The following is a 72,089-nucleotide window of genomic DNA, read 5'->3' as shown; positions in this document are numbered from 1 at the left end:
CGAAATTAAAATGACTTGTTTCACCTCACTACAATTAGTCATACACATGGCCATGGAACATGAAACTACCCACCTACCTATCAAAATAGCTCAAGAGAAGTGCATTGTTTATCAAACAAGACATCTACATTTTACTTGTTAGACTGCAGCCAGCCGGTGTGGCCAAGCGCTTCTAGGTGCTTCAGTCTAGAACCGTGCAACCACCATGGTCGCAGGTTCGAATCCTGCCTCAGGCATGGATTTGTGTGATGTCCTTAGGTTTAAGTAGTTCTAAATTCTAGGGGACTGATGACCTCAGATGTTAAGTCCCATAGCGCTCAGAGCCATTTGAACCATTTGTTAGACTGCAGAAACTGATAATCTTGAATTACACGACTACATAATAACATTACAAATCATATAATCGCAAATTGCCACTATTTTACATTTGTTGGATTGGAAAACGTTTTCTTATCGTGTTATGTATGTGCATACCGTCATGATGTGACATGTGTGACAGCTGCACAGTGGTTTATTTTCGTGTAGCAGAATATTGTCATATATTAAAAAAGTATAGCAGAATATCGTCATATATAAAAAATGTGTAGCAGAATATCGTCACATATTAAAATGCCATACTTTATCGTTTAAATGGGAATAATATTACTGAACCGTTTTTGTGCACATATTGTAATCAAAGCATTATGCTTATATATGTGTATACAACACGGCTTGCCATACATATGACCTCTGCACAATGTTCCATTTTCGTGTTTCATAGTTTTCGACACTTATTAATATTCCATTTCTGACTGTTTAAATGGGAAGGTATCAGTATTTTATTCTTGTCCGTACTTTCTCTGAAGAAAATTGTTGAGACAGAGGTACCACAAAGATCAGTTCTTTGGCCATTCTTATTCGTAACTGCAATGAGTGACTTGCCACTCATTTTACCCATATTATGATATGCTATGCAGATAACACTACAATAATTACCTCCCATCAAGACCCATCAGTATTATTCCAAATGTCACTGGAATCACTAAATGCTGCAGTTAAGTGGTTCCCCTCCAATAATCTTGTGTTTAACCCAAATAAGGTCCATCATCATCTGTTAGGACTATCTAGCAACATAAAAAATAAGACAGTTAAACTTTTAGGATTTCCTATTGACTTCAAGTTGATCTGGGAAAAATACATGTCATATTTGCAAAAGAATATCAATTGTAACATACATAATGTAATTGAGAGATGTAGTTTCTTCTGAAATAGAAGACTGAAATATTTTGCGCTGTTTTAGTTAAAACATTTCTCATGTGCTACTGCTATAGGAGTACCCTTCATATATAAGTGATGTACTGGAAACACACAAAAAAAACATCATAAGAGAATCCTGTAGGGCTGGAGATAGAGATCACTGTTGATCTCGGTTTAAAAAGTTGAGATGCTTAAAACTCTTATACCTGTGAATATATGTCTCATCACTATACAGCAAATTAAATGAATAAGGGCCTGTCAAATGTAAAAAAAGCAAGTAAACTGTTTATTATATCAAAAGTAATCTCCATAACTGTTAATACATTTATCCCACTGTGGGACAAGATGATCAGTGCTGTCTTGTCTCGTAGTGGCATACATTTATTAACAGCTCTAGTGATTACTTTCGAAATAATAAAGAGTTCACTTACTTTTTTCCACCTGTTCTGTTTTCATTTTTCTACTAGAACATCGAAAGGGGAAAAATGAAATGTATATTCCAAGACAAAGACTGATAGAAGCATCCTACTTACCTAGCGTTAGTTCCCTAAAAATATTTAAGAAACTACTACCTTCATCATGCACCAAATCTCTGAAATTATTTCATAGAACATCGTATAGCTGGTAATACATAACATAATTTTTAAATGTTCAGACCGTGAGTACAGTAGAATTCTACTAACCTGAACCCCACAAATCCGAAATTTCGGATATCTCGGAAATTATTTCATAGAATATCGTATAGCTGGTAACACATAACAGAATTTTTAAACGTACAGATCGTGAGTACAGTAGAATCCTACTAACCTGAACCCAACTAATCCAATATTGAGATACGGAATTCAGAATGGAAGGATAAATAATTGAAAAACTTATTTTTAGTGTAAAGAATTTTTTATTGTATTCTAGCACTGAACAACTCATTGAAAAACTATTTATTGGAATGAAATGTGTATTGCACTGTAACTATAGTGCTGTGTCACATGTTTATGAGCTAGTACTGTGTTTTTCACATACAGTAGCTTGTAAAATCAGTAATTGTCTTTTGCTACAGAGAGCTGAACCTGCTTGATGATGTGATAGTGTGCCATTATTGTGTAAACATGTAATTAGTTGGTGTGTACACAATGTGCCGACCTATGTAGCATAATGCCAACTCAAGGACATCTCCAGCGTCGGAATTTGGCGCAACATGTTTATGGGTGTCTTATCTTTCACTATCTTTGTCTTCAGGATAGTCATCAGGTTGATACTGAACTATAGAGACAGTGGCTTCATCAGTGATTTCTTGATGACCAGTATCATCGAGTGATATCCATTCTTGAAGGCAGTTTTGCCCTGCATTCTCACACTACACGATTTCTTGGACAAGCTGAAAGATATCATTATTGTCTGATGCGGGAATGATTGGGTTTCTTCAAACATGAGACTTCACCACAGTTTCTTCCATAATGTTTTTACTAAATACTCATTCTAATTCTCCCAATGCCTCATCTAGTCAGTAGATGATGTCCTTCATTGTTATGTTTTTCATTTTTTCTAAGATGGAACAGTCCTCTCCTTCAGTTACAAATCGTGGAAGCTTTTTTCTCTAATTCACTTTCCTTGTTCCATTGGTTGCAAGACAGGGGTTGCGTTTGATAGCAAAAGAATACACAATGTCACCACTGACTAGCTGCATTTCTGAAGGATGAGATGGTGCATTATCAATCAAAAGTAGAGCTCGAGATGGCAGTCCATTTTTTTACTGAATCTTCGAACAAAGGCAAAAATTTTTTTCTTGGACCACTCACCAAATAACACACTAGTCATCCAAGCTTTACACTGATTTTTGTAATAAACAGGGAGAGAGGTCATATTCAATTTTTAGGGCTCACAGTTTTGCAGACTTTCTAATTACCTACAATGGTTATTTGTTTGTTATCATGGAGTCGCTACAGGCTAAAACAGTAAGGTGTTCTTTTTTCATTTTAAAACCTGGTACAGTCGACTCTTAACCGAAGCAAGACTTTTTATAGTGAGTGCTTTGAAATTCAGTCCACTTTCGTCAGAGTTATATACTAGTTATGGCGAGTAACTTTCTGTCGATATCGAGTCTCATTTCTGAAAGTATTCGTATGGAGTGTAGCCATGTATGGAAGTGAAACATGGACGATAAATAGTTTGGACAAGAAGAGAATAGAAGCTTTCGAAACATGGTGCTACAGAAGAATGCTGAAGATTAGATGGATAGATCACATAACTAATGAGGAAGTATTGAATAGGATTGGGGAGAAGAGAAGTTTGTGGCACAACTTGACCAGAAGAAGGGATCGGTTGGTAGGACATGTTCTGAGGCATCAAGGGATCACCAATTTAGTATTGGAGGGCAGCGTGGAGGGTAAAAATCGTAGAGGGAGACCAAGAGATGAATACACTAAGCAGATTCAGAAGGATGTAGGTTGCAGTAGGTACTGGGAGATGAAAAAGCTTGCACAGGATAGAGTAGCATGGAGAGCTGCATCAAACCAGTCTCAGGACTGAAGACCACAACAACAACAAACATATCTGTTGTGGTACTATCAGCTGATAATTTTTCTCCACCTATTGTTAATTGCCTGTCCTGTATCTTTTCTTTCAGCAGTCTAACCACCCATTGATGGTAGTAAATTCTGGATGATTGTCTTCCTGAGTAAACCACAAGAAAGTTGCTTCGTCAATTTTATTATTCGATGACACAGTGGAGTTGTGGCGATGTTCCGACGATTTTTTCACTAATTGTGTTGCAGAAGCTTTCAGTTTTCCTGTGATTTTTCCCAGTCCCTGATAGTGGGTATCCCATCATCATTCAGTTGTCACACTTCCACCATAGTAAAGCTGATAAAGCACTTCCAGTTTCTCTTTTGATGTACAGGAACAATGTTTCCATTTGTTTCGCTTTTTTCTGTACAGAATATCATCTGTTATATATATATATATATATAGTATCATCTTAACTAACTATGCTGTTGTATTGTTGTAGAGTATTGTGCACGGTATTTGCAATGTTGCCAGTTCTTCACATCACTATGTTGCCACTTTCTCAGATAGCTATGCTACGCTGCTATGTGGTTGGTAATCCTATGCAATAGCTGTATTTCAATATGTACATTTTTTCATGTAATCCAAACTTTCCAAATCCAAACAGACAACACCCCAATTATTTCAGAACACTTGGGTGCTACTGCGTAATATGCTAAAATTCAAGTTACGTGATTATTCTACTGTATGCATGATGTTGTCATACTGAAGGCTCTGGCTTATCGTACTATACTACTAGCCATTAAAATTGCTACACCACGAAGATGACGTGCTACAGACGCGAAATTTAACTGACAGGAAGAAGATGCTGTGATATGCAAATGATTAGCTTTTCAGAGCATTCACACAAGGTTGGCGCCGCTGGCGACGCCTACAACGTGCTGACATGAGGAAAGTTCCCAACCGATTTCTCATACACAAACAGCAGTTCACTGGCGTTGCCTGGTGAAACGTTGTTGTGATGCCTCGTGTAAGGAGCAGAAATGCGTACCATCACGTTTCCGACTTTGATAAAGGTCGGATTGTAGCCTATCGTGATAGCGGTTTATCGTATCGCGACATTGCTGCTCCGTTGGGTCGAGATCCAACGACACTTAGCAGAATATGGAATCGGTGGGTTCAGGAGGGTAATACGGAACGCCGTGCTGGATCCCAACGGCCTCGTATCACTAGCAGTTGAGGTGACAGGCATCTTATCCGTATGGCTGTAACGGATCGTGCAGCCACGTCTCGATCCCTGAGTCAACAGATGGGGACGTTTGCAAGACAACAACCATCTGCACTAACAGTTCGATGACGTTTGCAACAGCATGGACTATCAGCTCGGAGACCATGGCTGCGGTTACCCTTGACGCTGCATCACAGACAGGAGCGCCTGCGATGGTGTACTCAACGACGAACCTGGGTGCACGAATGGCAAAATGACATTTTTTCGGATGAATCCAGGTTCTTTTTACAGCATCATGATGGTCGGATCCGTGTTTGGCGACATGGTGGTGAATGCACATTGGAAGCGTATATTCATCATAGCCATACTGGCGTATCACCCAGCCTCATGGTAAGGGGTGCCATTGGCTACACGTCTCGGTCACCTCTTGTTGGCATTGACGGCACATTGAACAGTGGACGTTACATTTCAGATGTGTTACGACCTGTTGCTCTACCCTTCATTTGATCCCTGCGAAACCCTACATTTCAGCAGGATAATGCACGACCTCATGTTGCAGGTCCTGTACAGGCCTTTCTGGATACAGAAAATGTTCGACAGCTGCCCTGGCCAGCACATTCCCCAGATCTCTCACCAACTGAAAACGTCTGGTTAATGGTGGCCGAGCAACTGGCTCGTCACAATACGCCAGTCACTACTCTTGATGAACTGTGGTATCATGTTGAAGCTGCATGGGCAGCTGAACCTGTACACGCCATCCAAGCTCTGTTTGACTCAATGCCAGGACGTATCAAGGCCATTATTACGGCCACAGGTGGTTGTTCTGGGGACTGATTTCTCAGGTTCTATGTAGCCAAATTGTGTGAAAATTTAATCACACGTCAGTTCTAGTATAATATATTTGTCCAATGATTAGCCGTTTATTACCTGCATTTCTTCTTGGTGTAGCAATTTTAATGGCCAGTAGTGCATATACAAGACACTGAACTGTGATATTACCAAAAAAAAATATTTTGTTCCTTCTTCTTCTTCTTCTTCTTCTTCTTCTTCTTCTTCTGCTTTTATGGCCTCATTGGACCACTTCAGTCAATCATTTCTGGTCCTCTTCTTTGGTATTTTCCCCTTCCGAGTGGCCCAGTATCTCTTCATTCGTTCCGATGCTTTTCGTCGTTCCTCATCTGTAAATACCCTTTTCATTGTATGTCGTTTGTCAATTTTTGGTTTAAATCTTATTTCTGTGTCCCTCAACTTCTTTAAATTTGGCGTTTTGTTCTGCAAATCATCCAGAGTTATTTCCAGTTCTTCCATATCGTCTCTTATTTCCTTAAGCCATCCTCCTTGTTGTTTCAAATTCCAGAGTTTCTCAATAATTTTCCTTGATAATCTGGTTTCTGGTGTCCTCAGAATGTGACCACAAAAAGAGATCCTTTTCTTTCGTATAGTATCGGTGATGGGCTCCAGTTCTCTGTATACCACTTCATTTGGAACTATCCGCCATTGCCCAGCTTTTTGATATTTCTTATTTATGCATGTTCTAGCAATTCTTCTCTCTACTTTTAAAATTTTGTCAATTCTGTTTTTCTGGGTGACTTTAAAAAGAGTTTCACTTCCGTATGTAACCTCTGGTTGAACCACCGTCTTGTAATGTTTTAATTTTGTTTTAATTGATAGACATTTTTTATTGTACGTAGACCATGTTAGTTTTTGAGCTTTTATCATTTTATTAGTTCTTGCTCGCCATGCAGGTTTCTCGTCCAATTTATGTGTTACAATTTCACCCAGGTATTTAAATTGTTTCACTATTTTAATTTCCCTATTGTTCACTGTGATGTGATGTATTACAAGTGGATCCGTTATCATTATTTCAGTCTTTTCAAATGATATCTGGAGTCCTAATTCTTGTGCTATATTTTGTAAGCTTGTTATTTGTTTCGTGGCTTCCTGAATATTATTAGCTAGTAATGCTAGGTCATCAGCAAATCCCAACCAATTTAGGTTTATTTCATCTTTCTTAGTTCCAATTTTAATATTCATAGGATTTTCCTTGTACCATACTCTCATTACATATTCAAAAGCACAAGTGAATAGCAGTGGAGATAAACAATCTCCCTGTCTCAACCCTGTTTTAATCGTAAATGGTTCAGATATTTCTCCTCTAAATTTTACTTTGGATTTGGTGTTTGTTAAGGTTAACTGTATCATTTTTATTAATTTAGGATGAAGTCCAAAATTCCTTAATATTTTCATCATTGAAGATCTATGGATGCAATCATACGACTGTTTTTCTGGGTGACTTTAAAAAGAGTTTCACTTCCGTATGTAACCTCTGGTTGAACCACCGTCTTGTAATGTTTTAATTTTGTTTTAATTCACAGACATTTTTATTGTACGTAGACCATGTTAGTTTTTGAGCTTTTATCATTTTATTTTGTTCCATACATAAGATTATTTCAAAAACACAAAAATTTTGCTGAGCAAGGAAATAAATAACAGGAATATGACATTATTTTCGGTAAGTCTAAATATTCACATCTTAAAAACTATAACTATCACATTAATGCTGACAATTCAATTGGCAGCTATATTTAGCTTAAGTTTGGTACACTTTGAATAGAAACTCAATGAGGCAGACCACGACTAATATTGCTGAATAACAATATTATCAAAATGTTGATAGTCATAAAACTGAGAGGAAAACTTGAGAGTTGTTGACGTATTTTAGCCCACCTTCTCTCATTTCTGTATAACACACCAGATAAATTAAATTTGAATTAAGTATTTTTTCATGCTAACTTTCATATCAAATTGTTTAATTAACCATTAATGAGTGATTATGTGATTCAAGTACAGTGGAGTTTTGTTTATTTTCCATTTCATATTTCCTTTAACGTTTACAATTCACTGTGGTGCATGATGTTCTAGGAATTAGCATTCTGGGCGAAGGCCCTGTTTTTTTTGTTGCACTCAAGTGAGCAAATAATGTATCACTAGTACTTCCTGTGTGCACTGGATGGCAAGGGACATCAATGGCAGGCATGTAGGCCTGGCGGAAAGTATCAGAAACGATGACCTTTCTGGCTGTGTCCAGTCATCTCACTTCAGGCACCTGCCCTTGGGATATAGATAAAGGGCAATGCAGTGCAGACAATAATCAAATTGGGTTCCTAACTATGGGATGCCCAGTAGATTGGCACCAGGGGGCACCCCCTTGTCAAAAAAAGTTTAAGACTGAAGAATGCAGAACTTTCAATCAAGAAAGAATCGTTCCCAGCATTGTGGAATTAGGACACCACTTAAGGTTATATGTTCAATTTTTAGCTTGCAGTCTTGTGTGGGAGGAAAAACGCAGCTATAGAGGTGGAAAAATTTGGGCATGTGTCTGTCTTTCGATAAGAGTGAGTCAGATTAGCCACGCTATGTTAGCTACACTGATGGGTGATTAGAAATTGTTACAAAGGTTTTAATTGGGTATTGTGTCTGACATCTGCCCAGCTATTGGTTGTGAGGTAGACAATGATGGTTGTACTCTGTGACTGTGGATAGACATCGTTATCATTTTAGATCTCTCTGGATACAGGTTTCCACAGGTTAACAACTGTCCTGCAGAGTTCATCTGGCAGCACCAATGCTATTTAGATGTAGATGACATTAGCAAGCTATTTCCATATGTTGCTTACTGATCACCTGAGGGTGCATCTCACAGTGTCAGTACACTGTCTGCAATCACAGCCTAAGATCCAACCATGGTAAGAACGCTGTGCAGGGCAAATGATCGAATATAGGTTTCCGCATACTTTAGACATAGGTTTACATACAAATTTAAGACATTTCTTTAAGTATTAAGTGTAGAATTTAAGTTGTTTTCATTACACATATATTTAGTAGTACCATATCTACTCGAGGTATTATAAGTTTAAAGTTCTATCTTTTATTTCCTTTCAAAACGCGTAAAGTACGTATCGCACATACACGATCTTAGGCCTAATTTTTCGGGTATACATGTTTTGATTTTTATCGTTACTTTAACTTCATTACGTTACTATATTAATAATATACACATATATTAGTGTTCCACATAACTTAAGTGCTCTGTAGTTAATAGAATATTATTGTTATTGCCTAGATAAATTTTGTAAAAAATATTCTAAACAACCATGAGCGAGAAGTGTTTGAGCTGCCGTAGGAAAGTCAGTTCTAGGGTTTTGTGCAGCTGTTGTGTCAGATGGTTACATTGGGGTGAATGTAGTGGCATGGGAATCAGGGAAGTAGATGGGTCACTTCCATGGTATTGCAGATTATGTTCAAGGGAAAGGAAAATAGCGAAACAGGAAGGGAAGATTAGAGCCCTTCAGGCTGAACTGGATAGTGCTAGGGAGGAACTGATGAGGTTAAGGGGGGAGGAGGATGAAGACAGGTGGGAAGTGGTAGCAAGGAACAGGGGCCACAGAGAGATAACAGTATCAGGCAGTTTCATCATTGGCACAAACAATAGATTTGCCTTGCTACCTCAGTCAGTTAAGGAAGAGGATCAAGAAGATGTAAGTGTAGTCAGCACTCAACTTTCACTAGGAAACCAACTGTTGCAAAAAAAAAGTAGAAAGTAGGAGGAAAGTTCTGTTGTTAGGTAGTAGCCATGGAAGAGGTGTGGGCCAGATTGTGCAGGAAAAATTAGGTGAAAGGTACCAGGTCACAGGTACTTCCAAGCCCAATGCATGCCTTAGCCAAGTGGTAGAGGATGTAGGATCATTGTGCAAAGGTTTTACAAAGCAGGATCACGTTGTGGTAGTGGGGCGAGCGGGAAACAGTACTAATAGGAATCAGGGCTGCAATATTGAGTGTGACCAGGTAAAAATAGCTCTGCAACGACCCATACAAATGTTGGCTTTGTTCCTGCTTTCATGCAGTACGATTGGCCACAATGGAACAGCTCAGTCAGGAGGGTCAATATAGAGCTAGATCAGCTCCTTCGGGTGGCTATTTTTTGAAGCATAGGTTTGGTTCCTGTTGACAGTATTGGTAGGTGTGACTTCAGAAGACATGGCCTGCATCTCAATAGTAAAGGGAAGGGTAAACTGGCAGGGATGATTGCGAAATCTTTAAGGGGGGCACTGAAACTCATGGGAGTACTTTTTTAGGCTAAGTTCAGTATCCGATCATCCTACATTGATTGAAATTAAGCGTAATGAAAAGTTCAGACAGGCAGGTACTAGTGATGTGAAAATATCTCAAGATTCTCCTGACAGTACAGTGAAAAATAATGTTAGTATGCCACAAGATTCACATAAAATCACATTAAAAGATAATGTTAATATATTGCATCAAAATATCAAGGGATTAAAAAACAAAGTAGATGAGCTTCTTGTTTGTATAGAAGATTTAGAAACTGAGGATGGAATAGATGTAACATGCCTGTCTGAACATCATGTAGTCACAGGTATATAAATGGTAAAAAGTAAATGGATATAAGCTTTCAGCACATGTAAGTAGAGATACTATGGAGAGAGGAGGAGTTGCCATATATGTTAAAATCAGTCATAGTGTGAAAAATTTGGAAACGAAAAAATTTTGCATAGAGCAACACATAGAGGCATGTGCATGTGAACTAAAACTAAATAAAGGCACTTTGATAGCTGTAACTATGTGTAGGTCCCCATTCGGAAATTTTCGACTATTTTTGAATAACTTGGATTCTTTGTTGTGGTACCTGTCAGACAAAGGAAAGGAAATTATTGTTTGTGGGGATTTCAATGTAGATTTTCTGAAAGAGTCAGATAGAAAGCTTGACCTTGGAGTATTGCTAGGTACTTTCCATTTGACATCAGTTATTCATTTTCCTACTTGGGTGGTACAGGAAAGCAGCACACTGATAGATAACGTTTTCATGGACCAAAATAAATTCAATCGAATAAAAGCTTTTTCCTGTTAAGAATGGTCTGTCTGATCACGATGCACAGCTAGGTAAAGTATATGATATAGCTCTATACAGTAATGCAAAACAGCTCTCCAAAATAGTGCATTCAATTAACGATTTAACACTTCAAAATTTTAGGGATAGCTTGCAACAGTTAGACTGGGATGAGATGTACAGGGAACATGATGCTAATTTAAAATTTAACCTATTTCATGACACCCATGAGAGTATATTTGAAAACAGTTTCCCTAAGAAAACAGCGAAATATAACTGTAAGAAACCACATAAATAGCCATGGCTTACTAAAGGGATAAAAATATCTTGTAAACAGAAAAGGGAACGGTATCGTATAGCTAGGAGGAGTAATGATCCCGAAACAATGAAACATTATGAAAACTACTACACTGTATTAAGAAAAGTTATTAAAAGTCCAGAAGTATGTGCATTTTGTCTGAGATTAGCATATTTGATAATAAAATTAAAACAATTTGGTATATCTACATCTACATCTACATCCATACTCCGCAAGCCACCTGACGGTGTGTGGCGGAGGGTACCTTGAGTACCTCTATCGGTTCTCCCTTCTATTCCAGTCTCGTATTCTTCGTGGAAAGAAGGATTGTCGGTATGCCTCTGTGTCGGCTCTAATCTCTCTGATTTTATCCTCATGGTCTCTTCGTGAGATATACGTAGGAGGGAGCAATATACTGCTTGACTCTTCGGTGAAGGTATGTTCTCGAAACTTTGACAAAAGCCCGTACCGAGCTACTGAGCGTCTCTCCTGCAGAGTCTTCCACTGGAGTTTATCTATCATCTCCGAAATGCTTTCGCGATTACTAAATGATCCTGTAACGAAGCGCGCTGCTCTCCGTTGGATCTTCTCTATATCTTCTATCAACCCTATCTGGTACGGATCCCACACTGCTGAGCAGTATTCAAGCAGTGGGCGAACAAGTGTACTGTAACCTACTTCCTTTGTTTTCGGATTGCATTTCCTTAGGATTCTTCCAATGAATCTCAGTCTGGCATCTGCTTTACCGACGATCAACTTCATATGACCATTCCATTTTAAATCACTCCTAATGCGCATTCCCAGATAATTTATGGTATTAACTGCTTCCGGTTGCTGACCTGCTATTTTGTAGCTAAATGATAAAGGATCTATCTTTCTGTGTATTCGCAGCACATTACACTTGTCTACAGTGAGATTCAATTGCCATTCCCTGCACCATGCGTCAATTCGCTGCAGATCCTCCTGCATTTCAGTACAATTTTCCATTGTTACAACCTCTCGATACACCACAGCATCATCTGCAAAAAGCCTCAGTGAACTTCCGATGTCATCCACAAGGTCATTTATGTATATTGTGAATAGCAACGGTCCTATGACACTCCCCTGCGGCACACCTGAAATCACTCTTACTTCGGAAGACTTCTCTCCATTGAGAATGACATGCTGCGTCCTGTTATCAAGGAACTCCTCAATCCAATCACACAATTGGTCTGATAGTCCATATGCTCTTACTTTGTTCATTAAACGACTGTGGGGAACTGTATCGAACGCCTTGCGGAAGTCAAGAAACACGGCCTCTACCTGTGAACCCATGTTTATGGCCCTCTGAGTCTCGTGGACGAATAGCGCGAGCTGGGTTTCACATGACCGTCTTTTTCGAAACCCATGATGATTCCTACAGAGTAAATTTCTAGTCTCCAGAAAAGTCATTATACTCGAACACAATACGTGTTCCAAAATTCTACAACTGATCGACGTTAGAGATATAGGTCTATAGTTCTGCACATCTACTCGACGTCCCTTCTTGAAAACGGGGATGACCTGTGCCCTTTTCCAATTCTTTGGAACGCTACGCTCTTCTAGAGACCTACGGTACACCGCTGCAAGAAGGGGGGCAAGTTCCTTCGCGTACTCTGTGTAAAATTGAACTGGTATCCCATCAGGTCCAGAGGCCTTTCTTCTTTGATCGATTTTAATTGTTTCTCTATCCCTCTGTCGCCTATTTCGATATCTACCATTTTGTCATCTGTGCGACAATCTAGAGAAGGAACTACATTGCAATCTTCCTCTGTGAAACAACTTTGGAAAAAGATATTTAGTATATCGGCCTTTAGTCTGTCATCCTCTGTTTCAGTACCATTTTGGTCACAGAGTGTCTGGACATTTTGTTTAGATCCACCTACCGCTTTGACATAAGACCAAAATTTCTTAGGATTTTCTGCCAAGTCAGTACATAGAACTTTACTTTCGAATTCATTGAACGCCTCTCGCATAGCCCTCCTCACACTACATTTCGCTTCGCGTAATTTTTGTTTGTCTGTAAGGCTTAGGCTATGTTTATGTTTGCTGTGAAGTTCCCTTTGCTTCCGCAGCAGTTTTCTAACTCGGTTGTTGTACCACGGTGGCTCTTTTCCATCTCTTACGATCTTGCTTGGCACATACTCATCTAACGCATCATGTATGACGGTTTTGAACTTTGTCCACTGATCGTCAACACTATCTGTACTTGAGACAAAACTTTTGTGTTGAGCCAACAGGTACTCTGAAATCTGCTTTTTGTCACTTTTTCTAAACAGAAAAATCTTCCTACCCTTTTTAATATTCCTATTTACGGCTGAAATCATCGATGCCGTAACCGCTTTATGATCGCTGATTCCCTGTTCTGCGTTAACTTTTTCAAATAGTTCGGGTCTGTTTTTCACCAGAAGGTCTAATATGTTATCGCCACGAGTCGGTTCTCTGTTTAACTGCTCAAGGTAGTTTCCAGATAAAGCACTTTAAAAAAATTTCACTGGATTCTTTGTCCCTGCCACCCGTTATGAACGTCTGAGTCTCCCAGTCTATATCCGGCAAATTAAAATCTCCACCCAGAACTATAACATGGTGGGGAAATCTACTCGAAAGATTTTCCAAATTATCCTTCAGGTGCTCAGCCACAACAGCTGCTGAGCCAGGGGGCCTATAGACACATCCAATTACCATGTCTGAGCTTGCTTTAACCGTGACCTTCACCCAAATCATTTCACATTTCGGATCTCCGTCAATTTCCTTCGATACTATTGCACTTCTTATCGCTATAAACACGCCTCCCCCTTCACTGTCCAGCCTGTCTCTGCGGTATACATTCGAATCTGAGTTTAGGATTTCATTGCTATTTACGTCTGGTTTCAGCCAACTTTCTGTCCCTAGTACTATATGAGCGTTGTGACCGTTTATTAATGAGAGCAGTTCTGGGACCTTTCTGTAGGCGCTCCTGCAGTTTACTATTAGCACATTAATATTGCTACTCCCTGTTGCATTTTGCCTACTCCTACCTTGCTGCGTCTCAGGAGGCGTCTAGTCGGGCCTAGGGAGGGGATTCTGTAACCTAAAAAACCCCGATGTGCACTCCACACGTACTCCGCTACCCTTGTAGCTGCTTCCGGCGTGTAGTGCACGCCTCACCTATTCAGGGGGACCCTACATTTCTCCACCCGATAGCAGAGGTCGAGAAATTTGCACCCCAGATCTCCGCATAATCGTCTGAGCCTCTGGTTTAAGCCTTCCACTCAGCTCCAAACCAGAGGACCACGATCGATTCTGAGAACGATACTACAAATAGTTAGCTCTGATTTCACCCCGCGAGCGAGGCTTTCCGCCTTCACCAATTCCGCCAACCGCACTTACGAACTGAGGATGACCTCTGAACCCAGACGGCAGGAGTCATTGGTGCCGACATGAGCAACAATTTGCAGTCGGGTGCCCCAGCGCTCTCTATCGCCGCCAGTAGGGCCTCCTCCACATCTCGGATGAGACCCCCCGGCAAGCAGACAGAGTGAACACTGGCCTTGTTCCCCAACCTTCCCGCTATTTCCCTAAGGGGCTCCATCACCCGCCTAACGTTGGAGCTCCCAATAACTAATAAACCCCTTCCCCCGTGTGCCCCCCGTGTGAAAAGGGAAACAGGGCAACCAAGAGCACAGGAAGACTGTATTTCTATCAAACACAATGAAAAATTTATAAACAAGAAGTCAGAAGTAGAAAACATTTTTTAAGTGTTGTAGAGAAAATAGGTTCCAGCTATTCATTAGAAAATAGAAGGCAGTATATGGAAAAGGCAGTACCTACACAATTTGATAAAATTGAAATTCAACCCACCTCTCCTACTGAAATTAGGAAAACAATAAATTCACTCAAAAGTAAAAGCTCACATGGAATTAATGGCATTTCCAACAGAGTACTAAAAGCTTGTTCCCAACAAATAAGTAGGATTCTCAGCCACATATGTAGAAGTTCAGTGAAACAGGGAGTTTTTCCAGACAGAATGAAATATGCTATTGTTAACCATTGCATAAAAAAGGGGATTGATCTGATGCTAAGATCTACTGCCCAATCTCACTTCTAACAGCTTTATCCAAAATTCTTGAAAAAGTAATGTATTCAAGAGTATCATCACATATTTGTAAAAATGAAGTACTAACAAAATGTCAATTTGGTCTTCAAAAAAACTTTTTAACAGAAAATGCCGTACTTTCACTGATCAAATATTAAATGCAATTAATAACCGAACATCGCCGATTGGGATATTTTGTGATGTCTCAAAGGCTTTTGATTGTGTGAATCTTGAAATTCTTCTAGATGAGCTTAAGTATTGTGGTATGAGTGGGAAAGTGCACAAATGGTTTACTTCATACTTAACTGGAAATATACAAAAGGTTGAAATTAACATTACAGATAGTCTTCAAAAATCAGCAGAGTCCTCTAACTGGGGAGGTATCAAGAATGGTGTCCCACAGGGTTCAGTCTTGGGTCCCTTATTGTTCTTAATATATATTAATGACTTGCCACTCTATATTCATGAAGATGCAAGGTTAGTTCTTTTTGCTGATGATACAAGTATAGTAATTACACCCAAGAAGAAAGAATCAACTGAGTGAATTGCAAATAAAGTCTTTCAGAAAGTTATTCAGTGGTTCTCTGCAAATGGACTCTCACTACATTTTGAGAAAACACAGTTTATACAATTCTGTACAGTAAATGGCATAACACCATCAATAAATATAGACTATGAACAGAAGTCTGTTGCTAAGGTAGAATACTCAAAATTTTTTGGGTGTATGCATTGATGAGAAATTGAATTGTAAGAAACACAACGATGATCTGCTGAAACGGTTAGGTTCAGCTACTTATGCTATTAGGATTATTGCAAATTTTGGTGATAAACATATCAGTAAATTAGCCTACTATGCCTATTTTACGTCACTGCTTTCATATAGTATCATATTTTGGGGCAATTCGTCATTAAGAGAGAAAGTATTCATTGCACAAAAGTGTGTAATCAGAATAAGAGCTGGAGCCCACCCAAGATTTAAGGAACTCGGGATACTCACAGTACCTTTGCAATACATATATTCACTTATGAAATTTGTCATTAATAACCCATCCCACTTCAAAAATAACAGCAAAGTACATAGCTACAACACTAGAAGAAATCATGATATTCAATATTCTCTATTAAATCTCACTTTGGCACAGAAAGGGGTGAATTATGCTGCCACAAAAATCTTTCATCATTTGCCAAATAGTATTAAAAGTCTGACAGATAGCCAACCAACATTTAAAAGCAAATAAAAGAATTTCTGAATGACAACTCCTTCTACTCAATAGATGAAATATTAGATATGAATTAGTAACTTTAAAAAAATAATTAAATATTATGTGTAAAGAAAACTTATTACATTTCGTAATGATGTGGAATGTGTCACGTTATCATTACAAAATGTCGTATTCATGATCTATGGGACAAGGATTAATGTATCCATGTTTATATGTAGGTCTGGGAAGAGATAAGTGCGTTCAGAATAGATAACGTAGGGTTAAGTGACGAGTAATGTGTTTGTAGTAGAAGACACAATACGAATTTGTAGTAGTAAACTTTTACTTGTCTTCTCTTAACCTGCTTTGATTAGAAGAGTGCCATGGCTCACTTAGACTTAATGTAATTCCAGTCTTGCGTCAGGAATACGTTTGGGCATCTGTTCCTTCGCTTGTAGTCTGTCACAGTCTTGCCTCCTAACTTTAAATTAGATGTCAAGTTTTGCAGTTTTTTCTCCTTTGAGGGTTACCCAGAAAATAATGCAACGCATTTTTTTTCTCAGCCAAAAAGAATGCTACTAATGCGAAACGCTACATATGTATTATTTGATGTTTCCTGAGTGAGCGCGCCAAGTTTCCGTCGCTTCCGACAGATAGCGTAGCTGCAGGACAGTTTCAAAATGGCGTCTGCAGGTGATGTACGTTACAAGCAACGTGCTGTCATTGAATTTCTCTCCGCAGAAAAAGAAACTGTGGGGAATATTCACAAACGCTTGTCAAATTCTGTGGAGCATTTTATGTCGACAGAAGTACAGTTAATCGCTGAGCACACATTGTGAGATCATCAGAAGGCGGTTCAGAGGAGCTCCACGATTTGCAGCGGTCGAGGAGACCATCCACAGCTGTCACACCTGACACACATGACCTAGTCCTCCCGACTTCCACTTGATTGGGCCATTAAAGGATGTCATTCTTGGAAGCAATTTTGAGGACGATGAGGAGGTGATTCACATAGTGTAGCCCTTGTTTGATGCTGGAGGAAGGCCGTGGAACAGGATAGAGATTACGTGGAAAATTAAACTGTTTAGCTAAAAAGCCTTCTATCATGTGTGTAGTTATTATTATGTTTAATAACGAATTGTTGAAGAAAAAATGAGGTCCACTACTTTCCGGGCAACCTTCGTATTTAAATTTACATTCGTAGATTTTTATTTTTTCTTGCGCTAAAGATCGTCCAAGAAAAAATTATTTTCAAGCATGTAATCCGATGGTTCAAATGGCTCTGATCACAATGGGACTTAACATCTGAGGTCTTCAGTCCTCCTAGAACTTAGAACTACTTAAACCTAACTAACCTAAGGACATCACACACATCCATGCCTAAGGCAGGTTTCGAATCTACGACTGAAGCGGTCGCGCGGTTCCAGACTGAAGCGCCTAGAACCACTTGGCTACACTGGCCGACTGGTGATCCATATTTTGTACCTTTCTTAAACAACAAAAATTCATTTAATAGTTAGCAAGATAGTAGAAGTTACTGAAATTAGGACGACCTATTAACCACAACTTAGCTTACAGCCACTACTGATTGCAGATTAAATTCTACAAGAGGCATTCATTAAGTAATACATCTCATTTTTGTTTTCTGACAATGTGTTGGTTTTATTCAGGATTCCAGTAGAACATATTATTCCCAACTCTTTTGTCTATCAAACCCTATTTTTCAACATTAGCTCTGATCATTGCGACAGCCTTACACAACCTACCGGTAGGGGCCTTATAACTGCAGGTAACACTCTACTGGTCGACGTTGGAACCAATGTCTTGCTGCATCAACTTGCCCATCATCAAGGTACTATTTCTCGTGGAGTGCGTTCTTCATTCATTATGCCACACAGAACGAAACTGGAAGGTGCAAGATCCAGGCTGCAGGATGGATGAAGAAGTCCCTCTCATGTACACAGACTTACGTGAGGTCTTGTGTTGCCATGAAGAAGGAAAAGTTCGTTTCCATTTTTGTGGTGACGAACACACTGAAGTTTTTTCTTCAGTTTCCTGTGGGTAGCTCATCTGTGTGTTGCCAGCCAACACAGGGGAGATCAGACAGTTTGCGCGACCTTGCTGCAATGATGACAGACTCCATGCCTAACAACTCACCATGCTTTTGTCTACTTCCATGTATGTGTAGACATTCTCGAAGGGCTTATGAATGTTTGTGATTCTCTGGTTTTCTGACAAAAGAAACTCAATGACAGCACTTTGCTCGAAGTGCACGTACATTACATACTCATTTTTGAAAGCTATCATGTATTGTGCCATCACGTATTGGAACTTCATGAAACTTTAGGGGCTGAAGTGGGAATATTCTACGATGACCCACAACAAATTGAGCATTTTTTCAACCAAAATCGACAGAGAGAAAGAATGTGTTGCATTACTTATTGAATGCCCCTCGTAGTTAACATTTTAGTAGCGATTCCTATTGCACACAAATTTAATAAGCACAGCCGTTCATGGGAGCCCCGGCATCGTAGGATCCAGAATGTTAAGGATTATTAGGAAAGTTAAGTTACACACACGTTCGAAAGGGCATACTGTATCAAAACGTGAAGCACATATTTGTGATATTTGCAGCAAAAAATTAGTTACTTTGCATCGAGGATTAATGCTCAAAACTGAAACTAATGTTGATACTAAGACCCAAAAATTGCCGAATGATAAGAACTTTAAGGCTACAGACTGTTAAATTATCTTACTCAATACGACCGTTTTCTTAACAACCAACTTTTTGGCATATTCTGCTTTATATCAGAATTTGTACTGCACATCAGCATTTATACTGCATTTAGTGAGAACAATGAAATGTGAACATCTATATTCTGTAAAAACAGGACATAAAGGAGAAACATATATGTTATTTCTGAATATGCTTTTTCAGATTTCTATAGAGTAGATATATTTTCTATGAAACTGATATGTTATCTTTCAGTCTTATATGAATGGTGAACATAATTGAGAATTCAGTGAAGAAAAGGCAATGTGGGAGCTTGTGAAAGATGCATTTTCTATGATTTTATTTGGCCCACTTGTAAAACTATAATTATTGTGTAAATATAAATAAATTCGCTGAAATGAAAGTACTTGTGAAGTTTTATATATAACACTAAGATAATGGGTTTATCAGTTGTTAAAATTAGAACTCCATTTCAATTTCAACTTAGAATAACTGTGACTGTTAAATGTTGGTAGGGCTCAACTATTGTGTCAATGTCAACATACACAGAAGACTTAAAATAGAGAGAAGGGAACGGAATATAATACCTCAATAATTTTCTATCACACATAATGTGTTCCATAAGGATAACAGGGCTCAAGAAACAAATTTGTTGGCAAATAGTTAAAGAGACAGGAAGGGCTGTGGCACATATAGCTGCTTACATGTGTACAACACAACAGATATCTCACTTGACCGTCTAATCTGACTAAGTGCCTGACCTTCCATTGTTTACAACACCTACCATTTGATAACTACAAAATTAACTGTAAGAAATCGATGACAACTAAAGCAGGGCAAAAAGCGAACATCTACATTCACTATGGGTTAAGATCCACGAAAGTAATGTAAAATTTTCATAAGAGATCAACTCAACTCACTGTGTGTTATTTTGCTCATAACTTCAAGAACTGTCATAGTCATTCCAAGAAGTGGGTGGTTGCACACCTCCAGACAGAGACAACTTATTTATCCTGCAGTTGCTTGAAACAGCACCGAAGCAAATGCTGCAAAATTAGTTGAAGAGTTATTCAGAAGGGAAATCGAGAAGGAGTTTTGAGTATGCAGCAGAGTGTACACTGAATTGAAACCTCTTGATAGATTAAAACTGTGTGCTGAACTGCAATCTTTGACTTTCATGGACAAGTGCTCTCGGACTGAGCTGTCTAAGTAGGATTCACAACCCACTCTCACAACTTCACTTGCTTGAGTGCTAGGCTCACAAGGTGTAGAAGAGAACCTCTTTGAAGCTTGGATATTACGAGAGAGGTACTTTTTCTAGGTTTGTTCAGGCTATGAGGAGCAAAACAGCTGAGGTCATAAGCACTCAATTCGCGACTTAAAATGAGATATTTCCTGGCGAAAAGGCCATGCAATTAGTTGACACATAGTTGCCTGAATGGCATCACTAGATGTCCAGTTAAAAAGTAACAAGCATAACAGAAAGATGAAATGATGAATTATAACAACCAGGTTACATTAAGTTTCTTGGACACCTGGTGTTCTTGGAAGAAAATCAAATCTCCTTCGCCATGTTGCTATGTGGAGTAAAGACTAAAACACGCTCTACAGCCCGTGGTGTATCTGCTAAAACATGAGATAGCTCAGATAACAAGCACCATTAAGGCATAAGAGGTTAATGTATTCGCACTGAGCTAAAAAGTGGCACACCGTCAGTGGTTGGTTCAAGAGCAAAGTGTTGCAGGGTCTCCACTTAACAGGTCGCGATGGCTGAAAAGATAATGTTCTTTATGTAATCTAGTTAAAATTATTTCCTCATGACATGATGTATGAGAAGAAATCTCATAAGCCTACAAAGGGTTTAATCTCATTGAGCTTATTCCCACAGAAAGACAACCAGTGCTCATGCCAAAGTGATCAAATGTTCCTATGTACAGCAATGCTGAGATCTTCTGAGAGGACAGATGTGCTAAAAGGTAAGGATAGTAGGGCTGCAGCCTTGCAACAACGTCATCAGCTTTAATCCCCAATATACCATCATCTCCAGGAGGAGATAGAAGGCATTAGTGTTTAACACTCCATCAACAATGTGTTCACACGAGATAGAGCAGAAGTTTGGATTATGGAAGGATAGAGAAGGATAACAGACGTGCCTGTTTAAAGGAACCATCCCAGCATTTGCCTTAGATGATTAGGGAAATCACGGCAAACCTGAATCAGGATGACCAGACATGGGTTTGAACCACTATCCTCCCAAAAGTGAGTCTAGTGTGCAAACCCCTGTGCTACCCTTCTCAGTGACATCTCCAGGCACCAAAATGAATGACACATTTGTGCCAGTGAATGAAGGCAATCCTGGATCTGTTGCACTATAATATGGTATGTAGATATCACAAAGAGGCTGTGGCGAACACTGGGGGATCAGTGCATGCAACAGATTCAGAGATTGTGTGTTGCCAGATGTACAAGGTGCCCTGATAAATGGCAAAGACATCAATAGTAAAAATCGAGCACTGATATAAAAAGCGACACCAAAAAACCTCTTTGCCAACAACTTAGGTATACAACAGACCACAGTCCTCCTTAGAACCATTAGTGTAAAAGAAAGTGCTCTCCCCAAACTGTGTACAAATCTCCAAAAATCTCGAGCAAATAATCAAAACCGAAACAAATGTTCTATGTAAGGAAAATAAGGGGCACAGATATCTGCATGGGGCTAAAGGGAGGAAAGATTCTCACCCCTTGGGAGCACAGGAGGAAACTTGAGTTGAAGCTTTCACAGCAGTAGTAGAAGTGGTAGAAGTAGTAGTTTTATTTAGCCATAGATCCCTTTTTCAGGGATGTTGGAAGTGTCTTTGTACTACAATTTGAGAACAACAAAATTAAAGTAAATCACATAATAGCCGCTTACAGACTTACAGGATGGGAGAGGTAGTCAGCTGTAGCCGTATGGTCGGAACCATCCTGGTATTTACGTGAAATAAATTAGGGAAACCATGAAAAACATGGCTGAATACAAAGCTACTCTATTTAAAACAGTGCTATCTCATATGGCTTACCCCTAGTGTACAATACTGTTTTACAAATAAGTTATTTAATAATGATAAAAGGCTGATGCTACACTTCGTTTCTCACGCCCAGTTACTACACATGCATTGTTTCATAATGCAGTACACACTACACACACTATCAGCTGATATCAGAAGTATATTGTGAACAGCAATTTCCCAATTGCTAGCCTGAAATATTCAGTCAGAGTTCCTCCATAATGAGTGAGATGTTGAGTTCAGAAAGAGTATAGGGTGTTAGCATTATGCATTGCATAGTTCTGAGAGTAAATTTTCAATGGAAGGAAAAAAAGAAGGAAAAAGAAGGTATAAATGTGTTTCATAGATCGTTAGATGTTTTATTGTAGTTATTATTATTATTTGTATTAAATGTTTTACAAAATCCCTACTCTTTGTTATCTAAGTAATCCTTACATATATAGAATGTTTAGGTTTGCAAGTACTGTCAAATGCCTTTTGTAAATAATTTTGCTTAAATAATTTCTTTAATATTCTTTTGTTGTTTATTGGAACTCTTTTATTCCTTGGTAAAAAAACCCTATTTTGAGTTTGTTGTTTTCCTTGGTAAAAGTCAGTCTAGATCCTGTTCCATGGTCATGGAGAGAGCTGTTTGTGCAGTAATTACCAACGTTATTTTCATGTGTACAACTGTTTGGTAAATATATTCACATGGTGCTGTAAAAATCCCCAGTGTTTTGAGAAGATATTTACAATGAGTTGAGTACAACATGAAAGCGAACATTGGAAGGCAACAAGGACTTACAACTTGCCCCATGTTGGTGGTCAATGGAGTTATCAAAAGATGAATCATTAGATGGGTGGTTTGACAGAGAGATTGGGAAGTGCATCTGCAGAAGAGATGACAGCGATTACTAGCCAGCTTCTGCACAGAGAATCATAACTGCACTGGTGGAGAATATACCTGTGGCCAAACGGTGTACATGGTGGTGAAGCATGATCAGGCGTCGTAAGATGGTTAGTCGCGCAGATGAATATATGACGCATCCACCATAATCAGCTCGATCACACTGAGGACTGATGCAGATGAAGGAGGACTGTCTGGTCTGCTGCCCGTGACGTGTGGCTCAGGGCATTCTGGGAACAGACATTGCGAGGTGCCAAGCAGGATAAGCAGGAAGAACATAAATAAAACTGACAAACTGCAGTGGTGGATTTATGACTAGAAATGGAGGAAAGAAAGGTCCGTTGAACATGTGTCCAGAAAAGCATTGTTGCCACAGTAGATGATGCTACCGAATGACAGTCCCTCTGACCACATGCCATGTGTACCTTGTCTGTTGCAGTCTGTGGGACTGATGCAGTGTACTGTAAGCACCAGAACGGTCTGGTATTCTTGTCGGGAACGAGACAACATGGTGTCTGTGCACAGCCAAGCAGTTGGAAATGGTCGAGAGGCAACACAGCCATACCAAAACAAGTATCGTCACAGACACCAACCACATCACACAACATTTCAAGTCCTTTTTGGGTGTTTATGTGATCATGGGTCCTTTCAGATAGACGAACGTGCAGACAGGTGACAGACTGTGCATACACGAGATTTGGAGGACTGGATTCTACAGGATATCGAGACAAACCCTATTACAAGCTCTAGGCAAGTGGCTCACCAATGTGGTGTAAGCCAAAGTACGATTTTCTGTATCCTGTATGACAACCGCTACTATCACAATCACGTGCAATTCCATGGAGGTCAATTTGAACATCTGTTATGGTGTGGGTACGACACAGCTCTGTACTGTGTTCGGGGATGATCTATTGATTTAAACAGACGCAAAGGCTCCAAGATTGTCGATCATGTACAGAAGTTCGACATTTAGCACGGACTTCAATGCGAGATGCTTATAATAGTTTCCACAACAAAACTTCGTCTCGAAACCTAGCAGAAAATCCCAGGAGATTCTGGTCGTATGCGAAGTATACTAGCGACAAGACACAATTAATTCCTTCTCTGCGTGATAGAAATGGAGATACTATCGAAGAAAGTGCTGACAAAGCAGAGTTACTAAACACATCCTTCCGAAATGCCTTCATAAAAGAAGGCGAAGTAAACATTCCAAAATTCGAATAAAGAACAGCTGCCAACATGAGTAACGTAGAAGTAGATAGGCTCGAAGTAGTGAAGCAACCTAAATTACTTAATAAAAAAAAGGTTTCTGGTCCAGATATTATACCAGTTAGGTTCCTTTCAGAGTATGCTGATGCAATAGCTCCATACTTAACAATCATATATAACTGTTCACTGGACGGAAGATCTGTACTCAAAGAGTGAAAAGTTGCACAGGTCACACAAATATTCAAGAAAGGTAGTAGTGGTAATCCACTAAATTAGAGGTCCATATCATTAACGTCGACATGCAGCAACATTTTGGAACATCTGTTGTGTTCAAACATCATAAATTACCTCGAAGAAAATGGTCTATTGACATACAGTCAACACGGATTTAGAAAACACCATTCTAGTGAAACACGACTAGTTCTTTACTCACATGAAGTGTTGAGTACTATTGACAAGGGATCTCAAATTGATTCCGTATTTCTGGATTTTCGGAAGGCTTTTGATGCTGTACCACACAAGCGGCCTGTAGTGAAATTGTGTGCCTATGGAATATCGTCTCAGTTATGTGACTACATTTGTGATTTCCTGCCAGAGAGTCACAGTTCGTAGTAATTGACGGAAAGTCATCGAGTAAAACATAAGTGATTTCTGGCGTTCCCCAAAGTAGTGTTACAGGTCCTTAGCTGTTCTGTATCTATGTAAACGATTTGGGAGACAATCTGAGCAGCTGTCTTAGGTTGTTTGCAGATGATTCTGTCGTTTACCGATTAGTAAAGTCACCAGAAGATCAAAACAAACTGCAAAACGATTTAGGAAAGATATCTGAAAGGCGCGAAAATTGGCAATTGATACTAAATAACGGAAAATGTTATGTCATCCATATGAGTGTTATTAGGAATACGTTAAACTTCGGTAACACGATAAATCAGTCAAATCTAAAGGCCATAAATTCGGCCAAATATCTAGGAATTACAATTATGAACAACGTAAACTGGAAGGAACACATAGAAAATGTTGTGGAGGAGGCTAATCAAAGACTGCTTTATTGGCAGGACACTTAGAAAATGTAACAGATCTACTAAGAGGACTGCCTACATTATAGTTGGTTGGTTGGTTGTTTCGGGGAAGGAGACCAGACGGCGAGGTCATCGGTCTCATCGGATTAGGGAAGGACGGGGAAGGAAGTCGGCCGTGCCCTTTGAAAGGAACCATCCCGGCATTTGCCTGGAGCGATTTAGGGAAATCACGGAAAACCTAAATCAGGATGGCCGGACGCGGGATTGAACTACATTATAGTTGTCTGTCCTCTTTTAGAATATAACAGATAGGATTGACGGAGTACATCGAAAAAGTTCAAAGAAGGGAAGCACGTTTTGTATTACCGCGAAATGGGGGGGGGGGGGGTGTCACTGAAGAGATACAGGGTTTGGGATGGACATCTTAATACAAGGGCGTTTTTCGTTGCAGAGGAATCTTCTCACGAAATTCCAATCACCAACATTCTCCTCCGAAAGCTAAAATATTTTGTTGACGCTGACCTACATAGGCAGAAACGACCACCATGATAAAATAAGGGAAATCAGACCTCGCCCAGAAAGATATAGGTGTTCATTCCTTCCGCGCACTATATGAGATTGGAATAATAGAGAATTGCAAAGGTGGTTCGATGAACCATCTGCCAGGCACTTAAATGTGATTTGCAGAGTACCTATGTAGATGTAGATGTAGATATAGATGTAGATGTTGTTACATGCACACATCCTCATAGGACCTTTTTGGCTCCATTTCCATTCAGGAATCTGTCCCTGCAGTTTGCTAGTTTTATTAACGTTCATCCTGTATATTCGAGGATCAACCGTTTACCCCAAGAATTTCGTGGTTTCGACGAATTGTTGTTGAGATTTAAGGTCAGCAAGAGGAATTTCTTCCACTACCAGGAATTCGTACAGACGGTATTTACAGAGGGAAAGTGGAAGTCGTTGTCTGTACTCCTCGAGAAAAGATAGTAGGGTACAGCGATGGAGGCGATTCTCGAGTAAACAGCTTCCACTTAGCATGCAGCTATGAGGTACACCGTTCTCCTGAATAAAAAAAGTCCAATAAAGGTGTACCCAAGCCTATATTAAAACCCAGACTTTTAAAAATTCCCTAATAAAGTGAGTTACGTGGCCTTATTAGCACCATCTTACAATATGGCTACCGCCTAGTACTTCCCACAGAGAGTTATCCATGGTATTGGTTGGGAAAGTGGAAGGATGGTCGACTTCAGAGTGATGCCTACAAAGTCACATTGGACGTTTTTTAGCAATTACTGTGACTGAAGCTACATACCAGCCCCCAGTGGTCATTCATTCTATCGCTCTGCAGACACTAACTGAGGATATTGACCTGTAGCTGCAAGGCGGGTGTTTGTCTGTACCAAGATTAGTTATAAGGATTACAAAGGCTTCACATCAATGTATAAGAAATGTGCTATCTTTCTAGGTACGATTGTGAGTATGGGAGAGAAAATGTTTGTCATCAGGAAATACTTGCTGTAATATCTGAATTAATGTAAATTTCATCATGTCCCAGGACAGAGGAATGTGACAATGAAAGGACATGCTCTACTGAAGCCTATAGCTGTGCTATTTCTGTATATGAAATGTCACTAGACTATGCCCATTTGACTGTAGAATGCGCTGGAGATTTCGTGGAGATGAGGAATTGGGGTTGTATGCTTGTTTTCTACGTGTAAGCGATATCCTGTGCTCCACCTCTCGCTGGGGAGGTATGAAGGTTTGAGAACTCTGCAGAGTGCTAGACCAAGAGATTGGGGACAGAAACAGAATCCACTATAATATCGTTTACAACAGTCAGACCAGGAATTGGAATATAGGCTTTTTTGGCAGCAACACAACGATGTTGATCCCAAACAACAGAAAGGGGAGTAAAACAGTTTAGAAAATTAGCAAACGAGATTCAGGAAGCTTTTTTGCTAAGTCTGAGAATTCTAAAACTCTCTGTATGCATCTGATTGTATCTAACACAGACTGTTCTCCATCGTAGGGTGGTGCACAAAGACATGGAAAGTACATCTCTGAATGAAAATCTCTCTGTCACCCAATGGACCGGATATGAAACGTTCGGCAGCGGAGAGGATGACATTCGCAAGATATCCTGCAGCTGTGGAATTTTTGTTTTTCATAGGTCTCCAGTTACGAGTAAGCTCCAGTCAGCTTTAGAAAGCTACTAAATCGTCTTACATATGAATTATGCCTAGTTTAGGAAGTGAATTACATAATAAAAATTGTCACTCGACTGTGTGTATGAGACGACAAATCACTCGAGATGGCGAGCAAGTTGTGTGCGAAGAAGGACATATACGGAATCGACAATGAATGTATTGTACCTGAAAGAAAATATGGGTTCGCTTGTGTTGAAGGAAACGATATAAAGCTGGTTCAGAACATCTGCCAGGAGAACGCTGCTGCACAGGCTCTGGAAGTGCCTCACATGGAATGGTAGGCACTGAAGTCATCAAGTAGCAAGAAAGATGTTGGGAACTGGGTGATAAGTTGTAACATGTCTGCCCAGGTAAGAACGAATGACAGAGATTCATACAATCAGAAAGGATATATAATTCCGAGAAGAGCAATACGAACAGCAATAGCTTACATCTGGTTCAACAGAACGATCTGGCTATGGACATCGTCTCAGATGAACGTCATTACATCCCTATGAGCTGGAGTTTCCTCCTCAGGAAAAAGTCGTAACACTCTGAGATGAAATATGAGACATTGAGGCAATGTTAAGGTTATATATTTCGTCTTTTGCAGGCATATGAAAGACTGAAGATTGTGAATGTAGTACCAGGTATGGTTCTGCTCTATGTGGACCATCAAGCGTCTGGGCAGTACGTCAATGGAAGTAATTTGATATGCAATGGGTCTCTACACAAATGTGAGGAGCATAGCTTTCAACAGTTTTTAAGCTGGTATGTAAGGTCAAACTTGATTAGTAGGGTCAGTAAAATTCTTCTGGGTCTGTGACTGTATTGTTATTGTGGTCGAAGACCCAAAAGAATTTTATTGACTATCACATTTTATTGACTATCGCTGAAACCTACACTTACATTGATTAGCAGAGTCCCATTGCGTAGGAATTAGCATGCCTCTAAAGGGCATGCAAATTGTGTCCTTAGTTTATGATGAAAGGATTTATATTAAGGAGACTGCGTGTGACACTACTGAGGACCAAGGCCCAGCTGAAAGATTTGTTATTTCCTTGTTTTCTTTCCATGTTAGTTTGTAAGGAAGAGATTTAGAGGACTGGTTTGGTGTGTTCATTGTGACTTAATCTCCCATGATTGCCGGCATCTCCGATGGAGCGCTACTTAGTTCCCACACAAGAATATTAACCTGCCTTAGGTGACTTGTTCACACCTCAAGTCACACACTCTGAATTCCAGACAGAGGAACCAGCTGGAGTTGGGAAGGTACCAGTTCAAGTTAACACCCTTCACTGCGTACATATGTCGACCCACATGATGTGCATTGTACGTCACACAGTCACACTTTGCACATCGAACATGTGAGCTGGCCTTCAGAAGCAGACTAAAAGGAAGAGAGCTGTAAAAAAATCAGATCTCAGACACAGAAGAGGAGGAAGGACGTAATAAATCAATAGACAAAGAATGAACAGAAGAACAGTATGGAAACAATGGGACAGACCTGTAGCTCAGAAAAAGGAGTAGTACTGGTAGAGCTGAGGCCCCACAATCGCCAAACACTTACTCACAAAAGAGTTAGATGAGAAAGGGAGGAGGAGATTTACTAGCGTAAAGAAACAGTGAAGGCGAGTCCTGAGTCATCCTTGGACAGCTCATTCGTAGAGAACTTGTCTACGAAAGGCAAAGGTCCTAGGTTTGAGTCCAAACCCAGCATACAGTTTCAATCTGCCAGGAAGTTTCAAGAGGAATCAAGTTACCAGTAAGAGAAACCAGTTACTGGGTCAAAATATGTGCAGATCACAAGCGTAACTAGAGCTGGTAGTTTTGAAGGAAAGGACGAATTAGCGAAGGACACAGCTCACCAGTGACTATTGAAATCACACTGAACTTAGCATATACTGAGGTACAGAAAATGTTGTCAGTCATCTCTTCTCACATCGAAGAAACCTCTGTAGTTTGTTCCAAATTTTCCAGGATGGGGTTAACGTTGCTCTTGGCCATCTTGTGCACTTGGTGTGGTGAGGATCAGGCTGAAGTAATGCTGTTGTCACTATTCACCTCATAATGTGCAACAACAAACAGATCTCACACTCTCATGGCTATTGCTCGCCCAGATTACCATTTGCTAGCAGCTGATTGAGCATTTATTGGCTATCAGTGAAAAGTGGACTTTCATGGCAGATTATATTCTGAAGGTACATATCGAATCTTAGACAGGATCATACTGCTATGACGCTATTGATAGTATTCAGTTCATAATCAGCAAAAATTTCGGTCCAATGCTGCTAACCAGTAGCAACTGTAAATTACTCAAAACTGTATCACTTAGACGTTTCCACTTACTTATGATTGCAGTATTTGAAGAAATATATCATTGGTTTTTATCATAGTGTTCAGTGGTGGATTCTGCTCAATGCCTAAGCTGTTTGAGTGCTCACAACATAAGATAGAAATGACATGTAATAAAAAATTGGGATGATGTGTTTTGAAACCTCATGTGCAGAAACTGTGCGATACACTGTCTTGTTTAGTCAAGAAGAAAATTAATTTTAACATCTCTTAAACATCAATATCATAAGCACAGACTGTGCATCAGTCAAAATGGAGACTGGAAGTATCTTTATCTCGTCCTTCAGTGGCAAACACTTGTTTTGCGCCAGTAACACCTGTGAATTATGTGGGACACGAGAATTTCAGTACAATACAGTTTCGAAACGACACCATCAAGACTACCAGGATGAGCAAATGACTGAAAGAGAAACTATGTTTGTAGTTGCAAAAAGATTACAGAAAATATTTCGAAAACCCAAAATAACCCATCACAAACAAGTGGCACATGAAAACTCACATTCTTCAACTCATATCTTGGAAAATCAATTAAGGGTATTGAGATGCGAATACAGTCAATGTTTTTGAAATATTATTATTCCAACTCTTGCGTGCAGTAATATAAGCATAAATTATGCATGCCATTGTTCAAGAATATTTTCACTTATATATAAGGTATTAGTTTAACCAAATTGCAAGCAAGAAAAGGTATTAGGCCACCTATATCAGAGCAATTAAAAATCAGCGAATTCTAAATTACTGCATCAGCATTGGGATCCTTTATCAAGTAATATCTCAAAAGATATTGAACGAATTGGACAATGTGGTTTTAGAATCGTAACGAATTGGAATTGGCCATGTAACAGAGACGTTTAGCTAACATAGATGGGAATCTTTGCTAAACAGAAGTCATCGTTCTTGAGAAATCTTGATGGGTAAATTTAAAGAATCGTTATTTGAGGAAGCTGCAATGGGTCTTCTGTGTTAAACCCTGCTTAGGGATGGTAAGAAGAGCATAAGATATATTATGGTATGTACTCAATTGGAGAATGGAAATTGTTCCTGTTGATATGAAGTAGCCTCCACAGTGCACTCTGTAGCACCTTGCTGAGTATTGCGTGTCCAGTGACGATAAATATCACTTTGACAATAAATAATCATCTGTCAGACTGTATCGACTCAACTTGATCATTGGTATGATTCATGTTACATAATATTGTCAAAAATTAAACTGACTGGAGGATTGTGGTATCATCAGTAACATCATTTACCTAGCTATGCTTTGCAATATGTGACGCTTAGTATCTGAGACAAAGTGAGAAACATTTTGTCTATTAATGAGACAGGACCTCTTTATCTTCAAACGTTGCTATGACTTCCACTCTCAATGGTGATGAGATTAGAATGACAGAACTGGTGTTGAGACATGGCTAAATAAAGTGGTTACAGGCAAAAACCGATGAATTTTGTTTTATTGTACTATGGATACAGTTAAAGAACTGCCTCAGGACGAAAACAAAAATTAATAGAGACTTCACATTAATTTTAATGAACTGTGCACACCACGAAACACTGAATAATTTGTGGAACCACTAAATCAGCCAAATTTTCTCATTTGTTGTGTTTCTAGTTTGGCATCACTGTCAGTCAAAAAGACTTCAGAACACTAGTGTTTCTTGTCAGGCCACTGTCAACCTTACATTTCTAGCATGAACAATATTGTGTCTAGTAACATTGCAGGTATTACGTTATAAATACTTTGTTATAAATGTCTGTTTGTGTCGAAATTACTAATGAGACATTACCTTTCCTATTGCGGGGGTGCATATAACTTATCAGAGCTGGAAAGCTGCAACACTTACATGACAAGTATTCAGTAGCCTAGTTCAAACGACTGAAATTGAATAAAAATGATTTTAATGAGTCTACTCTACAATCCATCTAGGTAATTTACATGTGAAACTGTGAAACTGTGCACAGTCGATGTTTGAAGTGTACCAACTCTAGACAACATAAACATCAGTCACATAGATAAGGGCGTACTGAAAACTAATACCTCCACATTTTTTATGTGAAAACTCTTTCTTTTAAAAATAAAACAAACATTATTAACATTCTTACATCTTTATTCTTCGTGTCTACATATTTGTAGCCCTCTGCTGCTGGAGGGCTGCAACTTATAACGTTTAACATGGCAGTGTGTAACATAACTTTGCCATTGCACATCACCAACCTGTGCATCCACTCATGGAACATCCTCTCCCTTAGCATGATAATGGCGACAACAGACGAGTATTGCTACAGCTGCAACAATTCAAGGTCTTCATTTCACTGTCACTGACTATCTTCCATGTAGTCTTGATTTGGCCCCAGCCGATTTTTATCTGTTTCCAAAACTTAAAGAACAACTTCCAGGACTTCACTTTCATAGTGATGAAGTGGTGGAAGAAGAAGTGAGGTTGTGGTTCTGTGAACAAACATTCTTCAGTGACGAACCAACAAACTGGTTTCTCATTGGGAAGCACATGTTTGTTGCCAGAGTGGCCATGCTGAGAAATAAATATGTTGGTACTTAGATGTAAAACATTAACAATCTTTCTTCTATTTAAAAAACTATAAGAGTTTCCACAAAAAAATTCGGATGCAGTTCCTTTCAGCACAGCCTCACAAAATAGAAAAAGCTTGTGCCCACTCTGTTTCAAATCAGACTGCCATTCAGCAAGTATGAAAAATGAAGTTAAATTTTTAATGAAGATATATCTGCAGTGAAATAAGGAAAGAGGATGCTTGTGCCCAGTTAACGAAAATTAAAGCTACGAGAATCTTACAGTGCTGACGAGAGGAAGAGATGACCATGAAACTATTAAGTTCAATTGAAAAGCATTCAGAACTAAGATATGTGCCATTGGTGGATAGAACGATAATTCACGCAAGCAAAAAACGGAAATCTCAGAATAGAAAAAGGTTCAACTTTACTGATGGTTTTCCATCAAAAAGTGGAAAACTACATGGTACATTTCATGTGCTTGAATTGATGGAACGTAAAGATAAGTAAAGGTTATTATATCTTCAATTCCATAAGAAAGCAACTAATGGTCCATTATATCAGGCGATGAGTTGGTTAGTGAGTAAATGAATATCAGATACAATAAATTTCAAAACTTTATCAGAAACTGAGAATCAGAGCTACAAGCTGTGACTGGTTTTCAACACAGTCTATTAGAGAACACAGTAATGTGTATAATTGCAGAAGGATTTGCCGGAAACTAATAACTATTTAGTATTCAAATTTCTTTAATTACCTTTTACAAGTTTTTGGATTTTCACACAAATTTACAAAAGATCAACATTCAGATATACACAGCGTTAGCTAAAGTGGGTCATAATTTTTGCTCTTAGTGCTCATCTCATTATGTGGCTACAAAAACCTCAACAGAATGAGTAAATATAAAATGGGGTTATGAGTTCATATTACAATTTTTCTTAATTTCCTTCAGAAGTGAACCAGTCTTCTCAAAATATAAGTAGGTACCACACATTTATCAAGATCAATTATCTCGGAAAAATCACCAAAATTTCATAAATTTTCCAAAAAAATTTCGAGAAATGAGGCTGAACTGAATATTAAAAACAAATAACATCTGATACTTCAAAGATTTTTTCAAAAAGGACTGAACAAAATTCAAACAATGGAGAAGATATGGATTTGTAATATATTATATAATTTTCCAAAAATTAAATCTTGCAAAAACTTTTACTATATAAATTAAGATAATTAACCCCATTTCAGTATTTTGAGGTGGTGTTCTTGGAAAAAAAAACTGTATCAAATATTCATATGATTTTAGATACTGCCCTGAAACAGGTTCCATGAATATTGAAAAAAATCAAGCATTGAAATATTTTAACTTTATTCCAAAAATAGTGAAAAACAAGAAGAAATGTTAGGATTCATAAATAAACTTAGATATGTGTAAAAGATCAGGAAATACCTTTTTACTTCATATGTTCATAAGTACAGGTTGATTCATGAAGATATTCAAATATTTTAATATGTTATTCTATAACTAACACTAAAAAAGTCCATATAAACGTAAATCAGCAAGCGTCTAGTTACGGAGCTATGGTTAATAAAAGAGTTTGCCTGAAATTTAGCGACTTCACTAATATGAAGCCATTCCAAAACTGTATGAGGTTAAAGTAAAGCACAATTTCCATTTATTTTGTTGTTATATGTCTGGTGAATCTAAGAAAACATGTCCCAGACGTGTATCTGCAGTAGTTTTCCAGAATATCCGGAGAAGCACAGATTATTATACAGTTAAATTTGAGTACTTTCCATTAAGAATGTAGAAACCTTTACATCATTGTTGGCAACCGTTAGCGAGTTGTTTCAGTCGTTTCCTAACATTGAAAGGAGTTAGTTTTCTGTATTGTTCAGTGAAAGAACATAATAACAACAGTGTATTTAAGTGAAACCACATACTAAATGTTGTAGTTTGTAGATTATTTATGAAATAGGGATGCCTTTCAAATTTACGACAAAGGAATATGCCGACATGGTGTTTATTTATGGCAAATGTGATGGTAATGCTACTGCTTTTTTCCCCAAAATTAAATTCTCTACAACTTCTGTTGAAAACTTTGGAAATTCTCTGGAATTTAAAAAAACAAATTTGGCCAAGTAGTTAATAAATTAAAATTTTACAAAATTATGTCTTTGCTTCTCTGGATGTTCTGTAAAACTACAGCAGATACACGTCTCAGACATGTTTTATTAGATTCACCAGATCAAAAACAACAAAATAAGTGGAAATTGTGCTTTACTTCAACCTAGTACAGTTTTGTGATGGCTTAAAATTAGCGAAGTTGCTAAATTTCAGGCAAGATCTTTTATTAGCCGTATTTCCGTAACTAAACATTTGTTTACCTAAGTTTAAGCGAAATTGTTTATTCCGTTTTACTTGTACAGTAACATGTTAAAATATTTACATATCTTCGTGAATCCACCTGTACAATAAGAAAAACATCAAATAGCATAAGCAGAAACATCGAAAAGGATTAAACCATTGTCAAAAATAACTTTTAAACATGAACAGTAACATATATATATATATATATATATATATATATATATATATATATATATATATATCTAACTTTTGAAGAAGATACCAGGAAATTTGATATTATTTTAGTTACACAACGATTTCATAGAGAAGAGGCAAGTGGTCAACTTTTGATCCAAAATAATTTAGTGGAAAATAAGTGTAATAGTACATCAAAAAATGAAAACCGATGCTTTTATACAGATACAAACACTGCATATGAGGAGTTAAATTCATGAAGTTTTCTTTCGGAAAATTTATTGCATATTATGAGTTTCACACACAGATTTTAATAGCTGATTTATGCATCAGTTTTACAATACCACAAATACTGTATTAATTAGAGATCATATACTTGGAATACAAAGTTTATTTGGCAAAGAAAATAAAGGAGATAATGGAAGGAAAGAGTGAAAACTGATTATGAAGTAGAATATTTGAATCTTCTAGAACTATACAAAATAAATAATAAAACCATATTTACTACTAAAAATTGTTTTTGTAAATGAATTTTCAGAATTTAGATGTAAATATTTAACAGCAACCCTTAACTGATTGGTTGTTTTTTCATCCAGATCACCTGGTAGACCTCATGTACAGACGGACAAGGACCATCGAACATTTTGGAGGATGGTTGTAATAAGTTGCATGAAAACAGTGGAAGAAACCACTCATTGGTTCCAAAGGGCTACCAACAGTCCACCTAGCAGAATGATTGTGTTAGGAAATTAAAGAGAATGGGGTTAGATGATCAAGCAGATCCATATAAGCCACAAATTTTTGTAGTCAGCGCTAAGTGACACTTGAGGTGATGTAAAACACTGGACAGTTAATAACACTTTGAACCCTCTAGCAATCCATTGGAAGGGTTTGGGTTTAGCAGATGTCTGGAGAGTATTACCTGCCATCATACCTAGTGCCAACAGTGTTAGTTGTGTTATGGTTTAGAGTATTTTTCGCTGTTAAGATCTGGTTAGCTTATTGCGCTTAAGAAAACGCTAAATACAGAAGGATATGAATACAGTTTACAACATTGTGTACTGCTTTTAGTAGGGCAACTAATCAGAGGTGATCACTGTACCAGCACAAGAATGACCCTGTCATAAAGAAACCTCTGTGAGGAAGTGGTTTGTGGACAACAACATTCCAAAATGGACTTCCCAGAGTCTGAACTAATAGAACACCTTTGGGATGTGTTAGAACATCAACTTTTCTCCAGAATCCAATGTCTGTCATCACAATCTTCTTTGGTTTTGGCACTTGAGGAAGAGTGACCTGTCATTCCTCCACAGATATTAAGACACCCCCTTGATAGTGTGCCCAGCAGAGTTCAGGTTTTCATAAAGATGAAAGATACTACACTGCATACTAATTTCCACTAGTAGGTGTGTGAGAACTTTATTGGGTAGTGTACAACAGAGTCACATTTCAATAACAAAACTCCAGTTTATCTACTTCATTTTCCAAAACTATTCTTTTATTATCATGTGGACTTAGAGTCCTGTTTTACTTCTGTCACATTTACTTAATGATTTTCCCATCTTTGTCTCATTGTGATATATTGTTATTTGTTACTGAACAAACTGCTCTTATAACATTCAAACATTAGTGCATTATTCCCAAGCAAATCACTTCAAAAAGTTTATGGCAGCGCCATCAGCGATTTAATTGAATGTTATTCATTGATCGTTCATAATAATTTCTTTCACTTTTTCCATTATTTCATCATTTGGCAATGTTTAACATTTCTAAAACTTTCCTGCACTTTATTCTGTACTGATAGCTGCACAGAATAAATAATCACACATGCTACCAAAACATTTGTTACATGTTTTACAGCTGAAAACAAACTAAACTTGGACAGTCTAACACTGTACAAATTCTTTTCAGTTTTGTTTGCCAACACAACAACAAAAATATTGTGTGAATTAGACTAGTACAATACAGAAATTAGACAAGTACCATTACTTTTTGAACAAATCATGTATATTCTTTGTTAGTTAGTTATACCATTTATCTGCTTCATGGCTGTATTCTAAATCCTTATCATCTCTTCATGCCAAATCGTATTTTCACAAGCTTTCTCTACTATATTAGAACTGTTATCTCCTCTGACCATTCCTTCTTGTTGGTGGCCAGGCCACCGTAATTATGCTCTTGAGCATGCATTTTAGCTAGAAAATGGTGAATTAAGCAATTTTCTAAACTCTTACTATGTTTCTCTGGATTCCAAAATTTATATAGCAAATAATTCAAAAATCTTATTAAGTATGAATACTTTTAGGATTATTAATCTCGAATAAAACTAAATTACCTGTTAACAGTTACTTATTCTCAACATTTCATTGTGTTATTTCTTACATGCAACCATTTCATCTCCATGAATAATCTTCAGTCTATTGAGTAAATGTCTAACATCATTCACACAAATAAATTTTTTCAGTTCGTTTCACAAAATATTTTTATTAATTCTGCACCTTCCATTTACACAATTAGATGTTGACGTGAATGTATTCACAACAGTTTCTTTTATCGTGTATTTTTATATTTCAGTTTTTCTAGATTCAATTTCATTTCGGTTTGTGTCTAAATATATTGCACTTGACACACGAATCACGAAATAACTAGTTATAACTCGAAAGATCAAAGCATACATTTATGTCACACATACTAATATGTTTCCCTGTAAAGGTTTGATCAAAGTATCAGTATGAGATTTAGGAGACGAGGTACTGGCAGAAGTAAAGCTGTGAAGTACCGGGCGTGAGTCATGCTTTGGTAGCTCAGTTGGTAGAGCACTTGCTCACGAAAGGCAAAGGTCCCGAGTTCGAGTCTCGGTCGGGCATGCAGTTTTAATCTGCCAGGAAGTTTCAAAGTATCAGTACTTTGCGAAGTTACTCTGCCAATGGCTAATCCATTTCCACTGTATTATAGTTGTATATTACCATTGTACCTAAAAATTCCAATTAATCTTAATCCAAACACCTCTTATTTAATGTTGTTAATGTTTTTCAACATTCATTGATACATATATTTATTTGTTACTTTTTCTCCTATTTTCATCTGTTAGCTGTCTATTTCTAATCTCTTCTTCATAGTTATACAGTCATCTCATATTTCTGGTTCACTTAATGTATTACCTTTTTGATTTATTGATTAGTCTAACAAGTACAATTTGTGCTTAGATTATCATGAGTCTTTAACATACGTTCACTTATTTATTCAATTGCTTCTTTACTTTTATAGAAGAGGTATAGCTTTTTTTATATTTATCATAGTCTAATTGAGATATTTCTTCAATGTATAAACGTTTCTTTTAATTTTTCTTTTCCTTCTTTAACAACCTCAGGACCAAATTTTGCTACCATTCATTTAGGGAAAAAATCATGATCACTATTTTTGAACTCTACATAAAGTTTTCATTTACGATTGACACCATTTACGATTAACAGTTAATTTTTACTACTACATATAGATTTTGAGAAATCGTTTATTTTAATTTGATGTTTTCCATCTTAAGCGTTCCCTCTCAAGCCTACTGTAAAGAAACCAAATTCATTATTCCAAACTTCACTTTATAGTTCTTTAAAGTCTTCAGACGTCATATTTCCACATACAATCTCATTATAAACAAGATTTAAAACTGAATTTTGTAATTGAAAGATATACACAAACCTAAGTTCGTCGCTAACGAATTCTTTTGGAATCTTTTGACAAATTTTAACTACTCTTCCTTTATATCTTCATCTAATGATGTGGAGTCTAGCTAAGCCAGTGTTTCAAAACAGCAATCATTAAACAAAACCACTGAATCGTTTCAGATAGATCCAGATTTCCAGAATCTTCATTATTTTCAGTAAAACCAACAATTTTAGCGCCCATTTTTTTCATCTGTGTTGTGCCTCTTCAAAAACTCTTGATATTTAGTTAGGGCTGTACTTTAAGTATAAATGTTGATTTAAATTATTGTTGTTCTAGGGTTGTATTTACTTTTCTGTTCTTTATCCATATGTTTGAATATCATTAACCATCACAAATTTAATTAGTTACGTTTTTCTTGTATAAATTAATAGACTAATTCTTCTGAATAATAAGAGCTCACTTCTAAAAAAGTTTGACTATTCTATTAAGAAATAAATGTAAATCACACAAAGCAACCTAACATCAGTATTCCCATAGATATACATCTAAATAGACTTGTTATTGATAGGAAAGTTTAATTATGTATGAATACAAAAGGCAGAATTTCAAGTGTTTTAGGACTTTATAATAACACTTTTGAAGGGAATGAAATTACCAGTGCTGATGGCGTTCCTAAAATTATTCCTTTTAAATTAATTAACATTAGTTTTTTTTTGACAGATCATAAATCTACATCATACTGAGCCTCTCAAAATATTGATTTACTCCTAACATTCTTGCACTGTATTATTTTTTCTGCAAGAAACAGAGAAAAAACAACATATTTAGCAAACAGGTACCAAATGTCGTTTTTTTGTTTATTTACAACATTCACCATTAGAATATTTGTATTACTATATTTATGATGTATGTTTTGTGTGTGTGTGTGTGTGTGTATGTGTGTGTGTGTGTGTGTGTGTGTGTGTGTCTGCAGTGTAGTGTACTGTTTGTGTTGTATGCTGATGAGAGAAGGGAGGGGGTTAAATGCAGTACCAGCACAGAGCCTGCTCCTCATGAATAGGACCAAGGGGGCCACAAAAGCTTAACATCCCGATCGACAGAAGGATCACAATTAACAGTGACACATGCCCTCACTTCATGAGACACAGTGGCAAGGTTTGATATTTAATCGAGGACATCCACACAAAGTCTGGTGATCGGGAAATTCGTGCGTCATCTCTCCACCCCTCCCTGGCCAAACACTGGCAGTGACAATTTTTTCCACTAACATGATTCGAACCATCTTACCTATACAGTGAGCGCCACTGCAACATAGTTTGCTAGCAACCTGAGCCATGGATAATTTGGATAAGAAGCCCCATGTTAATAATATCCAGCAAGTGTGTGGACAGGCTAGCAAAACAGGCTATGAATTTGCCAAGACGCATCCCCTAATTGTAATAAATACTATTGTTAAAAACCAGCCTTTTTAAAATAGGAAATCATGTGGGATTATTCTTAAGTTGTAGGAGACCAAAGATATTAAAACTACACACAGATATTTCCAAATCTCAAGACTTAAATTCAGATAATTTCCAAGAATGATTGCCTATCGAAGTTGGAGGCCTCCAAACGATACATATCGAAGTTGCGATAGTAACTCGATTATGGAAGACTCGTGGCGCGTGTTACGAGTATGTTTGAAGGTGTCACTATACAGACGACAAAAGAAAAGCGTTAGAGAAGCACTCGCAAATGGAAAGGGGACGACTTACCTTAGTCGTCGTCGCTGTTATCGTCTTGTGACAGTCCGCGTGATATATGAGCTGCAGGGCAAATCCTTTTTTCGCATACCCAGGGTAAACTCTGCCAATATCGCGCAGGAATATCGGCAGAGTGTCGCATGCGTCGACTTTCCCCGGCAAACGCAAGTTGTGAAAGTATAGGTACTGGAATAAATACAGTTCGTCCCTCTGTCGTAGTCGTCCTTCTCTTTTTATGGTTGACTTGGCAGACTTCCACAGGCGTTCAATGTTCTGGGTATGGACACTGGCGTCGTCTGAAGAGACAAACTCGTCAGAGTAGTTCACAAGTTCGTGCTCGAGGCTTTCAGCTTTGAGACTGGTATGACTGAAACCCGTCTGTGATGACTTTTTGTCCAGGCAGTATGAAATGCTTTATAAGCCCCGCTAAAGTGACCTTGTCTCGCGACAATACCCTGATAACGAAACACTTGCGTGACCATTTCTATACCACCAAAAACCCAAATATGATCTACTTCACTTTTAGAAGGTCGTCCTCTCTGATTCTTTCGTCTAGAAATGTGAAACTCGTCTACTTCCACTATTTTATTCGGTCCACCAGTTGACACACTGTCATTTGTCACTATGACGTAGCACACTTCTCGGCAAAACCCGAAGTAATCACTGACGGTATTCGCCTATAGTTCAGTTTCTGATGCTGTGGCTTGCGGAGTATACTGTGGCTTGTTGAGTATAATCTCGAATCCAGCACGACACAAAAATTACGCTTGTCTGAATCGACAAATTAGAGGACTCGAACCACGTATTTTTCCTGATGCTGGTTCACTTTCCACAAAGTCCGCAATGAAATTTCAACGGAATCTCGGTGTCCGCACTCCTCTTAAACCGTTTCACAGACTTCGCAGCACCACAGTCCCTCCTGTTGTCGTCTGGCAGAAGTCCATATTTCCTGCAAAAAAGTCAAACATTTGTCTACACTGCATATGCATGGAATTAGAGTTTTCCATGTGAGGCAATCCGCAGAAGAAACTTGAGAGCACACATTACACTCGCTATGAAGAGAAACTGTCACAAACAATTATGGCGGGAATGTAATGCACTCAAACTGAGGAAACAACGCAAAACTGATGCAAATGACGATCACAAGTAATTTATCATAACGTGCGCCACGAGATTTAGTATCATAACTTCGATATGTATCGCTTGGATCCCTCCAACTTCGATAGGCAATCATTCTTGGGATTTACCCAAATTCATTTAATGGCAAACCACCACAAATAACATCACCAATAAGGACAAGGTTCAGCCATGGTTCATTGTCAGCTTCCTTGGATCAAATGAAGTTTATTGAGTTTCCGCCTTGTTAGTAAAATGAAACATCAGTTATGGATTTTAATCGCGTGTTTTTCTCCCTGGACTCAGTATGACATGCACAAAAAGATATAATGATGAAATATGTTCAACAGCTACCAACTGATATCAACTATTTGCTATACATGAACAAGACAAGAACGTGTAAAAGCCAGCTAAATTTTTACATTCAAATATTTACATATACCTTTACATTTTTACATGTTCATCAAATAAAACTGTAGTGTTAAGAAAAATTTGTACTGAGAAGTCTTGTAATCTGTTGAATATAACCAAATTTAACAAGAAAAGTTATGATATAAAACTATCAGAAATTCTGGTTAATAATGAACTATTGCCTAAATTTATGTGACTAACTCAGAGGCAAAACACCACTTCCAGTTAAGACACTTTCGAACTAAAAATCGGCACTCTGTTAATTTTTCATTCTAGCAAAGTGTGTCTTGGAATACCAATAATGAATTTTGGAAGTACTTGAGATAAAGCATGTCTGGATGCCTAGTCTCCTGTTTCTTTCCTATTCCTTCCCTGGAAGAGAAAAAATTGAATGAACAGGAGTACCTAACGTTCCATTTCTAACTTGTGAATATATAACTTCATCTATAACTTCTTTCGTGTGTTTGAATATGGAAAAGTGACTGCCTCAACACCTGGCAAATTATTCAGGTGACAGGAATCGTAATATCAATGATACAAAATTACCGATTTGTAGCTATGGCCTATTTTAGCAAACGTCCAGCTTCGATTTGAACAAGATAAACCATGTGGACATCTAGTAAACGAAGTAACTATCACAACATCACCCAAGTTACGTAAAAAAGAAAGGGACTGAGTGTAAATCGGAGGAAGGAAACGTGAGAAAGGTAGTAAAAGACACTTTTATAACAGTTTCTTCTATTTTACCTCGACGAAATCAGAATTAGACATATTGCGTTTAGTATACGTAACGTCTCAGAATAATTAAGTTTTCTAATTTCAATAGAACCAAGTTTTTTGCGTGCGAAAATAATATTGAAAGAAACGATATTCAGTTAATAACCATTACACTTAATATGAAAAGGATACTTGAACTCTACTATATTTTCTGGGACTGTGCTGTTTTCACTTAGATAGGGCGTAGAGATAAAATCTTCTGAGAGCAAAACCTCTTGAAGTTCCTCTTCGTCTTCCTCCTCTAGGCCATAACTACTCTCCTCTTCCAAATTTTCGCTCGAAAATGACTCCTCGCCATCTGTAGGTAGCCCTTCTATATCACTTTCAGTTGCATCCGACATTTCTGTATGAATATTCAGTGCAAACCTGTCGCATGAAGCAAAATGACAGTAATGCTTATAAACAGATGTTTATACTTCATTAACAGTTTCTTGTTTCAGTACTGAAATTTTATTGTCACCTAAATCGCAGATATATGTTTCTGTATTGCGAATTCACAACGGCGACCAGCAAATTGGCCTCAGAAATAGGACATGAAACGCTTTATCTGCATAACTGATTTAGAATTGCGTGAAACTATCTGAAACGTTTATTTCTAATTCTATAGCAAGTTTAGATGATGATATAATTCTTATTGAATTGTGCATCTATCTCACGCGCTAACTCCAAAGATAAACTGTGCGTTAGGGAAGATATGTAGTTGACTGGTGGGGGTGTACGATGACAGTATTTGTTAGAGATCCTTGTGGTATTGTATGTATTTTGATGACATATGTGGCTGTGCTTTATGCAGATTACGTAGTAGTAAGATGGATTATTCTACAGACTATGCAAAACAGGTAGATGTTGTTATTCGTTCGCACTCTTGGTTTCGTACGCACGAGAAGCCATGAAACTGACGTTTCATTAATGTTTTGGTTAATATGTTCACGTTTGTATTTTCTAATAACACGCATGTTTCAGTCTTTGGGGACCATTCCATGTTGTACTCTTCAATACAATTGTTTTTCTGCTTGGGATGGCACATTTGAAAGCAGTTTGTTCGGACCCTGGCGTTGTTCCGTTACCTCAGAACAGAGTCGATTTTTCTGACATTCATTCAGGTATGTTATGCGCATATACGTGAAGTGTAATATTAGTTTATGTAGCTACGACCTTGAACAAATCTGCTGTGATCGCCTGAATGTCCAGGGTCACAGAATTCACTACAGCGAGAGGATTGGACTGTGTGTACAAGATGTGAAACCTACCGACCACCAAGAGCGCATCACTGTCGAATTTGCAAACGTTGTATACGCAGAATGGACCATCATTGTCCATGGTGAGTGTTCTGCATTTTCAACATTGTTTTGTATCATTAATGTGAATTTGTGAACAACTTGGAGATTTGTAGATAGGTAGACGTGCCCCCCAAAGTTCAGGTGAAAACTGTTTTGATAGGTTGTTGCGATCTTGGCCGTTACTTATTACTGGGCATGTATCGTAATAATTCAGTATGTAAAACTTCCAGTGAGAGTTGCGAAGTACTAAATATTTTTGATATTTTTACATAGTATTTTCTCTTCAAATGTTTTGAGAATAAATACTTTATTAAATTATGCATCATTACCTCGTGAAGTATTCTCGCTAGAGAACTGTGACAATGCTAGCCGTGTATAGGTGCTTCTTCTATTGCAAAGATATTTTGCTTTAAAACAATTTCTCCTTTTCCCTTAATTATAAATCGACGTGTATCATACTGCCACTGATGGAAATATACTCGCCTGTTTAATGTACTTCCAAGATACAAAATGACAGACTTCGTTTTTTGTGTCCCAGCTCTCTCTTTTTACATCTACTTACATACACTGCAAACCTCAGAGAAGTGTGTTGCAAATGTTATCCATTTCTTGTGTCATTCACATATGCAGTATGGGGAGAATGATTGCTTAGACACCTATGTATGTTTTGGAAGTAGTACAATCTATTCTTCGCAGTCTCTACAGTAGCAGGCTTTTGTATGTTAAAAGATTCGTCAGCCTAAGACTGGCTCGTGAAACTGTTTGTAGCTTTATGTGGAGTAGTTCCTATCCATTGTAAAACATCTAGCAGTTCAGGTTCATCATCATTTCCAGGAGCCTTCTCCATGGTTTGTTAGCCATTTGGTACAGGTTCCATGTACTTGAGCAGTATTATGATAGGTCACACAAGGGTTTTATAAGCAGTCTGCTTCATAGACTGGTTATTTTCCCAGTCTCTTACCAGAGAACCAGTTTACCCTCTGCTTCACCATTGAGTGAGCCTATGTGATCATTCTGCTTAATGTCTACACAATCTGGTATTTGTAAGAATTGACCAATTCCAGGAGTGACTCTTACATCTGACAGGAAGTTTATGCAGATTTCCCTCCCCCTCTCCCCCCCCCTCCCCCACTGGTAGCATTTCATTACAGATATGTTCATGATTTTCAAAAAGTCTGAGGTTACTATTATAGTGTACTTCACATTGGAAGGTCTCTCTACAGAGAAGAGAGAGCGATAGGATTGGGCGGCGGTGTGCCTTCCTTGTATACTGTTACAAACTTCTGTTGCTGACTCTTAAGAGATGTTGCTGTGGATGACAATCAGTAAAATTGCAACACTACTGAAGTATGTGTACATCACAGTTTGGACGTGACAGTTTTCTCTGTCTGGTGCTATTCACATCAAGATGTCTGGTGACAGACTGTATCTTATTGGTCATCTAGACTTACTAGAAGGCGGATGCACAGAACATGTTGAAAGTGGGCCATCTTGTGATGTGAACTGGAACTTTCTGGAATGCCTGCTAATTCGTGTGAAGCATATTAAATTCTGTTTGAGATACATTATTATTGAGCTCATAGCATATTGTAAGATTCTACAATAGACAAATCTGTTATATTAGATAAATGTTGTTGTTTACTTCTGCCATACGTTATGTAGAAGAGTGTGACATGTTCCGTCTTCCAGCCACTGAGCATGGTTTTTGGTTGGTATCCTTGGATGTGGGATCCCAACAGTCTGCTTTGACCTGTGAAGTAGTTGCGCTGTGCTGCGATGTGTTGTGTAACATCATCGAGCATCACTGTTTTGGAGTGGAAGTGAAATGTTTTTGTAGAGAGAATGGTGCATGACGAGGTGGTGTGCTGTAGTAGTTCAATTATGTGGTGCGATGTGTCTGTGAGGTATGTTATTGTACCGTTTAGTGTGCTGCAGTCATAATTATGTGGAGTGTATGAAATAACATAATGACACAATAGAATATATTCTGCAAAATGTTGTCATATAAAACACGATATGCTGTAAAATTTAAACTGTACTCTTAGATCTCTGTGTAACCACTGTGAAAGTGGATCAGTGTTCTTAATTAAATCATAGGCGAAGGTTGGTGGATCACTGATTAATATATCAAATGTGCGACTGTATTTACAACAGATATTGATCTACCTACCTATTCCCATGATTTAATTAAAGAACATTGATCCACTTTTGACGTTCATCGAAAACTAATTTATCATAAGTTTCACCATTTTGTCCTATCAGTTTCATCATGATGTCATGTTCACTTCTCGTCTTTCACTGTGCATACAATTACCAACTGCAGCATGCAACAGAAAAGCTGCCAACACCGTAAGTGCACTTATTCCATAATGTTGAGCTGTGTGGGTGGATTGGATAGCCTACCAGTTTTTGTAGTTTACTGGTGTCCTGGTCTGAGTGTGCTGTATAGCTGAAATGGAGATTGGGATAACAGCTTTTATAGTTTGGGGGGGGGGGGGAGGGGGTTATTCTGGTCTTGGGTTGAGGTATACAGGTTAACTGGAGACTGGGATAACTTGATCTTATGGTGTGTTTTGTATGGTTTTGTTGGGTTTATTTTTTGGCATTTCAAGTGTTTTGCAGTGTTGCGTCTTAAATCATCCTTTTGTTTTTATTATTGAATTTTTAGTTTGTTCCTGCCCAAAATCCCTTATTCCCCACAGTTCTCCCACTGATTTTGTTGGGTTTAGTTAGTGTATTGATTTGCATGGTATTTGTATTTTTGTGTGTGTTATGATTGATGCCTGGGTTGCCATGTTTAATACATGTGGTAATGTCATTGGTCAAAGCAGATTGGTGGTATTGGAATCTCCGTTAATCCCTTTTTGTTAAAGGTATTTACAGAATGTTGTGGCTATGAAAGGCGTTAACTTGGGCACAAATTCTCTATCGAATATGACTGCAATTCCATCGCATCCTAAATGTTATCCAATTTCAGCCATTTTAGCTGTTTCTCAGTAACACTGACGCTAATATCTGCATCACTCATTTTTGCAGTGTTGGGAGATTTAAACTGTGACAGTAAAAAAATCTGCTTCATAAAATGAGAGCTTTGTTGCATTTAAGTCTGCCTATAGTACTTACTAGACAATGGCTTACACAGTTATACTGCCCTAGCCTTGCCCTGTGACCCACCAGAACATTGATAGAAACCTCTACAATAGTGACCTTTTCTCAATTATATTATCCCTGCCACTGTTGAAAGTATGACACTGGGCTCTTAGGTGAGTCAACTGGCAAGTCTTAAACTCTGAAGCACAGCTAAACGTTGACAAAGCAGTCAGCCAGCCAATAAAACATGCTGCTGCTGCTGCTACTGTCATATGTGCTGCAGATGAAACAGTTACCTTCCACAGATGAAACAGTTACCTTCTCTTGGACATCCCCCAACAGAAGTCTGACCTTGAATGTCTAAAGAAGTAGCAGAGGCTAGTAGAGATCACAGTAGTGTGTTCCAATTCCATACCATCACACATCAGTGGACAATTTACTTTAAAAGACTTCAAAAGAAGGAATGGGAGGGGGTTGAAGGAGAACAAAAATTTTAACTGAAAAATGAAGAGAGGTTATTGGGAACAATTAGTCTCCTCTGTGAGGGAACACTTCTCATCCTCTCAGTATGGACTAATCTCTGCCCTATCTGGCTATGGGAATCTCTAACATCTCTGCTAATGGAGAGAGGATGCCTCTGTCCAGCAATTATCATCTAATCTTTGGAATATTTGAATCAAGGCAGTCAGGTAGATGCTGTATTTCTTGGAAAGTATTTGACACAGTACTAAATCTATGCTTAATGTCAAAGGTATGGGCATGTGAGGTATCAAACGACATTGAGGATTTTTTGGTAGGGAGAACATAGGAAATTATCTTGGATGGAGAGTCATTCTATTCCATATTGAGTTGGAAAGGGGGGGGGGGGGGGGGGAGATTGATACAGCTTGACTAAAATAAGGTATAGGTTAGTAGGACATGCCTTTGAGGCATCAAAGAATTATCAGTTTGATAATGGAGAGAAGTGGGGGCCGGGGTTATGAATGGTAGGTGCAGACCAAGGCTTTGAATACAGTTTGCTGGTTCAGGTGAGTGTAAGTTGCAATGCGAAGGTGGTCTGAAAAATTGTCCACCTTATAGTGAAAATGAGAATTTATTTTTCAAAGACCTTTCGTTTTTATTCAGTTTCATTTCCTAACATTAGTGCAACTCGTCCATCAATGTTCCAGAGATCTTGTTCCATATGTGTAGTGTTCCTATGAAAGTGCTGCAAAATACTCATCTACAGCTGCAACTGCTTCTTAGTTGACTAGGGAGGAAGACTTTGTTTTAGGAAGAGATGGAGGTCGAAGGAACCAAATTTGGGGGAAAGGATGGATGTTCCAACACTTCATAGTGGAGATCTCACAATTTTTCCATTGCCGAGACATTTTTGTGGACAGATGCATTGTCTTAATGGAAGATGACTTCTGCAGTACAACTTTATTTTTGTGATTTTTGCTTCTACACCTGATGGGTTAGATTTATATTCCCCAGTTTTTGTGACATTAATATTTTACTCACTAGGTTAGAGTTGTCGCATTTTTCTTAAATCTACAGAAGAGGAGATTAGGTAACATTGAAGAGTCACAGAATTAATTTGTGAATATGTAATTGGAGTACCTTATGAATCTTTATAGAGTTTACTAAATGCAAATGGAAGTAATGTGCTAGTGCTTCTTTTAATAAGCAATTTCGAAATTTTTTTCCGAATTGGTCACTTGCGCATAAAACAGTTTTATCTTTGGCTGTAACAGGAATATAATTCCCAAAAAGTTGTTGAGGATTCAGGCTCCTCTCCCTGATGGGTGATGTTCCTGAAACTTATTGTCAACAAGTAAACTTCATTTTGTGAGATTAAAGAGCCAATTTTTTGGGATTAGTGAACATAATAGAATGAATTTGTAGCAGTTCATTCCTAGTTTCGAAAAGGTCGAAAGAACAAGCAAACTATGAAGAGATTAAATTAAGAAAGGATACACCTTTGTCCGTAACAAGTTTGTAATGATGCTACACATTCTTAAACGAAGAATAAATTCATGAAAGACAAATGCTTGATATTGATCAGAGCAAACAGAAATGACAAGGAACCATCAAAAATCACATTTTTATTCATGGAGATGGTAAAGTGGTTCAGATTACATTAGATTAGATTTACTTTCATTGCAGTTGATCCATAGTGAGGAGGTCCTCCAGGATGTAGAACATGTCAGAAAAACAATACATGACAAATATTTACAACTCAAACAAATAAGCTAATGTACCAGTCCACAGGTCCCAAGTGGAATGATTGTCATTTTTAATGAACAATATATGAAAGAATCATTTTACAAATACTAATGCACTGAATTAAAAATAAAATTTTTTTTATTTATTTATAGGGTAATAAACTTGTAATACATCTACTAAAATATTAACAATAAACACATTATTGCACTGAAATTGTGCAGAAGTTATATTGTACTTATATACATGAACAAATCAATTGGTTCTACTGAGAAATTCATCAATGGCGTAAGAGTTGGCCACCAATAAATCCTTTAGGCTTCTCTTAAACTGAATTTCATTGATTGTTAAGCTTTTTATGGCTGGTGGTAAGTTATTGAAAATGTGTATTCCTGAATAATGCACACCTTTTTGTACAAGACTAAGTGACTTTAAATCCTTGTGAAGATTCTTATTTCTAGTATTGATTCCATGAATTGAGCTGTTGGTTTTAAAAAGTGATATATTTTTAATGACTAATGTCATTAAAGAATAAATATATTGGGAAGCAGTAGTTAGTATCTCTAGTTCCTTAAACAGGCTTCTGCAGGATGTTCTTGAGTTCACATCACATGGAACTCTTACTGCATGTTTTTGTGCCCAGAAAACTTTAGCTTGGTTTGATGAATTACCCCAAAAAATAATCCCATATGACATTATGGAATGAAAGTAAGCATAGTATGCCAGCTTTTTCATTTTTATATCCCCTATGTCTGACACAATTCGCATTGCAAATAGAGATTTGTTCAGACGCTTCAGCAGTTCTGTGGTGTGCTTTTTCCAGTTGAATTTATTATCTGCTTGTCATCATATGTTAGGCATATACTCGTGGGACACCCCTTACAAGTTCTGAACTGCCTGTAGTGTGTTTTTCAAAGTTTAGTGACAAGGAATTGGCTAGGAACCAGCGATTAATGTCCACAAATATTTTATTAGCTGATCTTTCTATGACTACACTTGATTTGCTATTTATTGCAATGTTTGTATCATTGGCAAATGAAACAAACTTGGCATCTGGTAATGTTACTGATGAAAGGTCATTGATACACACAAGAAAAAGGGCCCTAAAATGGAACCTTGTGGGACCCCACATGTGATTAGTTCCCAGTTGGATGATGCCTGATAGCTTGATACGTGTCTCTTTCCTAATAACACCCTTTGTTTCCTGCCAGAGATATAAGATTTGAACCATTTTGCAGCATTTCCTGTTACACTATAATATTCTAATTACTTAAAAGGATATTGTGATTTACACAGTCAAATGCCTTTGACAGATCACAAAATCATTCAGAAATATGCTAATACAGCATTGTTGACAAGTTGCTATAGGTAAGTAATTAGACAGAATAGTAGAGTTTTATAATATTCCATGTTATGAATTACTAATTTGAGAAGCTTTTATCTTGGTGGACATTAATTTGTAATGATGACAGTTACTACTTTGCAACAGAGAGGCATCTTGCCCAGCAAGCAGCATTTTACCGCTTTGAATTTTTATTCCTATTATCCTACAGTCCCTAATGACCTTGACTGTGAATCATTGAACCTTAACTTAAATTTTAAGCCAGATGGTGCTAAGTACTTGGTGTGAACTGTTTGTTGCAATGGAATAGCTTTCAGGTACTTAGAATGAATGTTGGGGGGGGGGGGGGCTGTTAAGTCTTTTATTACTATTGGAAAGAAAATAGGGCAGACATTTTGAGCTTTTATTCAGTGTATTGTGTGTGTGTGTGTGTGTGTGTGTGTGTGTGTGTGTGTGTGTGTGTGTGTGTGAGAGAGAGAGAGAGAGAGAGAGAGAGAGAGAGAGAGAGAGAGAGAGAGAGAGATATCTATATCTTATCAATGAACATAATCTAATCCCACCAAATAGTGTTATGTACACCTCACAGATTTTATTCTGTAACCATTTTTGTCCTCAGGATAAATAATTGTGTTGGAGAGCAAAACCAGAAGTATTTCATCCAGTTCCTGGTTTACGTTGGTGCCCTAGCAGCGTATGCAATTATTCTTGTGATAGTTTCATGGGTAATGGACTGCCCAGAATGCAGTAATGAAGTGACAGTAAAGCAGAGTAGAATGTGAGTGTTGAAACATGATTTACATGAAGTTCATAGTTTCATTGGAAAATTTTAATATAACAATGGAATCATTTAATTCTGAAATTCCAAAATTATTTAGGAGAAATAAATATTCCATGCCACATCTTTAATTTAATGGTAGAATTTCTTTTAGCCATGTGGAACAATTCAGTTTCCTAAACTGAGAGATTGTAATATTACCTTATTTGAAAAATATTCCTAATTGCAATGATTATCACCTGGAGTTCACCACTTATGTTAGTAAATATCTTTTAAGGCCTTAAGGGTGGTAGGACGTTGAATGGGCCGATTTGGAGCAGGAGAGGCACCACAGGACATTTTAATTTCCACTGTGTATACTTTTAAAAGTAAATTCATAAAACTTCATCAGCATGACCAGGAAGGATTCAGGAAGTAGCAGCGGAAGTTCAAAAACATAACAAAATAATTTTTTTTCATGTGAAATTTCATCATTTTTTTCACTTACTATTGGCAGCATTTGTTGCTACAGGTACACTTTTCTTCATAAGTAATAGAGACTGATCGATGAATTTTGTGCAGCATATGAACCATACTTACAGGTGTCTGAAACTCTAGAACCTATTTAATTTATGAAAAAATGAATGAGCTGTTGCGTTTTAAACTTTATGTTTAGGAAAAAATCAAATTTTTTTTAGTTAATTAGCTCAATTTTTACCACAGTTTTTAATAAATTTGAAAAATTCTAGAGTTTAATACACCTGTAAGTATGGTTTGTATGCTGTGCAAAATTCATCAAAGAATCTCTCTTACTTGTGAAGAAAAATGTACCTATAGCAGCAAATGCAGCCAACAGTAAGTGAAAAAATCATGAAGTTTCATATCTAAAAAAAAATTTATTTTGTTATGTTTTTGCACTTCCACTGCTATGAGTGCGAATCCTGAATCCTTCCTGGTCATGCTGACAAAGTTTTATGAATTTATTTGTAAAAGTGTAGACAGTAGAAAATAAAATGTCCTGTGGTGCCTCTCCTGCTCAAAGTCGGCCCGTTTGACATCCTACCCCCCTTAATTTAACTTACATAAAATTAAGAAGTTATAATTAATCAGTGGCCATATGTAGAGTGCAATAAATGTAATATAAAGCATTTAATCTGTCCTTAGTATCCTGTTACACAGAAAAATGCGTATTACATGTGTAATCACATTGCGAAGTACATTTACGTGATAACCAAATGCTTCTTTTTTCTTTTTTTAGGTCTCTCTAACTATTAAATGTTCATAAAACTTCTGTAAGTCCATACAAAAATCAATACAAAATGTTGGTTCTAGTACTTTTCAGTAAATTTCCTTCACTTCTGTGGTAGGTCACATTTTCAGCTGATTGATAAGACTTGATACTTTGGATTTGTAATATACATAAGTAGTTTCTAAATATTTAGATTTTTGTGTTTATGGAAACCTTCCTATCACATGCTTCTGTTTGAGGAAGCCAAATGTCCTCGTGGGTGAAATATGACCAGGCTTTCACTGATGTACTGGTATTGACTTACTCATTTGATATAGGGCTTAGCAAATATGTGCCCTTTCTTTTCTGAACTGTACTCACAGTACAGAAACTGGCGGCTTAAGCAATACTTCATTGTAGTTTTCTAGTGGATTTTCCCATTGTTTCATTCTAGTTTTATAGTGTGTTTTCCCATTGTTTCGGCTGATATGACAACCTTTTTGTAAAAAGGGATATACCACATTTGAAACTCTGTTGTTCCACTTTGTTTTTGTTGCATAAATTTTAAATTGACCAAAATGGCTGGATTTGGGGATAAGTGACACATAGTAACATTCTCATAACCATGATCATGATTTTACCTTCTGCATGCATCACTGAACAAGTTGAGTTCTTTCATTTTGTTTTTGAGGACAAAGGCTTCAGTGTAATGATACAGAATGCACCTTTCATTAAGACCTCTCTTGCATTGGCCTGCATGATAACAGTGAAACATATCTTCCTCTATTTTTATGTTTATTTTAAAATTAAAAACCCGCTTTCCTCAAGGGTTCAGCATTTATTTGCCAAGTACAGGCTTGGAGACTCCTGGGGGTTCCTGAGCTGCGGGCTTGTGCTTCCAGTCCTGTCACCGTAACCTCTGGACATGCTTCAGCAACCACCATATGGTGTGGCGGTGGAATATTGTGTGTCTCAGGGAATGGGGTTCTTGGCTTGACAGTGTAGATTGCGAGGATGGTATAAACCTCTATAAAAAGCACTCAATCTCAAGGTGTGCCGTGTGCTGATGATGTGCATGGCTGTTGCAGGGGAACAGTCACTAGCTGACAGCCTCTGAGGAACCTGCCACGCCTCAGTTCTATAAGGCTTCCTGAGGCATGGGGGGGGGGGGGGGGGCTCTGTTTGAGTGGACCCTTATTTCCATAGGTGCTCATGGGTCCGAAATGGATCCTCCGAAATGTTCTTTTCCTTCTCCCAGCTGAAAGGGTAGGTCGCTGATAGGTACCAACACCTAGTTGAATAAGAGGGCTCCTGTAGCCTGTCCTCCTGATTCAGGAGTGAAATCTGAGTTTCAGGTCTAGTAACAGAACACGTGCTGACAGTCAGGATGTTTTTAACTGTCAAAAGGAAAGAGGTCCTCTTTGAGAAAGTATAGCCTTTCTGTATTCAGAAGGCATTGCTTTCAGTTTAAAATCTGTTAAGCAGTTGCGTAATGACACTGTTGGTGGAAACTGCTAGTTCCTAACAAGTTTAAGAACCTACAGAATGCACATTGCCTGAGGGAATATACCATCGAAACTGAGCTGCACACCACCTTGAATTACAGCAAAGGTGCTGTGACGTATAGGGATCTGGTAGACATTCCCAGGGAGGACGTGAAAGATGAGTGGGCTCTAGAAGCAATAGTTGACGTTCAAAATATCATGAAGAGAGCGGATGGCGATCTTGTAAAGTCAGACTCCTTTATTCTGATGGTTTCATAGCACAAAACTTTCGGGACATGTTTAAGCACGTTTCCTTCACCTAAGTGTGTGGCCTTATGTACCCAACCCAGTGCAGTGTTTCAAATGCCAGTGCTTTGGGCGTACTACTATTGGGTGTCGTGGACAAGCTGCTTTGGTAAGGCTGTGCATGAAGTGATGTGTGTGAATTGCTCTGGACTTCACCTTGTCTGGAGTCAGGACTGCAGTGTGTATCTGGAAGAACGGAAGGTACTAGAGCTTAAAACACCGCTGTTTCCTTTCAAGGGGGGTATGATTTAATACAGTTATGTGCTGCTCCCTAAATTCTCAGTGTTGAATCTTACCAAGTATTTTTTTATGATTGATGGTATCAGAACTTCTGATAAGTCTAGGAATGTGCTCAGGGTATGTTCCTACCTATCTAGGCCAATAGTGTTTCGTACTGAAAAGAAAAGGTTGCTGCTTCAAACACAAAAGGTGTAATGGACATCCACAGCTAAACTTCACATTGAGTAAAAAGAACCACTGCAGCACTATAATAATTAAAAAGCATGATCAGTTTTGTAACATTAGTTACATCTTCTGAAGTTCTGAACAGAAAGAAACACAGAAGTAACCCCAGAAAGTGACAATGTTAGATAAAAAGAACATCACATCATTCCCTAAAGTGCTGAATGCAAGTGACATTTTCCCCCAATTCCTATAATTTCCCTCCATTCTAAAAATATTATTACAGACTACAATAAACTAATGTAAAAGTGGGAGGGGGGGGGGGGGGGGGGGAGAATAGCTGGAAATAAAAAAGAATATGAATAAATAGTAAAGATACAACACAATGAGGGAACACAAGAAAAAACTGGAGGAAAACTGTATCATTGGATCTCACAAATGGACTACAGGGCAGAGCAATGGCTGACTGCATATTAATGAGGACACAAATGATGGGTCACTAGACAGGTGGTGCATATGTAGAAGAGCCAAGGGCAGACTCCATGTGAGAAAAATACTAGAAATTGTGTGCACACGAGATTACAAAGTAAAATACTAAGATAGAAAATATAAACTATAAATGGAATACTATTTGACTGCATAAATGATGCAATGTGGGAAACTGTTAAAGTTACATACTCTGAAAAAGCTAAAAGAAGAGGGACCTATAAAATATCAGACTGTAAAGACACAATGAGGGAGACAAAGGAGATGACAATGCAAAAACTGGTAAACGGATTGGGTTATTATTGAGATAATCAAAACTAGCTAAGGTCAATTTATGTGAGTACCATACCAGATGGGACAGACGAACATTTCAACCTCCTTATCAGTACCTCTCTACTAGAAGTACTAAGTGAAAATACGATGTTTAAAATGGTTATTTAAATATTCCACTTCGAGTGTCTCAATTAGGTAACCTGGTCAAACCCTGTCGTTAATTATGGTGCATATAAGAAAATAGGACTTAATATACCTTAACACCACCCTGTGATTTGGAGGAGGGAGATGGGCACAAGCATTCATGGGCATTAAAGTGTGTCTTACATACTGATTAGGAAATAATTTACAACATTTTCTAAGTCCCTGAATTTGAAAAAAGATCTCTCACAAAAGTGACTGGGCAACATTAGTTCATTAAAAATGTGTTTTAAGACAGTCATCCCCAGTTTTGTAAGACATCAGTTTAGCAAAACGGCTTCTGTATCCAGTTCAGTTACATGATTGTTTAGTTTGAGAAAATGACATACGAGCACTGTATGAAAAAGAAAGTAATATTAATAAGAATTTGTGTCTCTCACCTGTACTTATTGCAGTTGTTAAGTCAAAACTGTTTATGTATCCAAGCATGCAAGCATGTAGACATGTATCCACTACATCTAGGAAGAGGTTTTGGATAGGGGGACATTACATTAAGTAAACTTTTGGCTGGGTCTGAACATTATTACTGACTATAGAATTTGTTTTAGTGCAAAAGTATCAGACTTAATTACAATTTCTTTTAATCAGAAAGAAATGAGTTTAATTGATAAAGGTCGTAACTACAATCCTCATAACAATCCTTAACAATAAGAGGCTGATTTGTTGGTTCCCATGCAGTATTTGCCCATGATATTCAATTGTTGACCACAGTTGAATGTAATGTAATGGTAAACACCAATAAAGTGACTGAGCATCACTTGGCTAAAATGAGTGGGTTTAAGATGATCTCATCAGTTCCTTCTGAAAATCGTATTATCACTAATATTTAAAAAAAACTAGATGATAGAGGCCCTCAAAGTGCACACCAATAAGCCAAAGGTGGCGGTAATTACCTACGAAGAAGACTATGTGGGTAAGGTTTATAAGTTCACTGTGGATAATCATAGAGAAAAATGAAAGTTTGACCTTGCATTTAAATACCTCGTTCCTATTAACCATACCTTTGAAATTGTTCCCTAAACAGCAAGAAAGACACACTCTAGTGCCTATGAATTCTCGTACCCACAAATTAAGGAGAGGTTTTAAGAGACACAAGTCTGATTTTCCTATACAACCCATAATTAATGCCAAGGGTGGATCAGGGTACTATTTAAGAAACTCATTGTGGAATATTTAAATATTTTAAGCATACCATTTCACTTAGTAATTCTAGTAGAAAGGAACTGATTAGGAGGTTGTTTGCCCCCATCTGGTACAGTGATAGTCGCGTTTGACATTGAGAATGCATTCTCGAGAATACCCTCTGACCATGTTGTTAGCATTGTTAAGGACAACCTCAAATAGTGCACTGGGAGGCTAGTAGATGGAACTGATGTTTTACAGCTTCTTGAGTTATCATTTTAGATATGGAGCCAATTTCTCTTTCCAGAAACAAGGGATTGCCGTGTGTTTGCCCTTGTTGTACACATTGGCCAATATATTCTATTCTGAGATACTACATATTTACTGAGTTGACCTTTTTTTTTTTTCAGACAAAGTGGTACTGTTGTCATGGTTTGTTGTTTTCCTTTTGGATAAAGGACCCATTTCTGAATGTACTTATTTTCTTCACCTCCTTGATGACCTCAGTGAGCGTGCAGTTCAACACTGTGCGTAGTACTAATAACACTTTGCTGTGTTTTGACCCTGCAGTCACACTGCAGGATAATTCTTCTACATTTGATATTTATTGGGAGCATGCCGTGGCAGATCTTAGTGATACATGGTTACTCCAGTCACCTTCTCTATTACAGACAAGCTGCTTTTCAGGCTATACTCTTGAGATTGCATAACACTCCACTGTTGGTGAAAGTATTCAACCGGTAATAACGCGTTATAAAATTTGTAAAAATTTTTAATGCATACTGCCGTGCCTTTGTACAGAATATCAATAGAATCACTCTTAAGAATCTTAAAGGTTCTCTGATCCCACCCTCAGACTGGCAGGAGGGTGTAAGCACAGCAGTTCTATTAGGTAAGTGTACCACTAAGACAGTTTTAATAGTGTTAAATACTCTGGTAGGATTTCATGTCATGTTGACAAACAGCTTTTGCTCTCAAGATTATCTCGTTATATTTTGTTCCCTGGAATAATCTGAGGAGGTTAAGACATTGTGAAAAAATGAAGGGTGACCCTTCAACGGTAATGATGGCATATACAAGTATATCAGCCAGAGGGGTAAAACATTTGAGGTCAGGTTTAGGGAACATCTGGCTTGAGCTCTAGCTCAACTTTAGGTACCTATTTTTCTGATATGGGTCAATCTGTTGCCAGAATTTCATCCAACCTTTCAGTGTTGAATATGGAGTGTAAGGGCAATGTCCTTTGTTCTAGAAAAACTAATTTACCATGCTTTAAAGCAGTCTCCTAGTTATATTCAACACCCCATAGTAAATTGATAATCAATCTTAGCTTATTTTGATTATTTCAGTGGATAACACAGTCCATTTGACAGTTTGTGCATTGCCTCCTCCATTGTCTTCTCTCCCCCCCCCCCCCCCTCCCCCCCTTTCCCACTGTCTTTGGTCCTTTCTACAGTTTGATATTTTCAAAAGAGTGTTAACATTTAAAATAGTTTCCCACATTATGTCAATTATGCCCGGCAAATAGTATGTCTTTCATATTTTCTGTTGTAGTATTTGTCTTCGTAATCGTGTGTTCCCCTGATTCCTAGTATTTTTTCACACAATCTGCCTTGGCTCCTCTGCACTTGCACCTGCTGCCTAGTGACCCATCAATGTTTCTGCATTAGTTTTGTCATCTGTGGTGCTGTCGCTGTACTCCACTCTTCAGATCCGATTGTATGGTTTTCTTCAGGTTTTTCCTTTTCTGTGGGCTCTGGCTGTAGGCCCAGTTTCTGTGTTAGTTTATTGTTGACTGTGCCATGATTTTTGGAGTGAAATTGTAGGAATTGGCTGGGAAAAGTTTCATATTAATTGTAGTCCAATATCATGTTGTAATTGCAAGTATTGGTCATTGCCACATTTTGGTTTACTTATCTTCAGCTAATTTTGGCAATGACCTGAATTTTATTTTGATTTTTTTATTAAGTATTGTCATTTCTTGGTATTATTTCTTGTTTTCTAAAAAGTTTCTCTAGAATTTTGAAGGTACACATAGTAGAGAAATAGGTCTAAAATTTGACATGATCTCCTGGCTTCTTTTTTGTAGCTAATCTGTTAGTATGTTTCTGGTTAATTATTAGAATTAAGACACTCACGTTGTATCAGGTGCAAATGCAGTGGAGAGCAAATCTTTACGCTTTCTTGGTGGGTCTACTGCCAGATCACATTTGAGCTTTCTCCAGTTGTCCTCTCACTCCTGTTTATCGCAATTCCATTTACTATCTGCTGTTATATAATTCCATACCTGGTTGGTTCTATCCTGTTTATGGTAGCACACAATGTGCTTTTCATATCTGGCAGTGATTTGCATGAGTGGAGAAAAAATCCCTGTGGCTCAGATATCACATTAAAGTAAGTGTTTCCCTATAGCTAGGTGAGTGAGTCATTTTTCAAACTGGATCTGCCTCCAGTAGGATTCACATCTAAAAAAGCACTGAAGTTCAAAGCAATCTTTAGTTTTATCAGTTACTTTACACTTATGTATTATTTTGAATCTTTCCTCTCAGTATCACTTCTCCAATGTGGAAAGAATCATTATTGAAATTTTATTCATTTGTTGTCAGTCAATAATTATTTACTAATATGTACATTCACTTTGTCCAGTGTTTCAAATAAAATAGCACAAACCTCTCGTGTTTCGGAAACAATGTGAATTTGCAGGAAAAAACTCTGGTATAATCACTGAAATAGCATGAAACACATTTTGTTCTTATACTTTCTTCTTTACATTAAGCAATGCAGAATCATTATAATGAGAGTGCAATGCATAACTCCAGGTCTCAAATCACTTATTACATAGCAGTTCATGTGCACAGTTTCATCTTATAGGTGAATGATATCCCTTTGGACCTCTCCATTACTCATTATATGGCTCTAAAGTCTGCAATCAGATCATGTTTTGTATATTCCATAGTATTTCCTCGATGCAACTGCCTTATTAAAATGTAGTGGGTAGTGGGCAGAAGGAACTTCTGAAATTGGATAATTTTGATGAAACCTGGTCCCTTTCATTACCTCACACGATCACCACCACTTACAGGTATAGTACACCAGCTTGAATGTTATTGTTAGCAATGATCAAAAGAGCACAATCTCATAAAACTTCCTGCTTATCTTTCCCATCATTTGTTTTTGTGCCCCATACTCCCTCCTTACAAGTTCTTCTTGACTCGGTAGCAGTTCTGCTTGTGTCCTAATACGGGGGAGCATTGTCTTCTTACTTTTCTTAGATAGAAAGCTGGAATGTCACTTTAATAAATACGTGAATTTGAAATGGGGCTATGTTGAAGAATAAAGTAGCACTTTTTAGAAAACTTTTCAACTATACCTGTGAGCAGCGTATTGTATGGTATGTTGGACAGTTTTGTGTTGAATTTACATTAAATATTAAATTAATGGAAACTGTTAAATGGAAAATGAAGAATGATTAGCTTTAAGCTGTAGCATATGATACTGCACCAAAAGAATATTTAACCTTCATCTTATTTGTGTTGTACATCTCCCTCTTTGCTGTGACACCTTTTATTTCTTTCATTTAGCAGTAATCATTTCCCACTTTTGTGTAAACCTTAGATGGGTGGTAGATTGACCTGTTATTTTATACTGAATATTTATTTAGCTGAAAGTTATGCAAAACCCATTCATTCATTCCGCTGCTGCTGCTGCCTCTTGTCATTGGCACATGTAAGTCTTCCATGTTGATTTACTATAATTTGTATTTTTCAGCTTACACTGTGTGATACTTGTGGTGGAAAGTGCCCTGTTTGGAATGTTTGTGTCTGCAATCTTGGTGGATCAGTTTCAAGCGATATTCAGTGATGAGACAGCAGTGGAACAGGTGCAGCAGCAGGGTCCATATAGACCCCATAAACACAAATGGGCACTTCTCACAGAAGTGTGCGGCCGCAGTCATCCTATCTTTTGGCTGCTGCCGTGTGCCAGTGTACCTAAACACTTGGAAGAGCCATTGCTCAACCACACTGTCTGAAATTGTGTGTACTGTGATGTGAAGTGTTTAAACTGGATATTTGTTATGTTGCTTTATAATTTAAATTTGCCGGGTGATTGCAGTGATAATCTCGAGCATATTTCATTAACTGGATGAATAATGTTTTAAAAGTGCTATTGTGAGTCATATGGCTGAGAGTATATTAAGATTTTAATTTGTTATTATCATTTGTGATGTGATCCAAATGGTTTTTTTAATTTCTTTGTATGTGAAGGAGTCAAGATAATCCTTTTTTATTTATTAATGTTGTTAATAAGTTACATTTATTTATTGTTTTATAGCACATTGTGATATAATGTTGCCTTGATGTGTAACTTGGAACAAGGTAACTAAAAGTTTCCAGGAGAGATGATCGGTTTGTGTGTATTATTAACGTGTCATGAATTCATGAGCTAAAACAGTGAACAGGAATTCTGTTACCTTTAAATAATTTATATCCTCTCCGTCTGTCTGTCTCTCTCTGTGTGTGTGTGTGTTGTGTGTGTGTGTGTGTGTGTGTGTGTGTGTGTGTGTGTGTAAAAGGGGGGGGGGGTGTGGGAGAGGATGAATCAATATGACACATATATTCATGGAACTACTTTAAATTTTCAACTGTCTGCATTGTACACAATATGTATTATGAAAGTTGAAGAAAAAGCAATTGTATGTTTGCTGTAACGTTATCTTTTATTTCTGTTGTAGGTGCAAAATGTTCTCTTTTACTTCTTGATCGTCCCATGAAAGTAGCATGAAAATCAAGGAGAAAAGTATTACTCTTGCTTAAGTATGTTGTTTAGTGATTTAAGTGTGACAATAATTCTGTAACACTGCAGGCTATGTTTTTTGTATGATAATGGTACTCTGTTGTTTTGTGCAAATCTGAATTGTATTTATTACCTTGATGCTTTACCAGAGCATGAGAGAATTTTTTTCCAGAAACTATGCATATTGCACAGAGCCATATCTTCTAATAGACAGAGTTAGTCAGTCTAAATTCATATTGTTGTTGAAAATGACATAATTATTTCATCTTCCCCATTATTTTGTTCACTGCTCACTTATTTTATTGGAAGACTGCCATACATGTTTTTGTACTGATATTCTATAGTCCTAAACAAACAAATAGAATTTTTGGCTTGCCATATTATGTATCTGAATTAGAGATGTAATGAAAAGTACATCCTGTACATTTGTAATGTCTACTTTTTTGTAGTTGACTATTGCACCCTTCAGAGCAAAGATCTTAGTAGGAAAACAGCTATTTTGTGGACTCAACTAAATCATAGTTAAAGGCTTCCGTCTTGTTTCAGAATACTGGTTTTAGGGCTTCTATTGTTTCTCTTAGCAATAAATAAAGAATTGTATGTTCATCAGCAGCTGAATAAGTGATGTGCTTTCAAACAAATACTTCTAAAAAAGATATGAAATTCAATCAAAATGAAAAGTAATGTTCCCCATCCATCTTTTGCTTACTTTTCCATATGATGTGGTAAAACACTTGGGCAGGTTTTACATCTGGTTAGCAATATCATTATCTTTGGTCTTTGTTTGTGAATGAGGGACTTATTACCATATATTTTGGCACCTTAAAGCCTGCTCAACCAATCCATCCCCAACCTGCTGCACTTTGTGTTTGGCCTATTTTTTCTGTTTCTCTGTCTTTCTCCTCCTGTCTTAAGTTTTTCTTTTATTGCATTTTATTCCTTATAATTTTCACTGCCAAGGCATTTTGTTTTCAGACTTTTCAAGAGAATTCAGTTGTTTGGAAAAAACTTGATTATTCTTTTTTCTGTAAATGTTAAAATTCCATCACTGCAATTTAATGAGTCAAATTGTAGTAGTCTCAAAAGTTGTTAATTTATGTACTACCTTTTACAACACTTCTGTATTCATGGTAACTGAAAAGTAAGTCTGTTAATAGTCTGTGAAAGGAGATTACTTATTTTCTATGTTATTTATCCTGCTTTTTAAATATGTATTAACCTTTGGTTGCGAAAGCTTGAATTTTGTGTGTATGTTTGTGTTTGTTTGTGTGTCTATCGACCTGCCAGCACTTTCGTTAGATATATTAACCTAATGGCCTTGATGAAGAAATGTTAAAAGCTTCTTTATTCCCATTCTGGCCTCTTTATAATCATACTGTCTCTAATCACCTTTGTAATCCTTCAGTGCACTTCATTGACTCCTACATTCACTTTTCTTTAACACAGTGTGCAGCAGTTTATTCTGTAAAATCTCAAGTGCTTCCTTTGTAGGCCTAAAGTAAAGGGGAAACATACAGTACAACTACTGCGTAAAATGTGTGATATGCAATTTGAATGTAAAAGATTTGATTTATTTTTGTCATTCTTACTCCACAGTTTCCAGATGTGTATTGAATGATGGTATTCTTGTTCCAACACTGTAAGGTTATTAACAATGACATTTATTTAGAACAATCTGTTGTCCAGTTTTGATTGTAGAGCCATTTTTGCATAGACTTGTAATGACTGTTCACCTGCAAGAACACGGGAAATGGCCAAAAGGGGCCAATAGCTACTATCAGTAATTTTACAGTCTTGTTGCAGCAGTATTGTCATTCAGTACAAAATTTATCGAGCTTATCTATTACATAATTTTGATTAGTTTATTTTCTATAAATCAGTGCTAGTGAATTCACTGCAGTGCTACAGATAGGATTTCCAAAGTGAACATGTGATGACAAAAGTTTTAATCAGTTATACGATTCTATATCTTTAAAGATATTTAGCATTATGTAATGGTGACTCACTTTATGCAAGGAACAGCCTCTATAACGAACTTTCTACATAAGTGTAACTGAAAACTAGTTCTCGGTGGATAGTAATGCTTTTCTGTTAAATTATAGCATATTCATCATGTCAAAAGCTCCATTGTTGTTTAATTTTTTTAGTTTTGATGTTAGAGCAAATTCAATGCATGTGTTAAAGGTTGCATAATTTTCAGTCACCATAAAGTACCTGTTTGTTCATTGTTGCTTAATAATATTGGCATGTACAAAGTTTTCAGCAGTTATTGATGTTAGCAGTTACCCTTAACTTTTATGTAACATATGTGAAACATTCCAGTATGACTTGGACTTGGATGCAGAAAAGTGAAATAATGTGGTTTACTGGATTATACTCAGGATATTAACTCATATTCTGCTAATGGCAGCCAGACATTAGTTTGAGAACGATCCTGCTTTTTCACTGTAAAAACTTTTTGTCCTTTTACCAATTGTGGAGAGAATAATGTATTTGTTAATGCAGATGCACAGCCTAAAGGTATTTTCCGAACATAAAACCCTGTATAATTGCTTTTGCTGTGTGCATTGTCATCTATACCTTAACATTTATTATATAAGAACATGAATATGAAACTAGAAATATTCAGATATGCATGTTCGATCACTGTTTACTTCTATTTTGGAAAGAATCAATTTTGATGTGTATAATATTATGTGCATGCTCGCCTTGTAGATTCTGATGTTTTATTGTTTGTATATGTGCAAAACAATTTGCTTTGTTCATAGTATTTCATATTTACCAGTTACTTTTTAAAAAAGAGTGCATGGGAAGTATGATATTAATTTATCATCAGTATTATGTACTGAAAACTCAGTTTTATACTTCATATTTATTTTATGAGACTGAAATGAGATATGCATATTTGGGCTTTATAAAAGGATGAATATTTGTATGATTGTTTCTCATTCTTTTTTTCCTTTGATGCAAATACAGTCTTTCATTTAAATAATTTCTTTCTCCTTGTAATGTTTTTGTTTTCTATGAGCCGCATGTGTTGATATGAAATTCTAAAGCACATGTTGATGAAGTGTTAATGAACAAAAGTAAAGAATCTGCACTGCAATTGCAATTTTCATGGAATACCAGTTTCTGTATAGGTTGGATTGGAGCTTGGTAGTACTTAACCACAACATAGGTAGCTAAAATTTTACTGACGTGTTCGGAATTAATCCTCTTGAAGACTGTACTTCTGAAAGGATGAAGGGTGTACATCTGAAGTGGTATGTTTACATTTGTCAGGAATTTACTTATTCAATATGGGACTCTCAGATGTGCTGCCAGGTCATGTTTTGTGTATCCCAGAAAATTTCCTTGAAGAAACTGCTAGACATAGTCAGTTGGTGGCGGTTTGTTACTGCTACCAGTAGCAAATTCCTACTACCCACCAGCAGTTGTTGCCAGGAGGAAATATTGTGGGTATATAAAATGTATTCCTTCACAGATCCAGGAGCCAAATATTGAACACGCATGCCAGAAAATCCTGAAAAAAGTCTCACTCTACTTTTTTATTGAGTATTCTTATTACACTCATTACAGGAATCAGTTCAGGGTAAGTCATGTAGCCGCTCACTGTGAAACCTAGTCTCCCCCCCCCCCCCCCCCCAGTTTTCGAGCAAGCATGCGCATTTGTGTGTGTGTGTGTGTGTGTGTGTGTGTGTGTGTGTGTGTGTGTGTGTGTGTGTGTGTGTGTCAGATTTGTTATTTGTGCAGAGTGGTTACTTTTTGCCAAATTCGGTGTTACATTTTTTTGCCAAATTCTGTTAGATGTACCACAATATCCAGATTCCACTGTCTTGATGGCCTTATCACTTGTTACATATAGATCTTCTGTGGTGCAAGGATCTGGCAGGTTTCTGCAGACTAGATGTTATGGGTCCTACAGGTCACCAAACACAGAACTTGCCTTCATTCATGAAGCCCCACTTCCTGAGGTTTATTTTGCATCTCAACATTCCCGTCGTCAGTCGGTTTAGTGCCTTCCATGTCACGTGGCTGATGAAATCTTGTGGCAGGCTCCTCTGTGAGAATCTGGTCAACCCTTTCAGTTAATGAATTTCATCATAGCTCTGTTAGTCAAAAGGTATGAAAGGGAAGCAGCGGTTGGGAAGGGAGTGAGACAGGGTTGTAGCCTATCCCCGATGTTATTCGATCTGTATATTGAGCAAGCAGTAAAGGAAACAAAAGAAAAATTCAGAGTAGGTATTAAAATCCATGGAGAAGAAATAAAAACTTTGAGGTTCGCCGATGACATTGTAATTCTGTCAGAGACAGCTAAGGACTTGGAAGAGCAGCTGAACGGAATGGATAGTGTCTTGAAAGGATGTTATAAGATGAACATCAACAAAAGCAAAACGAGGATAATGGAATGTAGTCGAATTAAGCCGAGTGATGCTGAGGGAATTAGATTAGGAAATGAGACACTTAAAGTAGTAAAGGAGTTTTGCTATTTGGGGAGGAAAATAACTGATGATGATAGTCGAAGTAGAGAGGATATAAAATGTAGACTGGTAATTGCAAGGAAAGCGTTTCTGAAGAAGAGGAATTTGATAACATTGAGTATAGATTTAAGTGTCAGGAAGTCGTTTCTGAAAGTATTTGTATGGAGTGTAGCCATGTATGGAAGTGAAACATGGATGATAAATAGTTTGGACAAGAAGAGAATAGAAGCTTTCGAAATGTGGTGCTACAGAAGAATGCTGAAGATTAGATGGGTAGATCACATAACTAATGAGGAGGTATTGAATAGAATAGGGGAGAAGAGGAGTTTGTGGCACAACTTGACAAGAAGAAGGGACCGGTTGGTAGGGCATGTTCTGAAGCATCAAGAGATCACAAATTTAGCATTGGAGGGCAGCGTGGAGGGTAAAAGTCGTAGAGGGAGACCAAGAGATGAATACACTAAGCAGATTCAGAAGGATGTAGGTTGCAGTAAGTACTGGGAGATGAAGCTTGCACAGGATAGAGTAGCATGAAGAGCTGCATCAAACCAGTCTCAGGACTGAAGAAGAAGACGACGACGACAGGTGCTGACGGAATTGCTGATGTATTCATGAAACTACTCCTTGACCTCAGCCTAGGTTTCTGTGGTTCATGTCGGAACATGGGGTGGTTGGGATTGATTTCCTGCTTCTTTTTCTCCATTTGTGCAGCAGTTCTGTGGATGTCAGATGGTGCTTCTAGTGCTTTAGACTTCAAGAATCAATCTGGAGATGATTTGCCAACTTCACACCTCTCTCACATCAGTTGACTTACGTGGTATGCACAGCCAGTCTTTCTCTGTGGATAGTCGGCCACATCGATCTCCAAAAAACTCCATCTCCAAAGAATAAAGCTGGTTACGGGAATTTACTAAACTCTCTCTCTCTCTCTCTCTCTCTCTCTCTCTCTCTCTCTCTCTCTCTCTCTCGAAATAAAAAGTGGATACTCACTGAATGCTTTTAGTTTAGTCTCAGTATATTTCAACTTCCACAAAGAACAAATTCACCATTTCTCACATAAAAATTTGAAAGTTTGCAAGTCAGCAGATTCGTCTTGCATTAGACTCGATTAAATACATTCACAATAGTGTTGATTTAACAGCCACATAATTTATGAGCGTGTCTTGCTTCTAGCAAGTCCAACTCGTGAATTACGCAAGTCTAATTTCATTTCTTCGTTTGTCCTTAACAATCATCACAGTCACTAAAAGCACAGCATAATACATAAACACTCCTTGTTCTCTACACATACACTGAAACTCTATGGATGGTACAGCAGGTACTTGTAGGTCACCGTTCGGCTGCCGCATCCACAATTTGCTCATGACTGTTTTTAGATCTGTGCACACAAATATGCAATGTACAATAGATTGGATTCGTCTCTCTCACACTTCTATTTAAAATATTGTGTGTTCGAGACGGAGGAAGGCCAAGTAGTTCTAGAATTTATGCAGAAATTCTCGCAGCACTACACGCTGTACCCATAATTGATAAATCTTGGTAACATGAGTTGGTGGTGGGTCACAATGCCTGCAGTTTCATTTAACTCTGTATCCACCTGTTCGTCATATGTGGAATTTTACCAAACTAGTAATGTGTATTCTGCTGCAGAAGAGCATAGTGCCAGAGCAGATGCATGGAGCATGTTTGGAAGTGTTTAAAATTTTCATTCTTATGTCTTTGTATATGGAAACAGCCTCGAATACATGGGTAGGTAGTTGTATGCCACTTGCAACGACGTATTTTTGCAGACACTACATGTAGGTGTAGTTTTTGTAGCGGTTACCAGATTTGTCAATTTCAGTTTTAATTTTACGTGGCTTCGATATTAACTTCTTAATGAAATACTGTATGTGATAAAGAGTATTATTGGTCTTGAGGGGAGTTGGAATTCCCTATCCTGACAATGTTAAATTTAGTGACTTGGCTTCCCTGTATTTCAGGAACCACTATAGCTGTTGACATGAAACTTTTACAGGAACTTAAACTTTATGTTCTGAGTCTACTGAGCTACAGTAATTGCATTTCAGCCACTGCTTTCGGAAATACAATATTTTTATTACATGGTTAAAATTTTGTACACTTTTTTGTATGTTATCCTAAATGTTCAGTTTGGATTCCGTAGAAATTCTGGAACACGTGAGGCAATACTGACCTTACGACTTATCTTAGAAGAAAGATTAAGGAAAGGCAAACCTACGTTTCTAGCATTTGTAGACTTAGAGAAAGCTTTTGACAATGTTGACTGGAATACTCTCTTTCAAATTCTGAAGGTGGCAGGGGTAAAATACAGGGAGCGAAAGGCTATTTACAATTTTTACAGAAACCAGATGGCAGTTATAAGAGTTGAGGGGCACGAAAGTGAAGCAGTGGTTGGGAAGGGAGTGAGACAGGGTTGTAGCCTATCCCCGATGTTATTCAATCTGTGTATTGAGCAAGCAGTGAAGGAAACAAAAGAGAAATTCGTATTTGGTATTAAAATCCATGGAGAAGAAATAATAACTTTGAGGTTCGCCGATGACATTGTAATTCTATCAGAGACAGCAAAGGACTTGGAAGAGCAGTTGAACGGAAAGGACAGTGTCATGAAAGGAGGGTATAAGATGAACATCAACAAAAGCAAAACGAGGATAATGGAATGTAGTCGAATTAAGTCGGGTGATGTTGAGGGTATTAGATTAGGAAATGAGACACTTAAAGTAGTAAAGGAGTTTTGCTATTTGGGGAGCAAAATAACTGATGATGGTCGAAGTAGAGAGGATATAAAATGTAGACTGGCAATGGCAAGGAAAGCGTTTCTGAAGAAGAGAAATTTGTTAACATCGAGTATAGATTTAAGTGTCAGGAAGTCATTTCTGAAAGTATTTGTATGGAGTGTAGCCATGTATGGAAGTGAAACATGGACGGTAAATAGTTTGGACAAGAAGAGAATAGAAGCTTTCGAAATGTGGTGCTACAGAAGAATGCTGAAGATTAGATGGGTAGATCACATAACTAATGAGGAGGTACTGAATAGGATTGGGGAGAAAAGGAGTTTGTGGCACAACTTGACCAGAAGAAGGGATCGGTTGGTAGGACATGTTCTGAGGCATCAAGGGATCACCAATTTAGTATTGGAGGGCAGCGTGGAGGATAAAAATCGTAGGGGGAGACCAAGAGATGAATACACTAAGCAGATTCAGAAGGATGTAGGTTGCAGTAAGTACTGGGAGATGAAGCTTGCACAGGATAGAGTAGCATGGAGAGCTGCATCAAACCAGTCTCAGGACTGAAGACCACAACAACAACAACAACAACATCCTAAATAATTTTATTTTTATGTAACATTATGTTCTTCTTAGTTCAGTAAACTCAGGATAGATATGTTATTACTCCCTGAAAATTTGAATACTCTACTCAGTCATTCTTGAGATTTAGGGAAAAATGCAACAAAGTGTAAAGCTTCAAAAAACTGTAACTCAATTAATATATGCTTAATTTTTTACATTTAGTTATTCAGAAGCACCCTGCACCATACTGTATGTCAACCTCTTAATCTCTTCCAAGTTTTTACCTTCTTTTCTTTCTGGACTCCTTAGTGGCAAACGGTGCTGCATGCTCTGCTTTATCAATTTGAAGGTTTGTCCACCTGTTCATGTTCTCTGATGCACTTTGCTCCAGGATTAATTACCACCATACCAAAGTTGCCATCATTAAAAGCAATAACATCATCACTGATCCCCCACTTTAGTGTCTTCATTCCAACAAAAACATTTTTTTGGTAATAGTCCATATAAGATTATTGAACAACTCGGGTCTTTGACTCTGACCATGCAGACACTTCTTCAGTAATTTAGGATTTGACAGGTCTCTCTAAATAGGTTTTGTGAAATCCTCGACTGCTGCTGGGATGGAATGTTTATGGCTGTGTGAACTGTTTGAGCACTGGGCATTGCAGTAATTGCTCCATGAATCAGGTCCAGGAGGGCAAAGGTGGTGTACTGGTTTTTCATCAGTTGACAGTCTGTGAAAGATGGTTGCCCATACTGCCTGCTCCATTTTCAACAAATCCTCAGTATTATTTCTAATGGCTGTCTCACAATACTGCTGTAGTTCATCAATCATTTTGTCAGTCAGCCTACCTCTTATGGTTTTACCATCAGGCAGTTTCTTGTCACTCAAACTTTGTTTCAACTTCCTCAACCTCGTGCCCATTCTCTTCTGGACATGACCAACACATTCCCATTTTGTGATGATCTTCTGGCAGCCTTCTATATAAAAAATTACAGATTTTATTTGACCTTGAAGTAGTGCGCGTAGAAATTTTAACATTTTCAACCGGTGAAGATTATATTAAAAATAGATAAAAATTCCCATGCGAGTTTTTAATTAATTATATATATAATCATTTTATTTGGAAAATTGCAATTTTATAAGGAGATAAAAATCCAAAAATGTGAAAAACAAATTTTTCCTTTCTAACTCCCCTTAAACTCATTCACCAGTTAGCACATGAGAGTTCAGTATTCATATAAGTCTATTAGGAATAAAAACGGGTTATTCCTCACTTTTCTCTATGTTAATGTTTGTTTATAATCTTTTCATGTGACAGCGAATTTCATCTACATGTACATCCATACTCCGCAAGCCACCTGACGATGTGTGACGGAGGGAATCTTGAATACCTCTGTCGGTTCTCCCTTCTATTCCAGTCTCGTATTATTCGTGGGAAGAAGGATGTCGGTATGCCTCTGTGTGGGCTCTAATCTCTCTGATTTTATCCTCATGGTCTCTTCGCAAGATGTATGTAGGAAGGAGCAATATACTGCTTGACTCCTCGGTGAAGGTATGTTCTCGAAACTTCAACAAAAGCCCGTACCAAGCTACTTGAGCATATCTCCTGCAGATTCTACCATTGTAGTTTATCTATCATCTCCGTAACGCTTTCACGATTACTAAATGATCCTGTAACGAAGCGCGCTGCTCTCCATTGGATGTTCTCTATCTCTTCTATCAACTCTATCTGGCACGGATCCCACACTGCTGAGCAGTATTCAAGCAGTGGGCAAACAAGTGTACTGTAACCTACTTCCTTTGTTTTCGGATTGCATTTCCTTAGGATTCTTCCAATGAAAATCAGTCTGGCATCTGCTTTACCGACGATCAACTTCATATGATCATTCCATTTTAAATCACTCCTAATGCATACTCCCAGATAATTTATGGAATTAACTGCTTCCAGTTGCTGACCTGCTGTATTGTAGCTAAATAATAAGGGATCTTTCTTTCTATGTATTCGCAGCACATTACACTTGTCTACATTGAGATTCAATTGCCATTCCCTGCACCATGCGTCAATTCGCTGCAGATCCTCCTGCATTTCAGAACAATTTTTCATTGTTACAACCTCTCAATATACCACAGCATCATCCACAAAAAGCCTCAGTGAACTTCCAATGTCATCCACCAGGTCATTTATGTATATTGTGAATAGCAACGGTCCAACAACACTCCCCTGCGGCACACCTGAAATCATTCTTACTTCGGAAGACTTCTCTCCATTGAGAATGACATGCTGCGTTCTGTTATCTAGGAACTCTTCAATCCAATCACACAATTGGTCTGATAGTCCATATGCTCTTACTTTGTTCATCAAATGACTGTGGGGAACTGTATCGAACGCCTTGCGGAAGTCAAGAAACATGGCATCTACCTGAGAACCCGTGTCTATGGCCTTCTGAGTCTCGTGGATGAATAGAGCGAGCTGGGTTTCACATGATCATCTTTTTTGAAACCCATGCTGATTCCTACAGAATAGATTTCTAGTCTCCAGAAAAGTCATTATACTCGAACATAATACCTGCTCCAAAATTCTACAACTGATAGACGTTAGAGATATAGGTCTACAGTTCTGCACCTCTGTTCGACGTTCCTTCTTGAAAATGGGG

The 72,089-nt window shown here is 37.7% G+C and overlaps 1 protein-coding gene across 1 annotated transcript; it reads left to right on the top strand.

Moving 5' to 3' along the window:
* Positions 1 to 43,368: 43,368 nt before the first annotated feature.
* Positions 43,369 to 62,801, top strand: LOC124802573 (palmitoyltransferase ZDHHC3). The gene is made up of 5 exons (XM_047263445.1): positions 43,369 to 43,514; positions 43,639 to 43,778; positions 43,867 to 43,996; positions 51,209 to 51,367; positions 60,617 to 62,801. Exons 1-5 carry the CDS (start codon positions 43,396 to 43,398, stop codon positions 60,876 to 60,878), a joined length of 810 nt encoding a protein of 269 aa, XP_047119401.1. The 5' UTR covers positions 43,369 to 43,395; the 3' UTR covers positions 60,879 to 62,801.
* Positions 62,802 to 72,089: the final 9,288 nt, after the last annotated feature.

Source organism: Schistocerca piceifrons, chromosome 6, assembly GCF_021461385.2.
Source record: "Schistocerca piceifrons isolate TAMUIC-IGC-003096 chromosome 6, iqSchPice1.1, whole genome shotgun sequence".
Classification (NCBI taxonomy): Eukaryota; Metazoa; Arthropoda; class Insecta; order Orthoptera; family Acrididae; genus Schistocerca; species Schistocerca piceifrons.
This window is presented reverse-complemented; position numbering and strand designations above follow the sequence as displayed.

What these genes read in the sequence shown, in the direction of transcription:
- LOC124802573 (XM_047263445.1), top strand. Translation starts at nt 43,396, where the DNA reads ATGACAGTATTTGTTAGAGATCCTTGTGGTATTGTATGTATTTTGATG. An exon ending in TTTTTCTGACATTCATTCAG is followed by an intron (nt 43,779 to 43,866) that starts GTATGTTATGCG and finishes CTGAATGTCCAG; the next exon opens with GGTCACAGAATTCACTACAG. An exon ending in ACAGTAAAGCAGAGTAGAAT is followed by an intron (nt 51,368 to 60,616) that starts GTGAGTGTTGAA and finishes TGTATTTTTCAG; the next exon opens with CTTACACTGTGTGATACTTG.